Source organism: Lithobates pipiens, unplaced genomic scaffold (genome assembly GCF_037356315.1).
Source record: "Lithobates pipiens isolate NorthernLeopardFrog02 unplaced genomic scaffold, aLitPip1_a1.2 Scaffold_25, whole genome shotgun sequence".
Lineage (NCBI taxonomy): Eukaryota > Metazoa > Chordata > Amphibia > Anura > Ranidae > Lithobates > Lithobates pipiens.
The window spans coordinates 197,456,549-197,528,637 of record NW_027507787.1 but is presented as its reverse complement, the minus strand read 5'-3'; the positions used below and the strand labels follow the sequence as shown (position 1 = coordinate 197,528,637).

The following is a 72,089-nucleotide window of genomic DNA, read 5'->3' as shown; positions in this document are numbered from 1 at the left end:
GTAGCACCCTATACCAAGTTACCAGTCCTTATAAGAACTTTTGTGGAACAAGCAGGTTGTGTGTTAGTGATTAGCAGACTGTACGTCAGTCCCTATACCGCTGAAGGACTGCTGCAGTATAGGTGAGCGGTCAGCAGTGGTGCACGTCAACCCTATCTATTGTGGACCGATAGCGGTCCTTACAGAACAGCAGACTGTACCGCACTCAAGCCTATGTACCGTAGCACCCTATACCAAGTTACCAGTCCTTATAAGAACTTTTGTGGACCAAGCAGGTTGTGTATTAGTGTTTAGCAGACTGTACGTCAGTCCCTATACCGCTGAAGGACTGCTGCAGTATAGGGCAGCGGTCAGCAGTGGTGCACGTCAACCCTATCTATTGTGGACCGATAGCGGTCCTTACAGAACAGCAGACTGTACCGCACTCAAGCCTATGTACCGTAGCACCCTATACCAAGTTACCAGTCCTTATAAGAACTTTTGTGGAACAAGCAGGTTGTGTGTTAGTGATTAGCAGACTGTACGTCAGTCCCTATACCGCTGAAGGACTGCTGCAGTATAGGGCAGCGGTCAGCAGTGGTGCACGTCAACCCTATCTATTGTGGACCGATAGCGGTCCTTACAGAACAGCAGACTGTACCGCACTCAAGCCTATGTACCGTAGCACCCTATACCAAGTTACCAGTCCTTATAAGAACTTTTGTGGAACAAGCAGGTTGTGTGTTAGTGATTAGCAGACTGTACGTCAGTCCCTATACCGCTGAAGGACTGCTGCAGTATAGGTGAGCGGTCAGCAGTGGTGCACGTCAACCCTATCTATTGTGGACCGATAGCGGTCCTTACAGAACAGCAGACTGTACCGCACTCAAGCCTATGTACCGTAGCACCCTATACCAAGTTACCAGTCCTTATAAGAACTTTTGTGGACCAAGCAGGTTGTGTATTAGTGTTTAGCAGACTGTACGTCAGTCCCTATACCGCTGAAGGACTGCTGCAGTATAGGGCAGCGGTCAGCAGTGGTGCACGTCAACCCTATCTATTGTGGACCGATAGCGGTCCTTACAGAACAGCAGACTGTACCGCACTCAAGCCTATGTACCGTAGCACCCTATACCAAGTTACCAGTCCTTATAAGAACTTTTGTGGACCAAGCAGGTTGTGTATTAGTGTTTAGCAGACTGTACGTCAGTCCCTATACCGCTGAAGGACTGCTGCAGTATAGGGCAGCGGTCAGCAGTGGTGCACGTCAACCCTATCTATTGTGGACCGATAGCGGTCCTTACAGAACAGCAGACTGTACCGCACTCAAGCCTATGTACCGTAGCACCCTATACCAAGTTACCAGTCCTTATAAGAACTTTTGTGGAACAAGCAGGTTGTGTGTTAGTGATTAGCAGACTGTACGTCAGTCCCTATACCGCTGAAGGACTGCTGCAGTATAGGGCAGCGGTCAGCAGTGGTGCACGTCAACCCTATCTATTGTGGACCGATAGCGGTCCTTACAGAACAGCAGACTGTACCGCACTCAAGCCTATGTACCGTAGCACCCTATACCAAGTTACCAGTCCTTATAAGAACTTTTGTGGAACAAGTGAGTTGTGAATGTTTAGCAGACTGCAGCAGAAGGGCAGCAGTCAAGTATAATATCCTTTCTATATTTGGAAGAAAGAATATTATACATGTACAAGCCTATTACTGTACCACTGATACCAGTCCTGAAAAGAACCTTTGTGGAACTAATAATAACAGCAAGTCTTTAAAATTACCCTCACTGCCTGACAACACTGCTTCCTTCCTGTCCCTATACAAATTGGCAAAAAAAGAGAACGATTAGTGGTTACTGGAACAGCTCTTTTGTGGACCTTGATAGTAACAGCTAATGATGATGATGATGATGATGATGATGAAAGACTAATCTGGCTGTCCCTGTAGCATACACCGTCCTTTCCCTTTCTCTAAACTAACAAAAGACACTCAGGCTGCTGCAAGAATCAGCAGCACAGCAAACCTATCAACACCTAACACCTATACCAGTCCTGAAAAGAACTTTTGTGTACCAAATAGCTAGTGGTTTATCTCTCCCTACTCCACACAGGAACCTGTCCCTATCTTAACAGAAGAAAGAATGTAAAATGGCCACCGGATCGGGTGTATTTATAGGTTAGGGGGAATGTACAAGTGTCCATGTGCTGTCATGTCTCAATTGGCTGTCCTGTATCACATGATAAACGTGTCACCAAAGGTTAAAGTTCTTGTATACATTAAACACGTAAGTCCGCCGCGGCGAACGACGGAAAAAGGCGTTCGAACGTGCGGACCGCGAATGTCGGAAATTCGCCGCGAAACGACCGCCGGGCGAACCGTTCGGCCATCACTAATAGAGAGCTCATTACTTCCTGCTAATGCTACAAGGGATGTATCCTATGCTCATTTGATTTATAAAAGCAGGTGTGACTGTATTTTCCAGATTTATTTGTTAGTCGCTAGTGTTCCATTCACTATCATCTTCATCACAGCTGCAGCAATTATCTTCTCCCTGTGTAATCACATGACAACAAAAAAGAGGGGGTCCCCTGGGGGTGGACTTTTAAGGCACGTACAAATTATAATAGTATACAAATTATTTTATTACATAAAACCAACAAAAGGTAATTGAATATACAGTATACATTAAAAAGTACACCAACAGGTATATATACAACCAGTATTGATGCTATGTCGTATCATTCATTTGAACAGAAACACTCTACGCGTTTCGGAGCTTGGAAAAGCGTGTCCTTCTTCAGGGGTGTGTGGATACAATGTTTCTGTAGAATCTAATAAATGGCAAGGAACAGGGTAGCACAGTTATATAGTATCTAAACAGGTGGTGACACATGGGTACAAGAATAGTTAAACAGACACAATTTCAAAATACTTACAATACTGTTAACATATATGATAATAGCCGCTGGGCACCATTTGATAAAAGAACAAACAATTGTACAGGACCATATGGGTATATTTGACTCCGCCAATGCTCGAGGTATATGCCCCAGTCTATCTCTATTCAATAAAGTGTTGTAGAGATCCTGCAGGAGTGGTGTGAAAACAGGTCTGCAGTCCCCTATTGGCGGAAGAAGATTTTTTTCATATGAACTGGGACTTTTATAGTTGTTTTACCCAGAACAACACCTGGATAGGAAAAAATGAGAAATAAAAAGTAATGATAGTAATTTGAATGGGGTAAGAATAAATATATATAAATAAAGACTGAAAGTTAAACATTAAACAATGCAAAAAAAAAAAAAAAAATGAAATAAAAAATAAATAAATAGAAAATAAATAAAAAGTAAAAGGTTTGACCCCACCGGGTGAGCGGTGCAAGTGGGGAAACACTCGGGCTGACAATTACAGTGCAGGGCAGAAACTAGCGCGTCATTTAAAAAGTACAAATAAAAAAATTAAAGTATAGGTTGCATCTGAGTAAATTAAAAGATGACAGCCAGCAATGTAGTAACAAAAGGTTCGGGACTGACAGTGCTGCAAAAGGGGGCCTCCCTATATATTATGTGTATCAGACAAATCTGCTTATTATGTAATGAAGTAAAGAGTATTGAGATATCAGATATCATCTGTATAAATAAACAAATATACACTAAACAGCACAAGCAGAATTCACCTTAGAAGTATAGAACAACAGGGAAAAACTATACCTGCTGTGATCAATATTGCATAGGAGTAAAAAACGCAGGGTGAACCGCACTTTGATAACTTACTTCACCATATGGAGTTATGGGAGAGGATGAGAGGTCCGTCCAGCCGGCGTCCTGCAAATAAGGTCTGCAGACACCGGTCAGGGCGGCTCTGATAATAAAGGCCCCTTTAACTATCAACAGCTGATGCTGATTGCAGTGCATCAGCTGTTGGTGAGCACGTATCTCCCTGCTACAGGTAAGCCCCCTGGGCGGTGTGCGCGGGGCCACGCCCCCCATGCCACCCAGACCAATCCACAAATTAGGAAGAACAATGAAGGTCCTGGAAACAGTAAACTCTCATCCCACTTTAAAGCCACCAAAACTGTGAAATTTCTGCTTGTTTGGTACTTAATTTTCTATAGCACGCTAAATATGATATTTAGTATAGAGGGTAACGGTTTACTATTTATTTTTTGTGTTATTGTGGCATCTGCTTTTCCTACAGGAAATGCAATTATTTTAATTAGTGGGAATAGGAAGCTGTTATTGAAGCTGAAGCATCTTTTGTGTATAAAACAAACAAGTCTCAATGTTGAAGTCACTGCTACTACTTACTAGATCTATCTGTCTACAGTGTATTGGCTAGGAGTTAATAATTATGTTACTTACATTTTATTTAAATTGTATCCATAGCTAAAACTTTTTTCATTTTTTGGGGGTTTAGTATAAGGTAAAGAAGGGTTAGATCCAGTCAGGTTTTCATTGTCTTCTGTTTTCCTGTTGGGGAGATTTGCCCCCTTTCTATTTGCCCTGTTAGCCCTTGTACACATGGTCGGAGATTCCGACGGAATGTGTCCGATCGGACCGTATTGTCGGATAATCCGACTGTGTGTGGTCTCCATCGGACTGTTTCCATCGGAATATCCGACGGACCAAGTTTTCCAACTTGTCTATAAAACTTTCCGACAACATGCTCCGATCGGACCTTGTCCGATCATGTGTAGAGAATTCCGATCGGACAAATTGCCACGCATGCTCAGATCAAATTCCTACACCAAAGCTATTGGCTACTAGCGTGAACGTAGTCCCGTCATAACGAAATAACGTCATCACGTTCTGCACGATCGTATTTTCCGACAACTTTGTCCGACCGTGTGTATGCAACAGTTTCAGACAAAATCCGTCTGAAAAAATCCGACGGATTTGGTTGTCGGAATGTCCGACCGTGTGTACAAGGGCTTAGCCATTGTCACCATTATTTTTCCAATTCACCTTTTTCTGTAGATAATTCAAACTTGGATTTACAATACAAACGGCTTGCAAATGTAAACATGCAGGGGTTGCTTTACTAAAGGCAACTAGGCTGTTCACTTAGCAAGGGAATTTGTACTTTGCAAGGCAATTTTCTTCAGAGCTTAGTGAATGTGGTGAAATTTCAGTTTGCAAAGGATATCCCATTACACCAAAGGAAATAAAAAAAAAAATGCTTGCACATAATTGGATGATGGAAGTCAGCAGAACTTTACCTCATTAACTATGTTGTGAGGGAAATTCCATTGCAAAGTAATTTCTATTGCAAAATGAACAGTCTTCAGTAAATCAAACCCACTGCCCTACAGCCAACTGCAACACATGCTTCTGTTTTAGGGATGCTTTCAATTTTATATGTTCTCCAAAAGTCAATCACAACAAGAATTGTTTATGCAGGAATGCCAATCAATGCAAATCAACAACATTGCTCCAAATATACAGATTTTTAACTGGATCATAGATCTCGCAAACTATGGGTCAATTTACTAAAGCTAGAGAGTGTAAAATCTGGTACAGCTCTGCAAAGAAACCAATCAGCTTCCAGATTTTTGTCAAAGCTTAAAGTAATTGTAAAGGCTTGTTTTTTAGTTTTTTTAAATGACAAACATATCATACTTACCTCCACTGTGCAGCTCGTTTTGCACAGAGTGGCCCTGAACCCCCTTTTCTGGGGTCCCCCGGTGGATCTCGCAGCTACTCCCCACGTCAGATAACCCCCTAGGAGAAGCACCCTGCTTGGGGATTATCTTGCAGTCGCATTCCCGAGTCCAGCATTTGCGTTCATAGACACAAATGCTGGACTCGGCCCTGCCCCCTGGCACTCGCATCATTGGATTTGATTGACAGCAGTGGAAGCCAATGGCTGCGCTGCTATCAATCTATCCATTCAGAAGCCGGGACTCTGTGGAGAGAGGAAGAGCGCGTCTCTGCTGACAGAAATACGGGTCTCAGTTAAGTAAACTGGGAGTCTAGGGGCCGGTCACTGCCAGGTGTTTTTTCACCTTAATGCATAGCTCTCACATCTAGAAATAAAACGATATAAATTACACAAAACAAACTCCACCTACAATAAAAGTATGCTTGTATATTGCATCTCAATTATGCAATGTGTTACTGTATACAAGCAATCTACACAGAAACTGCCAATATATCATGCCACTCAAACAAAAGGTAATATGAAAACCTCATTGTTAATGTCACGTGCAAATAATAAATTGATAAATAGTTTCTAGCTATTTGCACAAATTTTCATGGCCTTATATTAGTGTATGCTAGAAAGCACAACAATTTAAACATATAGCATTCCCTCTGTACTTATGCTCATCAGGTTTTTTTATTCCCAGACACTATGAGTACAAAGCAAATTAGAGAATACAACTTTTTTCAATTTACATCACTGTTTTGACTATTATATAAAATACAGTATACTATACTGGGTTATATTTTTGATGTCCAAACAGAAACGATTTAATAAAGAAACTTTCACATTTAGAAACAATACAGGTGGTAACTGGCTCAGACAGGAACATCTTGCTCTTTTTACATTCACTTTATAGATTTGATAAACATCAGAAAACTCTGCCCAGTTGACCTTATCATTAGCTGCACTGTTCTTATTAACATCCTCCTCCACGAACCAAAAGCATTTAATTAGATCTGTGCCTTTTGCTGGCCATAGACTGAATGAATATCAAATGGTTCCTGATAACCCAAACCATGCAAGGCCCGGTCAGCAACCCCCTACCCAACAATTTGAAATTTGAAGGAGCTGGGTGGAAAACTGTTGGATGAACAGCAGCTGCATCCAACCACATGTAGCTACCTTTTGGTTATTCTGACAGCCACGAGTCATAAAGTCATAAAGTCAGAATACAATATCCAGCAGGGGAGATTCCTACATCCATGCTGTCTCGCCCCCACACAGTGAATGGAAAGTTTTTACCATTTCTTGAATTCTACACTGATCAGAATTTCTGTCATAATCCAGTCTCTGGCTTTCCACCTGCCTGTGTTTTTTACTATTTCCTGAATACCATCAGTGTCCGTCAGACATGGTTCTACAGTTGTTCTTAACCACTGGGCCATGGGCAATTGTTGGGCCATGGTTTCCAGACAGCTGATGACAACATCTTGGAGTCTAGTCTAGAGAAGGATCATTGTATCCCTCACTAAAGAGTTTCAAGTGGAAGCTGGGGGGCAAACAGCTGTTCTAGGACATTGTCAAGGCTGTTTGAAGAAGATTTTGTAAGAAGTTTGTCCTCCTGTTTATTTCTGCTATAGTTTTTGAGTATTCTGAATTCTTAAGTCTCATCCTGTTCAAGTTTCTGCAAAAAAATACACAAAAAGACATCCTCTAGGCTGAGGCTGAGCCTGTGTTGTCAGTGTGCTTTGACTGTGTCTGTGGCAGACAGCCTCTGTACTAGCAAGGAAAACCAGGGCATATTATCAGCAGCTTGTGTTTTTGGTTGTGAAACAACCCCAAAGTTGGTGGAAAATAATAAAGTTATAAACAATAAGTTAGGCACAATTAAAAAGACTAATGTGAAAGGTGCAGTAAAACCATTCAGTATGCAATATGCTAACAAAGGATTACTGAAAGATCAATTCTGACTGGTTGTTATATATATTTTTTTAATTTTAACTGGCTCAAAATTAAAAGTTTTGGAGTCCTTACCATTTAAATACAAATGTAAGTGATTATCTATGGCTTTAGCTGGGATTGATGAGTGCCAATATTTTAGACTGTCAAAAAATATCTCTCTATTGGATAAGTTTGAAGGAATAGACTTGCAACGCAGGGCACTGGTTTGAACACCATATTCTTGCTTTTACAAATCTGTCATTGGTCCTTATACTGCACACAAATTCTCTGTCAAGGAAATGATGCAATGTGGTTGAAACACATAGTATTCTCAAACCACATAATTTGACAAAAAGACATAGGAATAAACAATTGACAGGTGTTGTATTGACTTGCAAATACATTCTTCTTGATATGCTCTCTGCTAATATGTAAGACGAAGCCTGAGATTTTGCTTAACTCAAGCAGAGGTGAAGAATTAGACAGCCTTTGAAACTACAATCACACACAGAAGAACATACATTATCTCATAAATCTATGAAATCTGCTTTTATAACAGACATCTGCAAATCAAACCTAAAAAGAACTCTTGATGACTTGTTTGGCATAAAGGACTAGCAAACCTGTTTAAATGCTTTGGATATATTATTCTTAGAATACAAACCAGACCCTAATTAGAGAAATAATTTACTAAGGATCCTGAAACAAAACTATCATCATCATGGATAGCTTATCCATTGCAGATATAGCTATCCATTGTATACTTCTTGTAACTGGCATATCTGGAAATATCTTCGTCTTAATCGTCCACTTTCTGGATTGGCTAAAAACTCGTGAGCATAATCCTTGTTATCTCATTATTAATGCCATTGGGATTTCAAACATCTGTCTGCAAATAGCCAATGACATGGTAGAGATTTCATACTATATATCGCCAGATGCCTACAATGAAGACTGGGTAAATAATGTAACAACAGCTCTTTTAGCATCTCTGTCATTATCCAGTCTCTGGTGCTCCACCTGCCTCTGTTTATACTATTGTGTAAAGATCGTCAACCTCAATGGACCTTTGTTTTACAAAATCAAAGCAAATCTTCCTGTTGTAGTACCTTGGGTACTTGTATTCTCAGTTGTTTTGTCTTGGTCGGTTGGAATGCCAGCCTTATGGGATCTGTACACGAGCTATTCCTTTACAGCCATAAATATTACAGGGAATGTGACATTAGAAGAATCAATTTATCCCTATGAGAGTAAATGCAATTGTATATATTACTTATATATTTTAGCTGCTTCTTTGGCATTTGTAATAATCTTTTTGGCAGGTGGGACCATCATTACCTCTCTGTGTAAGCACATGTCAAGGATGAGACAAAACAATGAAAGACTTTGTCATCCTAGAATAAGGACTCACTTATCAGCTGCTAAAACAGTGACGGCTCTACTGATACTTTATTTGATTTTCTATGGGACATTTAGTTTTATGAACAACCCAGTATATGTCCTGGATGACGTAACAGGAGTAATATGTTTCATTGTTATGTCCACATTCCCAACAGTAAATACGATTATTCTAATCATGGGAAACAGAAAACTGTTGAATGCTCTGAAGCAGATATTGGGTATGAAATCTAGTGTCATCAATACTGAAATCACTGTTACTACTTACTAATGTATATGAGTGTGGGTGTAAGTGTGTGTGTGTGTGTGTGTGTGTGTGTGTATATATAGTACCGAATTTAAACCTTGGGGGGCCCAGGGCACTTCAAGTTGGGGGGCTCTCCACATAGAAATTTAATTATATGACAAATGAAAAAGTGAACTGAAATGAATGACAAATAGCTTTTGTTTAGAAAAAAAAAAGATTCCAAAGAAGACACATGTCTTATATTTTTTGTCGATTTGTATGATTGAAAGAATACACATCACTCAGGTAATTAGAACTGGCAAGTCATACATCACAGTAATGCATCACACTACAATATTTTCAAAAAGTCTTTCTTCCTGCACTTGGCATCTGCAAAATCTTTAATTAATTCATCAAACTGTATCATCTTGAGGACTCTCGACAGCCAGTAGGCACAGAACACTAAGGGGGTCATTTACTATTGCGCCGTGTGCTAATTAGTGCTAATTCTGCTAAAATGAGGCAATCACAGTAATTAGCGATAAAACGGAATTCACTATAGTGCTGGTGCAAAAATACCTCCGAAATCAAATTTACTATAGCTCCCAGAAAACAGATAGCACCCAAACCCTTACTCTTGTTAGGACCTGGAGAATTGCACATGAAAATTAGACCATGATATGATCGCCTAAATAGTACTGAAATATGTGGTTTTATAGATAATCTTCTTTTAAAGTGTGTGAAAAAGTGATTTCTACACTGAAATATCTTTAAATCTCTGAGAAGAGATAAATTCTGCATCTCTTTACAACTAGGTGCCAGCACAACTAAACGTGCTCAGACGTACAAACTACTCTCATTTTAACTTATAGTAAATACCAAACTGAGCGCTGGGTTAAAGAGCAATTGTTGGGACTGAAAATTAGAGTTATGTAGCCCAATGCAAGTAGTAGGCCAAACTGCGCTGCCACCGCATGACATAATTGGAGGTAGAGGAAGAAGAATATATTAGGACTCTTATATTCTATCTGTAAGCCTTTAAATGTTCTAAGGGTCACATCCTTAAACAGCTGATGGGCATACGTGACACCATATTGTGCCCAACATGCCCCATCTGCTATTTTGTATAGTTCACTGAGCTGAGGGTTATGCCACAAAGGGGCATTCAAGGAGGCGGTCAGGATTGTACCTCCCATTCTATCATTACACATGTGAAATATCTTTTAGGAAAGTTTAATAATTCCTGATCCCTGTTTGGAGTACGGAACATTCCTAAATAGTATAATAATAGGAGCAAAGGCAAGAAAAAATTATCTGGAACATACACTGTGGCCCACCTCCATCCCGGGTTATTCATGTAGAAACAAAAGAAAATAGCCATGGGACTTTGAATGAAGTGGGTCACAAACTAAACACAACTTGAATAAAACTAATGATTTATTATAAGTTCATGGTATACAAAATGCTTAGAAAATTTATATACATGCAAGAAAATCGTATAAACATTAACAGTAAAAAAATCCATATATGATGAAACACCATACGTAATAAATAATCATGAAAATATAACAATGCACAATTGGTCCGCAAATGAGCGAATGTGTTGTAGCCTCTATGGAGCGCTACGCATTTTGTGGATCTCACAAGGGTCCACTCATTAGGAGTTTGGTGCAGCAATTCCTCTATGAATGAAAAATATATAATATTCTCAAAGAGAAAAAAAAGAAAGAAAAAGGTGGGTAAATAAAAAATATTATAAAAATGAATAAATAACAAAAAAATAAAAATATATGCCTTACTACTTACATGTCAACTCAAATAATGGGCCCAGCAGGGGTGGTGAACTAAAGGTTCCAAAAAACCCACAACGCTAATCGCCCCTAACCCCCCCCCCCGATTAGAGTTGTGGGGTTTTTGGAACCTTTAGTTGTTCAATGCAGTCATGTTTGATGAATTTAAGTGACCTTGATATTTGTTATACTAATTTGTATTTTTTCTTTATACACCTAAGGTTGAATACACTATATACATTTTGTCTTGTTTTAAATTTAAATGATCTCACCTTTCCTGATGAAGCCTTTTCGACAAAATGTGTAGAAGCTTGCTGGACGTATGATCATATATATATTTATGTGAATACAGTACCATCACTGTCTGTAAGCATTAGGTGTATGTACTTATGACTTTGGATGTACTTGTATTCGCTGTTTTTATCCATATTTTACAATAAAATTATTTGTATTCATTTTTTATATTTAAATCTGATTTGGTTGTCTTTAATTTGTACCTTTAAAATCCCATATCTCCTTTCTTGCTATTTGTACTGTAAAGGGGTTCAGAGGTGCAGGGTGGTGTGTAAAGGGGTTCAGAGGTGCAGGGTGCTGTGTAAAGGTGTCCAGAGGTGCAGGGTGCTGTGTAAAGGGGTTCAGAGGTGCAGGGTTCTGTGTAATGTAAAGGGGTCCTGAGGTGCAGGGTGCTGTGTAATGTAAAGGGGTCCAGAGGTGCAGGGTGCTGCGTAATGTAAAGGGGTCCAGAGGTGCAGGATGCTGTGTAATGTAAAGGGGTCCAGAGGTACAGGGTGCTGTGTAAATGGGTCCAGAGGTGCAGGGTGCTGTGTAAAGGGGTCCAGAGATGCAGGGTGCTGTGTAAAGGGGTCCAGAGAGGCAGGGTACTGTGTAATATAAAGGGGTCCAGAGGTGCAGGGCGCTGTGTAAAGGGGTCCAGAGGTGCAGGGTGCTGTGTAATGTAAAGGGTTGCAGGGTGCTGTGTAATGTCTAGATGGCTTGGAGCCCCATAGAAACATGGAGAGTAGCCTATTAATTTCAGTAAACAGTGACTTAGGGATATAAATTGGGGCGTGCCAAAACAAATACAGGAATTTAGGGAGGTAAATCATTTAAGAATACATTCATTTGGAGGTTGACAGGAAGCCTAGCCCATGTCTGTAAATTATCCCTTAGACGAGTCATCAGAGGAGAGACATAACGGTAGCTAAATCTCAACCCCCAAGTACCGGAAGCGAGACTCTATCTTCAGTGGAATATCTGGGGATAGCCTAGGAATATATTCAGAGTTGAAAGGAAAAATTATCGACTCATTCCAATTTACTTTGAATTCCAAATAATTTCCAAAACGTAAGATCCTTTTCAGGGCAGTGATCAACGACCCCTCTGCCTCAGCAAGATATAGGAGCATGTCGTCAGCATAGAGAGATGCTTTTTCTTCCAGGGCATTTATTCTTCACTTCCCTGTCTGCTCTCAGCAGAGCTGCAAGTGGCTCTATAGTGAGGGCAAACAGCAGGGGCGACAATGGGCACCCCTGTCGAGTGCCTCTAGCTAAAAGCTAACACTTTCGAAAGTGTCAGTGATGGTATTATTCACTCTCAAGTGAGCCACTAACTTGACATACAGTAGGATCACCCATGCTATAAATTTGGGCCTGACTCCCAACCGCCCAAGGACTGCTATTAAGTATAGCCATTCAATAGAATCAAATTCTTTGTGTGTGTCTAAGGACTCCACTCCCCTAATATCAGGACTGGGCCCTGTAGATTGAAGGATGGTAAAGAGACAACGCAGGTTTATAGTCATCAATCTCAGCAGTATAAAGCCAGTCTGATCAGGATGAATAACTGTTGTGTAATTTTGAAGAGCTTTCTCTGCTTTATTGAAACATCTTTTTCAGTTTTAATGAGTTCCAGAAGAATGTTCCAGACTTTCATTGGAAAAAGTGTTTGTATAAACATTACAGAACTTATCCAGTTTATTAACATAACTACCAGCAGCGGCCCATCCATATGGGTCACAGGGGTGCCACCTCCCTAAACCATGCGCTGGCCCCTAATTTATATGCAAGGCGCCGGGCACATGGATTGCAATGGGAGGGTTTTTTTTTGCTTTATATTGTGTCTCCAAAATTGTAAACAGAATCATATTTTTTCATGATCCTTGATTCTTATTGAAAAAGTAGCAGTATTAATAAACTTTTCATTTAAATAAAATGTTTGGTTTTACACACATATACAGTATGCCAAATGTGTTTTTTATCTCTTTTATTTTCATTTGAATACACAGTACATTTGGAAAGGTATTTAGATGAACTGGAGACATACGGTAATTCCCCATGATTATAAAAAGCATAGGTAAAATACATAAATGCTAATTCTGTGATACTATCTCCTTTAAAGTATAACTAAAGGCAAAACTTTTTTTAGTTTTAGATGAGAAGGAAGAGGGATTAGAACATCTGTCAGTTTTTTATTGCTGTCTGTGCACCCATTAGGGAGATTCATCCCCTCTGTTTGTCCTGTTTACCTTGTGGCAGAGCCTGACGTGTAGAAGGGGGCTTCTCTTACAGCCCTGGTCCAAGGATCACTGATGTTGCGACAGTGGCCGCAAGAGTGCAGGGAGGTATGAGAGCCTGTAAGATGTTCGGTCAGCCGTGGCAGCGAATTCCAGGTGCGTCCCCAGAGATAGGCCAGGCAGCTGAAACAGCAGGTGGCAGAGGAAACAGCAGGCCCCAGACTGGGCAGACAGCAAGCAACAGTTGCTTGACAGACAGCTGGTAGGTTGCAGGTGCGGAAAAACTGGAAGTGCTTCAGCCGGTGTAGGACCAGCAGGAACCATGCATATCTGGCCGTCTGCTGCTGACCTGGATGTGTGGTCAGACAAGGCAGGTCAGCAGCAGACGGTCAGATATAGGCTTTGCACAGTAAAACTGGCACCTGCACATCTGCATCTGCACATCCGTGTAAATCTTGAGGCCTCAGCCATACTATGGCTAGTGCCTTTGTGACATTACTGTCATCACCAAGAGTGAAAGTGAATGAAAATCCAGAATTTTGGGTTGTAACCAGAATAGAGGGAAAATCTTCCAATGGGAAGATCTGGCATACACTAGTTCTGGTGAGAATCAGGGATTTCTGTACTTTGGAGGGCTTTCCTCTCCATTCCTGTATTGGCTACAGGGCAGGAAGTAAAGGCAAATCTTCCTGGTGGGGTGAGAACCCCATCAGCTATGACATAGCTATGACTTCTTGCTTTCGCTGTGAGGCAGGAAGTGAAAGCAAAAATCCCCAATGGTGTTATAACCTGTCAGGGCTGGCTTAGCCCTTCCTCCTCTGGGCTGGCCGCTCAGCTGTCAGCTAATTGCCAGCTCTCTTCTCTCCCCACAATTACCAGCTGTTCCCGATGATGCTCGTCTGACCTGCCTATTTTAAGCCTTCCAGCTCATTTCTCCATTGCCTTCACGTTCGTCACATCACTAGGAACCATCTCCTGTTGTTTGTTTCAAGACTGGCTTGCTGACATCCCTCCTGGCTTCTATCCTGCTTGCGGTTGCTCTCCTTGGATCCCTGACGTCTGGACTGGCTGATTACTCGACCTGGTTTATGAACTTTGGACTGGCTGACTACCCGATCTGGCTACTGGACTCTGGCTATGCTTGACTACGCTTTTTCCTATTTACCTTTTTATTTTTATTAATAAACAAGTGTGATTTGATTGTACTTCTGTCTCTGTCTGTTTCATGGTTCCTGACATAACCCCATCTGCTACGACAAAGTGATCACATGCAGGCTGGAGGCTTCATTAACCTCTTGCAGATGTGCATACTCGGCTTCCGGGGGTTATACCGTGATGAGGCCCACACCTGCAGGCATCATCCCAGTACCGTTTTTCAGAGCAGGCGATTGGCTTTCCAGCCATAACATCTGATGCGGCTAAAAGCCGCTCGGCTGTTATGCCGGAGGAGCGGGGGGACGTCCCCCCCTCCCGCTGCCTCCCGCTGCTCTTACCGGGGCTCCCGTTCAGTCGGGAGAACCGATGCAAGATCCACCACTTCAACACTTCTAATTGTAAACACGGAAGCGACGTCATGACCAATGGTGCCGGATTTAAAAATATATGCAGTATTCAGAATCGCCGAAAATGGCGATCTGAATACTTTGAAGTGTAAAGGAGGGATCGGGGGTCTTTTAGACCCCCGATCCCTCCATAAAGAGTACCTGTCACCACCTATTACTGTCACAAGGGATGTTTACATTCCTTGTGACAGCAATAAAAGTGATCAATTTCTTTTTTTTTAAAACAATTTATTAATTTTAAAATAAATAAAATAAATAAGACATTTTTTTTAAAGCCCAACTGTCGCCGGGAGCTCGCGCAGCAAAGAAAACGCATACGGAAGTCGTGACCGCATATGTAAATGGTGTTCAAATCACACATGTGAGGTATCGCCGCGATCGTCAGAGCGAGAGCAATAATTCTCGCACTAGACCTCCTCTGTAACTCTAACCTGGTAACCGGTCAAAAAATTTAAAGCGTCGCCTATTGAGATTTTTATGTACCATAGTTTGTCATAGTTTGTTCAAAATGCAGCAAAACACCTATATACAAATCCTATAGAAGAACACTGATGCTTTTTTTCTAATATTAAACTGGAAATAAGGCTCCCTCTAGAAGCTGCTATCAATCACAAGCTACGAGCCACCCCGCAGGCCTTGGTTCTGTAATAGAGGCATGGTCAGCAGAAGAGAGAATCTCTCTATCATTTCTTACTTGTCCCACCCGTTATTGTCATTGTTATCACATGGGGCAGATTGCAGAGGCTAGGAGAGGCAGAATTAAATCAACAGCTGACAGTGGAGCATGTGCAATGCATGTGACAATGCAGCAGTCAGGGGATTGGCTTCTACAGTAGGGACACTGACAAAAGGGAGGTACATGGAAGAAGAGCTACCAACCCACCCTGCCATTGCGTGCACTTTATGTGGAGCATCACCTTTGCATCAAAGGGGGACTTTGGTTATAAAGTTGATGGAAGTTACTTTGCTTGAGTCATCAAGGTTAAGCAATTTTATGAATGTTAAATTGATTGGTTATGAATTTATAATATGGTTATGAAATCTATATGTTATGTGAAACCAATAAACGTGCCACGACCATTTATGCCAACAGTAGATTGTGGTATCTTTTCATTTATGCCAACGGTAGATTGTGGTGTCTTTTCATCTAATTGATAAGATTATGTTTGGAGATGGTGAGTGCAATCTCATGGTAATGTTCCTTTAATTTTCCTAGTAACTTACTAAATCTTGCAACACAAAAAAACATCCCACAGTGTACTCATCAGATCATATTGCATGTAATATTTCCTAAAGCATTGTTTTCCTGTCTAGAAATACAATTTCAATAATACTCACAAGTTTGCTTTGTACATTGCCTTTCAGTTGTACAACTGAATTATGATGAATGAAAATGTTCCAAAGCCCAAGAACAAAACATGTAGCATTACAGCTTACTATTCCTTAGATTTGGTGGTTTGATTTGTTTTGTTTGGGTTTTTTTTCAGGCTTTTTTCCTTTATTTATACAAAGTATTCCTGCCAGTAACACCCTCCCTGTCCTATGGTGACAAAGCTGACTTGCTGTACAGTAGCTTTGGAGAAGCAGAGTTGTCAGGTTAGCAGAGGAAGTTTATTAGAACTGCAGATCCCCCCATAATTTCCAAAACATAGGGATTTTTGTATTCTGTTTTTGAGATAGGACTGAATAGTTCACATGACATCAGAAACCACAGTATTTCTGGCAGGATCAACAGGTATTTCTTGCAATTATCAATAGATATACCAAAACGCTGTTAATAGCATATTTAACAGACCAAAGATGATTAAATAAGAGAAGTGTGTTGTTAGCGTTTAGACATACTTACAATATTTTGAATATTCTGCACAGAAACTGAAAAAAAGAGGAAGATAGTATGAAAACCCCATTATTTGAATATGTCATGCAGAAACACGAAGGCAATTGATAAATAGAGTTTAGCTATTTGCACATATTTTCATGGGCCTATATATTTGGAAACTAGAAAGAAAAACGGAAACCTATAACATTTCTTGTATAGTAAAGCAGTTTTTATTTTTTCCCCAGACACTGAGGATTTAACAAAGGAAATGACAAAATGTACACCTTTTACATCATTGTTTTGAACTAATGCTGAACGTACGACATACCTGAACATTTTGGTATTGAATGAGAAATGATTAAACTACAAATTGTAGACATTTATTAAATTTGCTTGGCATGGCTTCTCTGTACATCATAATTCCAGTGGTCTTCCACCTCATTTGTCTATTGACTGGCTCACTTGCAAACATCTTTATCTTGTGTTTAAACTTTCTAAACTGGATGAAGACCAGAAAATGGAGCCCAGTTGACCTCATTATCAACTGCATTGGTATTATTAACCTCTTTATGCAAGGATCAATTGTATTCAACCAGATCTGTGCTTTACTCTTTCTGGAATTCTACATTCAAGTCTGGGTGGTCAATTCCTTGATCGTTATGATGATTTCTCTAGCATTATCCAGTCTCTGGTGTTCTACCTGTCTGTGTTGCTATTATTTTGTGAAGATCACCACTTTCCATTGGGCATGGTTCTACAAGATCAAGGTTAAGTTTCCAGTGTTGGTCCCCTGGCTGCTGTTTTTCTCCTGTACTATATCCTGGGCTTTTGGACTGGTTGCTTATTGGGACATATACATAGAGAGCTCATTACTTCCTGCTAATGCTACAAGGGGTGTATCCTATGTTAATTTGAATCATAAAAGCAGGTGTGACTGTATTTTTCAGATTTATATGTTAGTCGCTAGTGTTCCATTCACTATCATCCTTATCACAGCTTCAGCAATTATCTTCTCCCTGTGTAATCACATGCAGCGAATTAGGAAGAACAATGAAGGTCCTGGAAACAGCAAACTCTCATCGCACATTAAAGCCACCAAAACTGTGATTTTTCTGCTTGTTTGGTACTTAATTTTCTATAGCATGCTAAATATAATATTTAGTGAAGAGGGTAACAGCTTACTATTTCTTTTTTGCGTTATTGTGGCATCTTCTTTTCCTACAGGAAATGCAATTATTTTAATTAGTGGGAATAGGAAGCTGTTATGGAAGCTGAAGCATTTTTTGTGTATAAAACAAACAAGTGTTAATGTTGAAGTCACTGCCACTACTTACTAGATCATCTAGGAACTAATAATTATGTTACTTACATTTTATTTTAATTGTATCCATATTTCATTTTTTGGGGGTTTAGGATAAGGTAAAGAAGGGTTAGATCCTGTCAGGTTTTCATTGTCATCTGTTTTCCTGTTGGGGAGATTTGCCCCCTTTCTATTTGCCCTGTTAGCCATTGTCACCATTATTGTTCCAATTCACCTTTTTCTGTAGATAATTCAAACTTGGATTTACAATACAAATGGCTTGCAAACATAAACATGCAGGGGTTGCTTTACTAAAGGCAACTAGGCTGTTCACTTAGCAAGGGAATTTGTACTAATTTTCTTCAGAGCTTAGTGAATGTGGTGAAATTTCAGTTTGCAAAGGATACCCCATTACACGGAAGGAAATGTAAAAAAAAATGCTTGCACATAATTGGATGATGGAAGTCAGCAGAACTTTACCTCATTAACTATGTTGTGAGGGAAATTCCATTGCAAAGTACAATTTCTATTGCCAAATGAACAGTCTTTAGTAAATCAAACCCACTGCCCTACAGCCAATTGCAACACATGCTTCTGTTTTAGGGATGCTTTCAATTTTATGTGTTCTCCAAAAGTAAATCACAACAAGAATTTATGTTTTTAATTATGTATTATGTTTATGCAGGAATGCCAATCAATGCAAATCAACAACATTGCTCCAAATATACAGATTTTTAACTGGATCATAGATCTTGCAAACTATGGGTCAATTTACTAAAGCTAGAGAGTCTAAAATCTGATGCAGCTCTGCATAGAAACCAATCAGCTTCCAGATTTTTGATTGTAAAGACTCATTTTTTATTTTTTTTAAATGACAAACATATCATACTTACCTCCACTGTGCAGCTGGTTTTGCACAGAGTGGCCCTGAACCTCCTCTTTTGGGGTCCCCCGGTGGATCTCGCGGCCACTCCCCACATCAGATAACCCCCTAGGAGAAGCACCCGTTTTGGGGGTTATCTTGCAGTCACACTCCTGAGTCCAGCATTTGCGTTCATAGACACGAATGCTGGACTCAGCCCTGCCCCCTGGCGCCTGCATCATTGGATTTGATTGACAGCAATAAAAAAGCCAATGGCGGCACTGCTATCAATCTATCCAATCAAGAGCAGGGATTCTGTGGAGAGAGGAAGAGCGCGTCTCTGCTGGCAGAAATACGGGACTCAGTTAAGTAAACCGGGGGTCTAGGGGCCGGTCACTGCCAGGTGTTTTTTCACCTTAATGCATAGGATGAATTAAGGTGAAAAAACACGAGGGTTTACAACCCCTTTAATTGAACAAGCTGCAGTCAGAAGCTGATTGGCTACCATGTAGAGCTGCACATGATTTTGCACGCTCCAGTTTTAGTAAATCATTCCCACTGTGTACCATATAAAATGTAAATTGTGTTGACCTTATGCATTTTTTTCAGACCTTGCAAAATCTTGTGCCACAATGTATCCATTATATAGTAATCAGAATATATTGTATATATAAGAAATTTCATAAAGCTCAGCCCTCGCATCTAGAAATAAAACTATATTAATTACACAAAACAAACTCCACCTACAATAAAAGTATGCTTGTATATTGCATCTCAATTATGCAATGTGTTATACAACCATTCTACACAGAAACTGCCAATATATCATGCCACTCATACAAAATATAATATGAAAACCTCATTGTTAATGTCACATGCAAATAATAAATTGATAAATAAATTTTAGCTATTTGCATGTATTTTCATGGGCTTATACTAGTGTATGCTAGAGAGCACAACAATTTAACCTATAGCATTCCCTCTGTACTTATTCTCATTGGGTTTTTTTGTTCCCAGACACTATGAGTACAAAGCAAATTAGAGAATACAATTTTTTTTTTCAATTTACATCACTGTTTTGACTATTATATAAAATACAGTATACTATACCGGTTTATATTTTTTTTTGTCTCAATAATTTTTATTCAATTTTGTCAACATACAAAATGTGAACAGAATTTGACATATATCAATAAGTATCGTATTTTGTGATACAGATGATAATAAAGGCTAACAGAATTAAGCAGCTATAAGACATTGGTCTTTAGGGTAACGTATATTCACCTATTTAAGGAAATATGTATATGCATTTTTCAGAGAAAAGAAACAAAAAAAAAAAAAAGAAGCATATTTCACATCTAAATAGAATGTAGATAAATCGGGATGTATAACATCCACTTTGTGATAAAAGGAAACATTTGGGATATGGGGCACACACAGTGATGTAGACACCGAAACTGTAAGGTAAAGTAGTATCACGGATCTGACTGGTAGACTGGGTCAGTTATATCTGTGTAAGTCAGCTGCAGCACTAGGGAGGGGGGATGCTCCACCTGGGCACCCCCTAAGGGATCTATTCTGTGCCTGAGAAGAGTCATCTGTTCCTCTCCGCAAGTTGGATCTCGAGTCTTAAAGTCAATGATTAGGAGTTGAATAATGAGACTAAGCTAGGAGAGCTGACCCAGTCCTTCCATTGTTGACACATGTAAAGAGTTCGTGTTTTGGTACCATGTCTGAGTGCTAGTACCATTTTGTGTAAAATGTTTGCACTACGTCTAGTAGAGTAGGTGGGGTAATGATTTTCCATTTCCATGCTATACTGAGACATGCTGCTAGTAGTATGTGTATTATTATATTTTTCGACGGATTTGGGAATTTTTCTATAGTTAGGGAGAGAAGGGCTAGGTAGGGTGTTTCTGTGATTGATTGTTTGGTGACATCAGAGATTAATCTGAATACTGAGTGCCAGTAACCTGTGAGTTTGGGGCAGTTCCAGAAAGTGTGAAGTAAGTCCCCTTTGTGTCCACAGTTCCTCCAGCATGTTCCATCATTTGTTATGTCAAATTTGGATATTTTGTCAGGAGTCAAATACCAATGATAGGTCAGTTTATATGCCAGCTCCCATAGGGAAGCGCAGCAGTTAGCTTTATACGTGGATTGGCAGGCTTTTCCCATTATTCTAATGTGAATTTATGGTCTAAGACTCTTTCCCATTGTAAAATTGTCGCCAAGCTAGTAAATGTAGATTTATGGTAGAGTAATTTATAGAAGAGAGAAATACCTTTTTTGTTGTACTGTGGTGGATCTGAGGAAGATCCAGGCTTCTTAGGGGAGTGCGCACGTCCATGTTTTAAGGCAAGCAAGGCAGTGTTTGGTGCGGAGATATAAGAAAATATCAGAGTTCGGGAGTAAGTATTCTTTTTGGAGTACGGGAAACGTTTTTATTGCATTTTTATCAATCATGTCCGATAGATAGGTTATACCCCTGGTTTTTCAACCTGAATAAGATGTTGATTACATTAGAAGATGTAAGGTCTCTATGGGTATTGGAATTGTCGACCTATTTGAGTGGGTGGTCATTGAATGAATAAACTGTGCCCAAGTTTTGGTAGTCGCCACTATGGTCGGAGAGAGTTTGCTAGGGAGTTTTGCTCCAAGAATAGATGTGAATAACCAGGAGGATAGGTTTCCTCCTGGAATTAGAGAGGCCTCCACTCTTCCCCAAAGGGTGGTAGGGGGAGAGAGCGGGAACCACTCCTTAGTTTGTGTGAGGATAGATGCCATGTAGTAGTCTTGGAAATCCACATAGCCTGTGCCTCCGGCTAGTCGGTGTTTAATTAATTGGGCGTGTCCACATCTGGCTTTTTTACCCTGCCAAACAAATTTAGATAGTATTGATTGAAGTGATTTGAAGTAGCTAAGGGTGAGTGGGATGGGTAAAGTTTGGAATGAATATAGTATTTGGGGGAGATGGAACATTTTGAACACTGCCAGGCGCCCCATCCAAGAGAACTCGAAGTTTGCCAGCCTGGTAAGGTCAGTTTGTAGTTTGGTGCGAATCAGTAAGTAGTTAGCTGAAAACAGTGATTTTGTTGATTTAGTTCGTTTAATGCCTAGGTATGATATGCTATTCTCTGCCCATGAATAAGAAAATTGCTCTTTGTGTCGAGTGCTAGTGGGAGCGTCTAGGCCTAAGTCCAATACACCAATACATGCGATTTAGTGTTGTTAATTTTGTAATAGGAAATGTCACTGAACCAGGCGAGCGTTTTCTGGATCGCAGGGACTGAGCTGTCAGAGCCAGTAATCATAAGGATCACGTCGTCAGCGAACAGGCTAATTTTATGATCTAAGTTAGCGAGGGGAATGCCAGTGATTTCGATATTAGATCTTATTCTTTCAGCAAGGGGTTCCATGACTAGATTAAAGATTATGGGCGATAATGGACAGCCTTGTCTTGTGCCATTGGAAATTTGGAAGGGTGAAGAAAGAGTGTCTGCCGAGAACATCCGGGCCGAGGGAGAAGAGTACAAGGCCATTATTGCATCCTGTATTGGGCCAGTGAGTCCAAAGTTAGTTAATACTGCTGACAGGTATCCCCAGTGGACCCCGTCAAATGCCTTTTCGGCATCTAGGGACAGGAGGATCAATGGGAGTTTAGTCGATTCTGCATGATGGATAATATTTAATAGTCATCTAGTGGCGTCCGAGGTTTGGCGCCCTTTGGTGAACCCCGATTGGTCCAAAGAGATAAGGGAAAGTAGTATGTTTCCAAATCTGTTGGCTATTAGTTTCGCGTATATTTTTAGGTCAAGGTTCAATAGTGAAATGGGGCTGAAGTTTTTAGGAGGACTGCCAGATTGAATGTTTGGCACAGTGTAGGGGCTAAAGTGTCTTTGAATTGTTTGTAGTATTCCCCAGTGAAGCCATCTGGGCCTGGGGATTTGGAGCAAGGAAGCCTATTTATTACTGATATAATCTCATCAACTGTGAAAGGCGAATTTAGTTCTGAGAGTTGTTGATGTGATATAGATGGGAGATTCAGGTCGCCTAGGAATGCTTGAATTAAAGTAGGGGAGGATTGGTTGATGTTCGGATCTTCTTTGAGGTTGTAAAGATCTCGATAGGACGTACTAAAGGCGTCGGCTATGGATTGAGGTTTAAGGAGTTTTTCATTGGTGTGGGGATGGTGCAGAAACTGGATTTTTGTTTTGTTTCTGTGTCCTTTGACCTTTAGTGACATTGCTTTACCTGCCTTATTACCTGTGGGGTATGAAGTGGCCTTGAGTATTTTATAACATTTTTCATGTCTTTCTAGGAGAAGGGACCTCAATTCATTTCGTAGAGTGAATATTTTGTAGATTGTAGGAACTGGGAGGGATTCGTTTTATTTAGGGAGTCAGCGGTGGCAATATCAGCTGTGAGTTTGTCTAGTCTCTGGGTTCTTTGTTTTTTGGCTTTAGCACCCATTTTAAGTAACGCCCCTCTCATAACTGCTTTGTGGGCATTCCACACCACCACTGGGTCAGATACTGAGGATTGATTGATTAAGAAGTATTCTTCCAATTGTTGTTTGATAGGAGTGTGGCGTGTTAAGGACATAGTTGTTTACTCTCCATATGAAAGAATCAGGGTGATGTGAATCATCAGAGATAGTGAGGCTAATGGGGGCATGGTCTGACCAGGTGGTGGTGTGGATGCTGGAACCCAAAGTCTTCTGTAGTAATCGTTTGTCAGCCAAAAACAGATCAATACGTGAGTAGGTGTTGTGACGCGGTGAGAGGAATGTAAAGTCCCGCTTGCTCGCATGACAACACCTCCAAACGTCATACAAATCATTAGATGCAATAAAAGAGTCTAAAGGAGATGCATATCTTTGAGACCCTGCTGTGGAGTCCATTGTGTTGTTTGGAACTAGATTAAAGTCCCACCAGAGCAGTAAGTGACCCTGTTGGACTTTCCTCGCCCTTCGCAGTGTTTTCCTAAGAAAGCTCATTTGGCCTTGGTTTGGGGCGTAAATGGCAACAAGGGTGTAAGGTACATTGTTGATTGTACAGTTCAAGATAATATAGCGGCCTTCCGGATCAGCAAGATATTTCTGCATTGTAAACAGGACGGTGCTCTTGATGGCTATTAGGACTCCGCGTTTCTTCTGAGGGAAGGAAGAGTGGAAGACATGTGGGAATAGCCTGTGCTGGCATTTAGGGGATGCACCTAAGGCAAAGTGGGTTTCCTGGACACATATTACATCGCAGTTATGTGCAAGTGCTGATTTCCATAGTAAGTTACGTTTCGCAGGGTGGTTGAGCCCTTTTGCATTGAGGGAAAGGATGGTGATTCCCTTGGTGTAATGGGAGGGCGTGTGGTAGCACAACAAGTACTTACAGTTAACGATTGCAACTAATCAGATCTCAGGAGACCAGCTGGTGTAGATGTAATGGGTGTGGACAGTACTCGGAAGTCCAGGCGGGAAGATAATATACGGTGCTACAGATACAAGGAAAAGACAAGTTAGGATTTGAGGTAGACAATTTGCCTTGGGGGGGAGACTGTGTGTGCCTGAAACTCTTGGAGGTTCAGGTATGGCAGAAACTGTGAACTGAAAAGATAAAACAAGAAAACAAAACAAATGACACACAAGTATGTCAGTGGTTAACCGCTCATTTGAGCAACTGACTAAGGTAGGGGGAAAAGTTCAACAAGCAGGTGTGTAATCGCAGCTCCAGACCAGACTATAACAGTCGCTTATCTTTGTAATATGGGCTGATCAATCAACGGTGGGTGTTTTTGTGTTTCTCCCGGTTAAGGCCAAAGGTAAATGGATTGGGTTTCCCCTATAGGATCCAGTTGAGGTTGTGGAGGATCTGGTAGAATTCCCCAAGCATTGAGGAGCTTCAAGCCCCCCTCCAAAGTGGAGATAGTATGCGGTATACCATTGTAGGTGGTCAAGATGTTCGCAGGGTGGCGCCATTTGTAAGTAATCTTGTGGTTGTTCATGGCCTTAGTTATGGTTTTTAATTGCCTCTGCATTTGTAGCGTATACTGAGAGAGGACTGCGTACAATTGGATGTTGGAGTACGGTGCAGGGAGTGGTGATAGCTCTCTAGCCTTTAGAAGTATTTGTTCTTTCGCCTGAAAGAAGGGGACCCTCAGAAGCAAATCTCGGGGGAACATCCGCTTCAAGGTTTTGGTATTCTGTGTATATGATCAATAGTGAGCTCAAGGAAGCATGCTAGAAAACATAGTGGTCGCAAAGTTGTGCAGTTCTTTGGGCTGTATGGACTCTGGGATCCCGCGTATTTTGACGTTATTTCATCTGGAGCGGTCCTTGAGGTCCGTGATTTTAGATTTGATCTAAAGAGACCCATTGTTAGGTTTCCTGGTGATGAGCCCGACTTGATGGAAGAAGACTTCTCTTACAGCTCTGGTTCAGGGACCACTGGAATGGAGACAGTGGCCCCGTGAGCGCAGCGGGGTAGGAGTGTCTGACTGGAAGCAGCGGCTGGTTCTTCTGGATGCTGGAACTGCAGAGAAGTTGGTAGACAGGCAGGCAGCGATCAGCAGGCAAGGCAGTGGCAGCAAGGACTGGGTGCAGCAGACTTGAACAGCAGAAGAATAGTCAGGCGGGCCGGGTCACAACGGATAAGCAGGTAGGTAAGTACAGCAGGCAGGCAGAGGTTCGACAACAAAGGTACAGTCCAAAGCAAGGTCAGGCAGGCCGGGGTCAGAGCAGGAGAGGTCAGCGAGGTCAGACGGTAGCCTGGTCAGATATCACAACAGCAGGCAGATAGCAGGTAGTTCGGGTACAGAGCTGCAAACAAACAGCACCGAGTAGATGCAGCAGCCTTCTTTAAATAGGCCCACTGGCGCCAAACCGCGCTAACGCGCACGACGCGCACGCGCGAACCGCGTGCGTGCACGCGAACATCGCGAACGTCCCGATCGCGTACGCGAACACCACGCGCGCGCGTACGCGCACATCGCGTATGCGCACCTGCGCATCCGCCCATTTCGTGCGGGAGAAACCCTGACATTGCCCCCCCACAAGGGGCAACCTCCGGGTGCCCACAAGGTGCCTCTTTTCCGGATGAGCAGAGAAAAAGGCACGGACCAGTCTGTTGGCATGCAAATTACCATCGGGTTCCCACGAATTACTTTCTGGACCGTACCCCTTCCACTTAACCAAAAACTGTCTCTGACCTTGTCTCCTTCTACAATCGAGGATAGCCTCTACCTCATACTCTTTGCTACCATCCATAAAAATGGGTTGAGGTGGTCTGGAACTTCTACCCGGGAAGGTATCGGGCACCGAGGGCTTCAGCAAGGACACATGAAAGACCGGGTGGATTTTCATTGAATCAGGCAAGACCAACTCATACGACACCTCATTAATCCTTCTCTTTACAGGAAAGGGTCCCAAAAATTTGGGCGCAAGTTTCTTAGAAGGACAGGCTAATTTAAGATTGTTCGTGGAAAGCCATACCTGATCTCCGACCTGCAGGTTCAATTCCCCTCTTCTCTTACGATCAAAGGCCTTCTTGCTGTCTGCTTGAGCTTTGGATACCGCCTCTTGTAACACCCGATTGTTATGACTGAGGAAGGTCAATGTGTCCTGAACCGCTGGAACTGGTGACTCTGGAAGAAAGTCAGGCAGAAAGGTTAAGTGAAACCCGTAATTAGCAAAAAACGGGGACTGCCCTGTGGCTGAGTGACTAGCGTTGTTGTAGGAAAACTCCGCAAGGGACATCAGAGATACCCAATCATCCTGGACAAAGGACGTGAAACATCTAATGTACTGCTCCAGAGTCTGGTTGGTACACTCAGTCTGTCCATTGGTCTGGGGGTGGTAGGCAGATGACAGAGCCAGCTCGATCTTCAAACACTCACACAGGGCCCTCCAGAACCGGGAGGTGAATTGGACCCCCCTGTCAGACACGATGTTAGCAGGTACTCCATGCAGTCTGACTATCTCCTTTATGAAGACACGGCCGTCTCTGGAGCAGATGGAGTCCCTTTCAAGGGCAAGAAATGGGCCATCTTAGTCAGTCTATCTACAACCACAAAAATGGCCGTGCAACCTTCAGAGCAGGGAAGCTCGACAATAAAGTCCATCGTGATCATCCTCCAAGGCCGATCAGGTGCAGGAAGAGGCTTCAGAAGTGCCCAGGCCCGATTCCTTGTTGCCTTGCTCCAGATGCACACAGGACAGGAGTCGACATACTTCTTGCAGAAATCCTTCAGGCCGGGCCACCAGAAGGTACGCTGTACCAATTCCAAGGTCTTATGGGGCCCAAAGTGTCCTGCTAACGGGTGATCATGGAGGAGGGCTAGAACTTTAATCCGGATGCTTTCAGGCACAAAAACTTGGCTCTCCTTCCATAGAAGACCCCCTCTGGAAATCAGTGTGACCTCTGGTGGTGCAGGTGAATTAGTGGATGCCTCCCTGATCTGCGCCAGCAAGTCTGGTTGCACAAGTAGAAAGGTACTCTCAGGTAGTATGGTGTCCGGAGCAGCAAGGTCTTTGGTGGCAATCGTACATACGCGCGTCTGGTTTCACATTTTTAGATCGGGGACGGTAAGTAATGTGGAAACAGAAACGTGAGAAAAACAGGGCCCAACGGGCCTGTCGGGGCTTCAGACGCTTGGCAGTCCTCAGGTATTCGAGGTTCTTGTGGTCGGTGTAGATCAGCACTGGATGAACTGCACCTTCCAACAAGTACCTCCATTCCTCCAAAGCAGATTTGATAGCGAGTAATTCACGGTAACCCACATCATAATTCTTCTCGGCAGGGAAAAGCTTTCGGGAGAAGAACCCTACGGGGTGCATCAAATCGTTGCCGCCTTGCCTCTGGGACACAACTGCCCCCACAGCTACTTCGGAAGCGTCCACTTCAAGAATATATGGTAGGGAAGGATCTGGGTGGCTGAGGATGGGGGCAGAGGTGAACAGTCTTTTGAGTCTCTCAAAGGCCTCCTGGGCTTCCGACCCCCAGTGGAAGCGTACACACTGTTTTGTCAACTGGGTAATGGGGGCAATTATGGCGGAAAATCCCTTAATAAATTTTCTGTAAAAATTTGCAAAGCCCACAAAACGTTGTACCCCCTTTTTATCCGTAGGTGCAGGCCAGTCCAGAACAGCGGAAACCTTCTGAGGATCCATCTTGATGCCAGCCGGGGAGATCTCAAGCCCGAGGAATTGGATGTTCCGTTGCTCAAAGCTACACTTCTCAGCCTTAGCATACAGTCCATGCTGATGGAGCCGGAGTAGCACCCTGCCCACGTGACCCCGATGCTGTTCGAGAGACCCCGAAAAAATCAAAATGTCGTCCAAGTAGACGATCACAAAAATGTCCAGGAGGTCCTTGAACACATCATTAATAAGATGCTGGAAGGTGGCAGGAGCATTACAAAGGACAAAGGGCATGACCAGGTATTCGTAATGCCCGAAACGGGTCCTGAATGCTGTCTTCCACTCGTCTCCAGCCCGAATGCGAACCAGGTTGTAAGCCCCCCTTAAGTCCAACTTGGAGAAAATCGTGGCTGATCTCAGTTTCTGAAAGAGCTCCGGCATCAGAGGAAGAGGGTAACGGTTCTTGACCGTGATCTTATTAAGCTCACGATAGTCCACGCAGGGCCAGAGCGACTGGTCTTTCTTGGTCACAAAAAATATTCCAGCGCCTGCTGGGGAGGTGGAATGACGAATGAACCCCTTCTCCAAGTTTTCTGTAATATAAACCTTTAAGGCCTCCTGCTCCTTTTCAGACAGGGGGAAGATACGCACAAACGGGATCTCAGCTCCTGGAAGAAGTTCAATAGGGCAGTCATAGGGGCGGTGAGGTGGAAGTGTGTCTGCTCCTCGCTTGCTGAAAACATCAAAAAATTCATGGTATGGTTCAGGCACCAGCTGGCATAAGTCCTGATCAGAATCAAGGCAAAGAATGGTAGAGGGCACAACAGAATTCACACAAAGACAGTGCTCTTGGCAGTAGCTGGACTGGAACTTGATCTCCCCTGTAGCCCAGTTGATGCAGGGATTATGGGCCTGAAGCCAGGGGATGCCCAGGATCACAGGAAATAGAGGGGAAGAAATCACATCAAGGGTGAGGAGCTCTTTGTGCTGGGAAGGGGTACAAGCCATCAAGGGTAGCGTCTCTTGGGTTACTTGCCCCGATTTGATGTGGGACCCATCAGTCAAGAACACAGACAGTCCGTGGGTTTTCTTCTGAAGGGGCAAGGCTTGCAGACTGGCAAAGGGGGCATCGACAAAACAACTGCAAGCCCCAGAATCAATGATGGCGCTGGTGGAGACCGTCCTTCCCTGGAACTGCAATGAGAGAGGGAGAGCAAGGTGGGTTGTGCTGGCTGGCAGGGAAACAGGAACAGGAGACACAGAGGAAAGGCACTTACGTGTCTTAACAGGGCAGTTGTTAACATAATGTTCGGACCCCCCGCAGTAAAGGCACAAATTCAGCTGGCGACTACGGGCACGTTCCTCTGGAGACAAGGTGGGACGCATCAATCCCAGCTGCATTGGCTCAGGAGTGTCAGGAGCAGGACTGGCAGGGTCCCTTTGCAGAGCAGGCTGAGGACAGAAGGCGGGAATAGGAACCCTTGCAGTCATCCAATTTGAGCGCTGAGACTGAGTTGAGCGCTCGGCCCGCCGTTCCCGAAGTCGACGGTCAATTTGTATGGCCAAGGTGATCAACTCCTCCAAAGAGTCCGGGATGCCGACACGGGCCAGTTCGTCTTTCAGTCCCTCAGAGAGGCCCATGCGGAACTGATGTCTTAGAGCAGAGTTATTCCATTGGGTGTCTGCGCTCCAGCGCCGAAAGTCAGTAACATAGTCCTCGGCCGCACGGCGGCCCTGCTGGAGCGCAGACAGAGCAGATTCGACTGTGGCAGTTCGCTGAGGATCTTCATAAAGCTGTGCCATAGCCTCAAATAATGAAGAAAGGGAATGGGTAATAGCACTGTCACCCTCCAGGAGACAGTGGGCCCACGTCTGGGGTTCTCCCTGTAGTAGCGATATCACAAACCCCACCTTGGTAGCTTCAAGTGAAAAAGTCCTGGGTTGGAGGGCGAAGTATAGCTGACAGGCATTACGAAAGGCCCGGAACTTGGATCGGTCTCCTGAGAACCTTTCTGGAACAGGTACTCTCGGTTCAGGAGGGAGCATCACCACTGCAGGCTGGGTAGCAGGCTGAGTATGAAGAGGAGGTGATGCTGAGGTGGAAGGACTGGTACCGGAAAGGTGTTGAACTTGCTCTTCCAGTCTGGTATATCCCTCTTGGAGCGACTTCACAGCCTGTGTAAGGGCCGCTAAGTGGGTGCAGATCTCCTTCATGGCAGAAGCTTCTCCCGCAGGCTCAGTCATGGGGCTGTTTATACTGTTAGGTTTCCTGGTGATGAGCCTGACTTGATGGAAGAAGACTTCTCTTACAGCTCTGGTTCAGGGACCACTGGAATGGAGACAGTGGCCCCGTGAGCGCAGCGGGGTAGGAGTGTCTGACTGGAAGCAGCGGCTGGTTCTTCTGGATGCTGGAACTGCAGAGAAGTTGGTAGACAGGCAGGCAGCGATCAGCAGGCAAGGCAGTGGCAGCAAGGACTGGGTGCAGCAGACTTGAACAGCAGAAGAATAGTCAGGCGGGCCGGGTCACAACGGATAAGCAGGTAGGTAAGTACAGCAGGCAGAAGAGAAGTGCAGGCAGGCAGAGGTTCGGCAACAAAGGTACAGTCCAAAGCAAGGTCAGGCAGGCCGGGGTCAGAGCAGGAGAGGTCAGCGAGGTCAGACGGTAGCCAGGTCAGATATCACAACAGCAGGCAGATAGCAGGTAGTTTGGGTACAGAGCTGCAGACAAACAGCACCGAGTAGATGCAGCAGCCTTCTTTAAATAGGCCCACTGGCGCCAAACCGCGCTGACGCGCACGCGCACGCGCGAACCGCACGGTGCGCGCGTGCACGCGAACATCACGACCGTCGCGTACGCGTACGCGAACACCGCGCGCGTACGTGCACATCGCGTACGCGTACATGCGCATCTGCCCGTTTCGTGCGGGAGAAACCCTGACACCCATCTCTTTGTTCGGAATATGCATCTACTAATTCGTTCACCGCATCAGTGCATTCTCCCATTTTGTTTTCCATGAACTGCATTCTATTGTCCATGTGTTTCATTTCCAATAAGAATCTATTGATCAGTGATGATAAATTGGTCATTAGGGAAGACTGTAAGGATAAAAGCATATCCTTCATTGTTGTATCCAGCACAGGTTGCCCTGTGGTCGGGAATTGTGCTATAGAGGATTGTAAAGCTGAAATAGCAGAGTCATTATGGAGGCTGTACTCACTGTGTCTGAGGCCTGGTTGCTAGGATCCATCCGCATCTTCGATTTCACCAGGCTCTGGGAAGCCAGAGTGGAGGGAGATGTGTCAGGGGGGTAGCATGACAGCATATCAGCTTGTATTTCCCGTGGATGAGCATCAGGGAGATCCGTGTAGCTCAAGGAGTTTCGCGCTGTGTCGGTGGCGCCATCTTGGGCCTTGCGGCGGAGCTGGAAGAAAAAGGACTCCAGTCTTTTCGGGCCACTTTCCTGGAACCGCTTGTGGAACATCGCCGTGGCGGAGGCTCCGGAGAAGCGATCGAGGCTCTGTAGAGCTATTTGCGGTGGTACGATCGCTCGGTAGTCGCTGATTGTCCGGTCTGGGTAGCGGAGCTCTCTGCTCAGGCATCCATCTTCGTGCGCGCGCAAGCCACGCCCCCTGGGTTATATTTTTTATGTCCGTACAGAAACAATTTAATAGAGAAACTTTCAAATTTAGAAACAATACAGGTGGTAACTGAGTCAGTCAGACAGGAACATCTTGCTCTTTTTACATTCACTTTATAGATTTGATAAACATCAGAAAACTCTGCCCAGTTGACCTTATCATTAGCTGCACTGTTCTTATTAACATCCTCCTCCAAGAACCAAAAGCATTTAATCAGATCTGTGCCTTATGTTGGCCATACACTGAATGGATGTCAAATGGTTCCTGATAAACCAAACCATGGAAGGCCCAGACAGCAACCCCCACCCAACAATCTGAAATTTGAAGGAGCTGGGTGGAAAATTGTTGGCTGAGCAGCAGCTACATCCAACCAAATGTAGCTACATTTTGGTTATTATGACAGCCACGAGTCACGGCTGTCAGAATACAATATCCAGCAGGGAAGATTCCTACATCCATGCTGTCTCGCCCCCACACAGTGAATGGAAAGCTTTTACCATTTCTTGAATTCTACACTGATCAAGATTTCTGTCATAATCCAGTCTCTGGCTTTCCACCTGCCTGTGTTTTTTACTATTTCCTGAATACCATCAGGGTCCCTCAGACATGGTTCTACAGTTGTTCTTAACCACTGCGCTATGGGCAATTGTTGGGCCATGGTTTCCAGACAGCTGATGAAGTTAATGCCCCGTTATCTAGGAATTCTCTCATTATTTCTTCCTTATTTCTTATTTCTTGGCAACATCTTGGAGTCTAGTCTAGAGAAGGATCATTGTATCCCTCACTGATGAGCTTCACGTGGAAGCTGGGGGGCAAACAGCTGTTCTAGGACATTGTCAAGGCTGTTTGAAGAAGATTTTGTAAGAAGTTTGTCCTCCTGTTTATTTCTGCTATAGTTTTTGAGTGTTCTGAATTCTTAAAGAGGAAGTAAACCCTGATGGGTTTACTTCCTCTTTTTTTCCCTGCAAAGGTAAAGCATAATGGACTACTATGCATTGCATAGTAGCTCATTATGTGTCACTTACCTGACACAGGAGCCAGCGAAGTCACCGCTGATCCCTGTAGTCCGCCGCATCCATGTTGCTGGTGGCGTCTCGCAGCTCCGACAAATCACAGCGGCGAAGCCGCGATGACGTCACTCCCGCGCATGCACACGGGAGTCGCGTCTCGCAGCTCCGCCGCTGCCACTCGGCGAAGCCGCGATGACGTCACTCCCGCGCATGCGCACGGGAGTCGACAAATTAGGCAAATCCATTCATGGATTTGCCGCATTTAGTGCGCCTGCGTGCCGCTGTCTACGGCGCATGCGCCGTAGACAGCGGTGCCCATTTTCGGGCAAATATCTCCTAAACCATATAGGTTTAGGAGATATTGCTTGGACCTACAGGTAAGCCTTAATCTAGGCTTACCTGTAGGTCCAAGTTGTTTGGAAGGGTTTACTTCCTCTTTAAGTCTTCTCCTGTTCAAGTTTCTGCAAAAAAATACACAAAAAGACATCCTCTAGGCCAGCCGTCATCAAATGGCGGCCCGCGGTCCGAGTCCGGACCGAGCGGGGCTTCCGCCCGGACCGCTATGCCGCCAGCATATTAAATGACAGCAATCACTGGTTTGCTGGGACCGCGGGTTTCCCTAGCAACCAGTGACGCTGTGCGCATGCGCCCGCCCCCTGCTCCTGGCCGCGTCTCGGAGCTGAAGACACGCACGCTCACAGATAGTAGGGGGTGTGACGTCACGTGCGCGCTCCGCCCCCCATGCTGCCCGCGGTTCCGAATTCCCGGGTCCTGGCTCTCCGACTCCTTGAGGCAGCTTCTGTTGTGCCCTCCTGCAGTTGAGGTATGTGGGCACATAGTGATCATGACTGTATTTGTATATTGGTAATTTGCAAAATGCTGGGCTTTTTTGTAAGGGGCATGGTGATGGGTATATTTGTCATTTGCACAAGGCTGGGCTTTTTTTGTAAGGGGCATGCTGATGGGTATATTTGTAATTTGCACAATGCTGGGCTTTTTTTGTAAGGGGCATGCTGATGGGTATATTTGTAATTTGCACAATGCTGGGCTTTTTTTGTAAGGGGCATGCTGATGGGTATATTTTTTATGTGCACACTGATTTGCATGTTTTGTTAAGGTGCGCCTTAACAAAATATGCCCATCAGTTTGCACTTAAAAATATATCCATCAGCGTGCCCCTTACAAAAAAAGCACAGCATTGTGCAAATTACAAATATACCCATCAGCATGCCCCTTACAAAAAAAGCCCAGCATTGTGCAAATTACAAATATACCCATCAGCATGCCCCTTAAAATAAAATGTGTTCATCAGAGTGCCCTTTAGCATAAAATAAGGGTCACGCTGATGGGCACCTTTTATGTTAAGGGGTACTCTGATGGACAAATTTAATTTTACGGGGCACGCTGATGGGTATATTTTTAATGTGCACATCGATGGGCATATTTTGTTAAGGGGCACAACAAAATGTGCCTTACAAAATATGCCCATCGATGTGCACATTAAAAATATACCCACCAGCATGCCCCTTAAAATAAAATTTGTCCATCAGAGTGCCTCCTAACATAATAGGCGCCCATCAGTGTGACCCTTATTTCATGTTAAGGGGCACGCTGATGGGCATATTTTATTTTAAGAGCAACACTGATGGGTACATTTTATATTAAAAGGGCCACTTTGATGGGCAAATTTTAAGTTAAGGGGCACATTTTGTTGTCCATCAGAGTGCCCCTTAATATAAAATGTGCCCATCAGCATGACCCTTATTTTATGTTAAGGGACACCCTGATGTGCACATTTTGTTAAGGGGCACTGTGATGGGGACACCCGATGTAAAGGGGCACTGTGATGGGGACGACTGATGTAAAGGGGCACTGTGATGGGGGCACCCGATGTAAAGGGGCACTGTGATGGGGGCACCCGATGTAAAGGGGCACTGTAATGGGGACACCCGATGTAAAGGGGCACTGTGATGGGGACACCCGATGTAAAGGGGCACTGTGGTTGGGACACCCGATGTAAAGGGGCACTGTGATGGGGACACCCGATTCAAAGGGGCACTATGATGGGGACGACTGATGTAAAGGGGCACTGTGATGGGGACACCCGATGTAAAGGGGCACTGTGATGGGGACACCCGATGTAAAGGGGCACTGTGATGGGGACACCCGATGTAAAGGGGCACTGGGATGGGGACACCCGATGTAAAGGGGCACTGTGATGGGGACACCCGATGTAAAGGGGCACTGTGATGGGGACACCCGATGTAAAGGGGCACTGTGATGGGGACACCCGATGTAAAGGGGCACTGTGATGGGGACACCCAATGTAAAGGGACACTGGGATGGGGATACCCGATGTAAAGGGGCACTGGGATGGGGACACCGATGTAAAGGGGCACTGTGATGGGGACACTTGATGTAAAGGGGCACTGTGATGGGGACACCCGATGTAAAGGGGCACTGTGATGGGGACACCCGATGTAAAGGGGCACTGTGATGGGGACACCAGATGTAAAGGGGCACTGCGATTGGGACACCCGATGTAAAGGGGCACTGTGATTGGGACACCCGATGTAAAGGGGCACTGTGATGAGGACACTTGATTTAAAGAAGCACTGTGATGGGGACATCTGATGTAAAGGGGCACTGTGATGGGGGCACCTGATGTAAAGGGGCACTGTGATGGGGCACCCGATGTAAAGGGGCACTGTGATGGGGACACCCGATGTAAAGGGGCACTGTGATGGGGACACCCGATGTAAAGGGGCACTGTGATGGGGACACCCGATGTAAAGGGGCACTGTGGTTGGGACACCCGATGTAAAGGGGCACTGTGATGGGGACACCCGATTTAAAGGGGCACTGTGATTGGGACACCCGATGTAAAGGGGCACTGTGATTGGGACACCCGATGTAAAGGGGCACTGTGATGAGGACACTTGATTTAAAGAAGCACTGTGATGGGGACATCTGATGTAAAGGGGCACTGTGATGGGGGCACCTGATGTAAAGGGGCACTGTGATGGGGGCACCTGATGTAAAGGGGCACTGTGATGGGGACACCCGATGTAAAGGGGCACTGTGATGGGGACACCCGATGTAAAGGGGCACTGTGATGGGGACACCCGATGTAAAGGGGCACTGTGATGGGGACACCCGATGTAAAGGGGCACTGTGATGGGGACACCCGATGTAAAGGGGCGACACCCGATGTAAAGGGACACTGTGATGGGGACTCCTGATTTAAAGAAGCACTGTGATGGGGACATCTGATGTAAAGGGGCACTGTGATGGGAACGACTGATGTAAAGGGACACTGTGATGGGGGCACCTGATGTAAGAGCACGGTGATGGGGACAATTGATGTAAAGGGGCACTGTGAAGAACACACCTAATTTAAAGTGCAATCAGATGGGCACATCTGATCTGGTGGGGACACCTGATGTAAGGAGGCACACGTATGGTGACATCTAATGTAAGGGGGCACGCTGATGTGGACACCCTATGTAAGAGGGCACCTTTATATAATGGGGCACTCTGATGGTGACAAATTGTATAAAGGGGCACACTGATGGGAGACACCAGCTGTAAGGGGGCTTTCCATTGCAGAAACCTGATGTAAGTGGGCACTCTGACAAGAATGCCTGATATAAGAGAGTAGTCTGCCTTTGGCAACTTATTTTGGGCGTAGTCTAATGGGTCAATGAATTAATGAATTAGGCTGCGTACACACGGGCGGATTATCCGCCCAACTAAGTTCGTCAGACAATCCGACAGACAGTCCGTTCAACTTTTGAATGAACGGACTTGACCACACACGATGAACAGACAGTCCGCTGAAAGCTTGCGCGATGACGTGTACGGCATGTACGACGGGACGAGAAATTCGACGTCCAATACACTGCAATGCAACCTTCGCCGTGTAAATCCTTTCTGAGCATGTGCCAAACTTAGTCCGTCGAACTAGCCTACTCACGAGCGGATTGTCCGCTGAAACCAAGTTTGGACGGACAAAATTACGGAAATTCCGAAAGACTTAGTCCGTCAGACTGTCCGCTGAAAAAGTCCGCTGAAGCCCACACACGAGCGGATTGTCCGCTGAAACACGGTTCAGCGGACTAAGTTGGACAGACAATCCGCCCGTGTGTACGCGGCCTTACTCTAATAGGGGCAACTGATGTAAGAGGGAAAACTAATAGGGACATTTACATTTACAGAATATTACCAAAGTGTGTGGAGGAAACCGTAGCAAAAGTGACCGAGAGCATGGCTTGTGCCAAGAAAAGGAAGGTAGACACTGAAAACCGAGTCTTCAAAGATGAATGGACAGACCAATATATGTTCATTCTTCCTGTGGGAAGTTTAAAACCAGTTTGTCTGATTTGTTGCGAAACCGTGGCATTAATAAAAAGTAGCAATGTGAAGCGTCACTACGAAACAAAACACAGCTCGTTTGCGCAAACATATCCACAGCATTCTGAGGTAAGGGCACGTAAAATAACGGAACTGAAAGCCCAGTATGACAGATCTACCAAAGTCCTCTCACATTCATTTACAGCCCAGCAGCGTGCAAATGAATGTTCACTTAAAGTAGCATGGATTTTGGGGCAACACAAAAGACCATTTACCGATGGTACATTTGTAAAGGAGTGTTTGAATGCTGTTGCTCAAACTTTACTTGAGGGTAAACAAAAAGATGAGCTGTGTGGAAAAATCAACCAGATCCCACTGTCGGCGTCAACAGCAACAAAAAAGACTGAAATATTAACAGAGGATGTTTTGGGACAACTTGATGCAGCGATTCAGAGTGCAGTATGCATTTCTTTAGCCATTGATGAATCAACGGATATAACTGATAATGCCCAGCTTTTGGTGTATGTAAGATTTTTTCACAAAGAAACAAAAGAACTTTGTGAGGACCTGTTAGGTGTAACACCACTTGAGACGCACACAAGAGGACAAGACATATACGAGGCCATTAAGGAGATTCTGAGAAAGAGGAAGATCGATCTGAAAAAGGTGGTCTCGGTTACCACAGATGGTGCCCCTGCCATGGTAGGAAAGGAGAGAGGAGCTGTGGCACGACTGAAAGAGGACAACCCTGACCTTATTTCTTACCACTGCATTATTCACCAGACTGTCCTGTGTGCCATTCTATCGGACAAGTTTGCAGAAATCATGGACACGATGATGAAACTCATCAACTTCCTCAGAGTATCCTCATCCCATCAACATCGTTTACTAAGAGAGTTTCTTAAAGAAGTTGAGGCAAATGCAAATGACCTTTTACTTCACAACAATGTTAGATGGCTAAGTAAAGGCAATGTATTGGAACGCTTTTGGTCCATTCGAACTGAAGTAGCAGCTTTCTTAGTGCAACTCAAAAGTCAGAAAGCAAGACAGTTTTCACTGTTTTTACAAGATGAAAGCACAATGGAAAATATCGCTTTCCTAGTGGACATAACATCACACCTTAATGAACTCAATGTAAAGCTCCAAGGCAAGAACAATTCCATCTGTGATTTGATGACCGCTGTCCGCTCCTTCCAGAGAAAACTGGATTTGTTCAAGGAAGATCTGCAAGGAGAGTGCTTGCATTTCACAAAGGTGAAAGAACAGATTCAAGGAAAGAGAGATGTTTCTTCTTTTGTTGACTTCATAAATAAACTCATTGGAAACTTCAGTAAAAGGTTTGATAGCTTCAGTCTTGGACATCAGATCCTCCTGTTCATTCACAATCCATTCCTCATTAAAGATGTCAGAGTGTTTTCAAAGGAGGTGATGCAGACCTTCAAGTGGGCACATGAGGGATCTCTACAGACAGAAATGATTGACCTGCAAACAAATGTCGCACTAAGAGAGCACTTTGAAGGAACTGATCCGGCTAACTTCTGGCTACAGACTGTGCCTGAGACTGATTTCCCTTGTCTAATCAAGGTAGCACTACACACCTTGACCATGTTTGGATCTACATACAGCTGTGAGTCAGCTTTCTCTACTATGAACATTATTAAAACAAAGTATCGTTCCAGGCTCACCAATGAGCACCTACATATGTGCATGAGAATGGCAGTAACTCAATTTAAGCCAAGATTCAAACTACTGGCAGGACAATCAAAATCCCATTTTTCTCACTAGACAGGAAAGTTTTTTGGGTGTTAAAAAATTGAAATAAAGTCAGAAGGTGCTTCTTTTACTTGAAAAATGGATGTGCTTTTTATGTTTTATTAAAGAGTTATGGATTTGCTTCCATGTTTTTTTTGTTAAAAATAGTTGTTTGTTTTCCTTACAAAGACAAGAGCAAATGTAAAGCTATCCTAGTTCCAACTGTCCACATGTTTAATATTGTAACTGAAACTTGACAATAAATATTGTTGAAATGCTAAGGAAATTGTACATTTCTCATGTTTTTGATAGATATACAGTGACTACAATCTTTCTGAGTCATAGCGCAGACTTCAGATTCGGACCTCGGCCCAAAGAAAATTTTGGCGACCGGACCTCCTTGAATTTTAATTCATTACCCCTGCTCTAGGCTGAGGCTGAGCCTGTGTTGTCAGTGTGCTTTGACTGTGTCTGTGGCAGACAGCCTCTGTACTAGCAAGGAAAACCAGGGCATATTATCAGCAGCTTGTGTTTTTGGTTATGAAACAACCCCAAAGTTGGTGGAAATATTAAAGTTATAAACAATAAGTTAGGCACAATTAAAAAGACTAATGTGAAAGGTGCAGTAAAACCATTCAGTATGTAATATGCTAACAAAGGATTACTGAAAGATATTATATTTTCTTTAATTTTAACTGGCTCAAAATGAAAAGGTTTGGAGTCCTTACCTTTTTAAATACAAATGTACCGGTATGTGATTATCTATGGCTTTAGCTGGGATTAATGAGTGCCAATATTTTAGACTGTCAAAAAATATCTCTCTGTTGGATGAGTTTGACTGAATAGACTTGCAACGCAGGGCACTGGTTTGAACACCATATTCTTGTTTTTACAAATCTGTCATTGATCCTTATACTGCACACAAATTCTCTGTCAAGGAAATCATGCAATGTGGTTGAAACACATAGTATTCTTGAACCACATAATTTGACAAAAAGACATAAGAATAAACAATTGACAGGCGTTGTATTGACTTGCAAATACATTCTTCTTGATATGCTCTCTGCTAATATGTAAGACGAAGCCTGAGATTTTGCTTAGCTCAAGCAGAGGTGTAGAATTAGACAGCCTTTGAAACTACAATCACACACAGAAAAACATACATTATCTCATAAATCTATGAAATCTGCTTTTATAACAGACATCTGCAAATCAAACCTAAAAAGAACTCTTGATGACTTGTTTGGCATTAGGGATGAGCTTTGAGGTTCGAGTCGAACTCATGTTCGACTCGAACATTGCCTGTTCGCCTGTTTAGCGAACAGTGAACAATTTGGGCTGTTCGAGGCAAATTCGAAAAGCCGGAACACCCTGTACAAGTCTATGGGAGAAATCTAAAGTTCTAATTTTAAAGGCTAATATGCAAGTTACTGTCCTAAAAAGTGTTTGGGGACCTGGGTCCTGTCCCAGGGGACATGAATCAATGCAAAAAAAAGTTTTAAAAACTAACGTTTTTTCAGGAGCAGTGATTTTAATAATTTTTAAAGTGAAACAATAAAAGTGTAATATTCCTTTAAATTTCATACCTGGGGGGTGTCTATAGTATGCCTATGAAGGGGAGCATGTTTCCCGTGCTTAGAACTGTCCCTGCACAAAGTGTCATTTCGCAAGGAAAAAAGGTCTTTTAAAATCACTTGAGTGTCAATGAGTGTTCTCCGTATCACGGAGCCAACAATTCATTCATTGATAAAAAAAAAAAAGCGTAGGGTTCCTCTAAATTCAATCACTAGGCCCTTCAGGTCTGGTATGGATATTTATGGGAACCCCGCGTCAAATAAAAAAAAATTGACGTGGGGGTCCCCCTAAAAATCCATACCAGACCCTTTATCCTAGCATGCAACCTGGCAGGCCACAGGAAAAGAGGGGGGGACGACAGAGCGCCCCCCCTCCTTAAATGTACCAGGCCACATGCCCTGAACATTGGGAGGATACTTTGTGGGTCTGTGACCCCTCAAAGCACTATGTCCCCATGTTGATGGGGACAAGGGCCTCATCCCCACAACCCTGGCCCTTTATCCTTCCGGTCAGCCTCACCTGTCAGATCCTCCTCCCATTCCTCTTCCTTCTCTAATTTTTGTACCTATTCACTCCGAATATCCAATCCCGGGTTTTAGGACTTTCTGTTTCCTGCCATTTTTTTGGGATTAGGCTCTTTGCTATGTTAAACAGGATTGCGATTATCAAAGCTTTATATTGCCTCACTGATCTATTAGACCCATGAAATAAACACCTCCATGGATACATTGGAATGTTTTCATTAGTGATTAGCTCTATAAGGTCTAGTATATCCCCCCAATATTTTTTAATGATGGTACTGTCCCACCAAATGTGGAACATTGTGCCTTTATTTTTACACCCTCTCCAACACTCGGAGGACCTTTCTTGCTGCAAGTGACTAATTCTATCAGGTGTGAGATACCATCTTACCAAACATTTGTAATTGTTTCTGCCATCTTGGCATCTATCGCTGATCCGTGAGTCATTTTCCAAATTTTCCCTAATATCCGTGTAATGTATTTAGTTCCTATTTCCCTTTCCCATCTCTTGACATATGGAGGGGCCTCCAATCCCTCTCCCTCGGAGAGAATTTTGTATAAACATGTTATATTATTTTTAGAGTTCCCCTTCATGATCCACCTCTCAAACGGGGTGTACTCTTCTCCAGATCTAATTGGGGTTGGTAGTTTCTCCACAAAACATTTCAATTGGATGTACCTCCATATGTCAATTTTCATCACCTCCATGTCTAATTGAAGTTCTTGTAGAGTACGTATTTTACCATTTTTTACTATATCTTTCACTTGCACATTATCTTTTTTAATCCAGTTTTCCCCCACTTCCTGCCTACCGGGCTCAAAATATTCAGTTTCCTTTAAGTAGATCAATGGTGAATTGTACTTCCATTTTTTGTGAATATGTAACCTGCCCCATACCTTAAATATTGTGCGTGTAATATCATGTGTATTTTGGCCCAGTGTTCTAAATTGAGGTGGATTCCATATTATGTTACCTAAATGTGAATTACTCAATGTGTATTCTATATTTATCCATCTTGTATAGCTGCTCTCCTTTGCTCATTCAATTAATCATGAGTGTATCACCGCATTATAATATTTCTTATAATCCGGAAGTGCTAGGCCTCCCTGATTTTTTTCCTAGATTTAAAATCGTGCCTGAGAGTCAGGGTTATTGGTGTCCCATATAAAGCTAGATATTATACCTTTCAAAATTCTAAAGAAGGATTGTGGGATTGTTAAAGAGAGCATCTGGAATTTGTAGAGGATTTTAGGGGTTATCATCATTTTTACAGTGTTTATTCGCCCGAACCATGACAAAGGACAAGTTGACATTTTTTAATTTCTTTTCCTATTTTGTCCAGTAAAGGTATATAGTTTATCATATAAGTTTTTCTTAAGGTGTCAGTTAATCTTACTCCTAGATATTTAATGTCCTTTCTCCATGAGAAATGAAATTCCTTTGAAAGATTTCCTTCCTCTGATTTCTTTATATTGATGTTTTACAGTTTCGATTTATTCGGATTTATTTTAAAATTTGAAATTTCTCCATTTTTTTTTTTAACAAGTTGGGGATCATTGTCCTAGGCTTTGTTATGAAGAAGAGCACATCACCAGCGAATGCTGCTAGCTTGTGCTCCTCCTCTCCCACCCTAATCCCCCCAATGTCCACACTGTCCCGGATATATGACAATAAAGGCTCCAGGGACAGTATGAACAATAAGGGGGAAAGTGGGCACCACTGTCTAGTACCGTTTTTCATTGAAAATGGCTAAGAAGATACACCATTCACTTTTACAATTGTTTGGGGGTCCCTGTATTACACTTTTATCCAGCTGACCACCCTGGGGCCAATTCCCATGGCCTCCAGAGATTTCAGCATATAACCCCAGTCTACCCTGTTGAAAGCCTTTTTGGCATCTGTCGACAGGAGTAGGCTGGGGTCATCCCCGATCTTAGCAGCCTGTAGGAGCAGAAGTGCCCAGACACCATTGTCCCTTCCTTCTCTGCCAGCTATAAAAGCAACCTGGTCCGGATGGACCAGCTCGGGCATCTTCTCCCTCAGTCTGTTGGCCAATACACTTGCAAATAATTTAGTATTCAGTAAGGCAATAGGTCTGTAACTCGAACAGAGACTGCTGTCCCTACCTTCTTTTAGTATAACTGTTATTGATGCCAGCAGAGCATCTCTTCCCATTACGCATTCTGTTTCTAGTTTGTTCCAATAGTGGCAGAGTTTTGGGACTAATACTTCTTTGTACTTTTTATAATAAAACATTGTAAAACCGCCTGGCCCCAGGCTTTTGCCCGAGGGCGACTTTTTTAAGGCTTGATAAATTTCTTCCTCTGTTATTGGTCCCTCCATACTGGTCCTGTCAATCTCTGATAATGAAGTTAATGCTCCGTTATCTAGGAATTCTCTCATTATTTCTTCCTCATCCTGTACAGGCTGGTCCTTCTTAACTGCATAAAGTGCTCTATAATAGTTCCCAAACTCCTGCACGATCTCATTTGTGGGGTAAACTGTCTCTCCTGCTTTATTTTTTATTTTTTCAATGAAATTTACTTCCCTTTTTTTTCTTCACCAGCCTAGATAGATGTTTACTTGATTTGTCCCCCCAATAATGTTTATTCTACACAATTCTATTTATCTCCTTTCTAGATTTGTGCTCCATGATGTCATTGAGTTCTCCTCTTTTATTTATTAGTGCATGATAAACTTCCTGCTATTGACTCCTAAAATTTTTATGTTCTTGTTCTAGTCTGGAGATTTCTTCTAAAAGATTCTTAATATTTTTTTCCTTTTCTCTTTTTTTCCTTGCGCCGATGGAGATGAGGATCCCTCTAATATAAAACGTATGCGCCTCCCAAAGCGCTGCGGCCCAGATATCCCCAGTATCGTTCATCAAAAAATAAAACTCAATTTCTTTCCAAACTTTTTCCCACATCTCCTCCTCTTGTAACACACTTTTGTTTAACCGCCAGGTAAACGGCACTCTTTGCATACCCAGGGTCCTCAGCTTCATCGAGACCGGAGCATGATCTGATATAGACATTGTTTCTATCTTCAAATCCCTGACTCGTTCTATCATCTACAAATATGTAGTCTAGTCTACAGTAGGTCCCGTGCACAGGGGATAAGAAGGTATAATCTTTGATCTTAGTGTGTTTCACCCGCCAGATATCTATAATTTGGGACTGATGCAATTCAGATTTTATCGCATTTAATTGTACCTTACTCGTCCCCTGCGCATGGGACATGCTATCCATCGAGGGGTCCAGTCCGATGTTTAAATCCCCCGCTAGGATAAGCTCCCCTGCCTTAAACCCCTCCAAGCGGTTCAACATCTGCTTCAGGAAACTAATCGGATTTTTATTTGGGCAGTAAAGGTTCGCCAGAGTGTATATTCGCTCACCCAATCTGCCTAAATTTATAAATAGAAAACGGCCTTCTGGATTAGTCACTCTTTCAGTTATGGTAAATTTGATTTTCTTTGAAAACCCCACTGCGACCCCCTTTGCCCCCCTTATAGTAGAGTCGCTGTAATACCAAGTGGGGAAATCTGTTGAGTATATTTTGATATTAGTTTCCTGAATCAGATGTGTCTCTTGTAGAAACACCACGTCTGCCTGGCATTGTTTAATATCTCTAAGAAACTTATGTCTCTTGATCCAGGAATTAAGTCCCTTCACGTTATATGTCAAAAATTTTTAATCCATCTTCTACTCTTGTTTTTATCTAGGAATACTCAGGGGCAGAAACATTACCTTAAAATCTTGTAGGTCCCTTCGCCCTATCTGATGCATCCCATCCCCCATCCACCCCCTCCCCATCCCCCCTCCCTCCCCGCCACCCCCTCCCCCCCTCCCTCCAGCCATAGCTGGGCCTTGTGCCCATAGTAGGGTATCTGTACTGATCCCAACTTGGCCACTAACTCCCGAGGGTGGATCTCAGGTCATGTCGGCATGGATCCAACCCCTCCCCCCTCTAAGAAGGGAGGGAGAGGGGTTGGAGCATGCAGGATGTTTCACCCCCCAAACTCCTTAACCACTTCAACCCCTCGCCCGGTAATTCATCCCAGTTCTTCATTCCCTATCCCTAGGAGCAAGGGACGGCTAGAAGAGACCTAGAGAAATACAGTGTCACAAGACAAGCGACCTCTAGAGCAGTGCAATGTCCAATATCAAACAGTGAAATAACCCCCCCCCCCCCTCCCTTTATCCACTCCGCTTTTCTTAACTCTTTCCATTAATTTGGGATAGTAGGGACAGGGATGTCCAAGTTTTTGCAAAACTCTTGAAGGTCCTCAAGGAATCTCAGTTGGACTGTCCTCCCTTCATTGTGAACCATTAACATTGATGGGAATCCCCAGTTATACTTTAAATTTGGCGCCCTTAGTAAATCTAAGAGAGGCTTCAATTTTCATCTCCAAGCTAGTGTCCCTGCTGACAAATGAGAGAAAACTTGGATCTCAGTTCCTTCTAATTGTAGTGAGGGTATTCCTCTCAATTTGTTCCAAATTTAATTTTTATCCTCATATGCATGAAACTTGACTATAACATCTCTAGGAATCCCTTCTCTGAGTCCCGGAGGTTTCCCAATCCTGTGGACCTCCTCTGCCCAGGATTAGGTTGAATAACTTTTCAATTTTTCCTGACAGGTCTTCCCCTTGTTGTTCTGGTAGGGATGGGATACAGAGGTTTTGACGTCTACTTTAATTCTCCAGCTTTATAGGATATCTCTGTTATTAATTTGCAAGGCCTTCACTTGAAATTCGAGTCCCTTTATTTCTTGTGCTTGCTTACCAGATATTTCCTCCACTTCCTCCACCCTCCTTAAAAGATGAGCCATAGCTATTCTTACATTATTGATCTCTGATTTAATAGAGATTTCTAGTTTGTTAAGCATTTATATCATTTCCGTTTTCGTGGGAATTTGTGCCATATCCCCTAATTCAACTGGCTCGTTTACATGGGAAAAAGAAAACTGTTGAATGCTCTGAAGCAGATATTAGGGGTATGAAATCTAGTGTCATCAATACTGAAATCACTGTTACTACTTACTAATGTACATGAGTGTGAGAGTGTGTGTGTGTGTGTGTGTGTGTGTGTGTGTGTGTGTGTGTGTGTGTGTGTGTGTGTGTGTGTGTGTGTGTGTGTGTGTGTGTGTGTGTGTGTGTGTGTGTGTGTGTGTGTGTGTGTGTGTGTGTGTGTGTGTGTGTGTGTGTGTGTGTGTAGTACTGGATTTAAACCTTGGGGAGCCCGGGGCCACTTCAAGTTGGGGGGGGCTCTCCACATAGAAATTTAATTATATGACAAATGAAAAAGTGAACTGAAATGAAGGACAAATAGCTTTTGTTTAGAAAAAAAAAAGGTTCCAAAGAAGACACATGCCTGATATTTTTTGTCGATTTTTTTGATTGAAAAAATACACATCACTCAGGTAATTATAACTGGCAAGTCATACATCACAGTAATGTATCACACTACAATATTTTCAAAAAGTCTTTCTTCATGCACTTAGCATCTGCAAAATCTTTAATTAATTCACCAAACTGTATCATCCTGAGGACTCTCGACAGTCGATAGGCACAGAACACTAAGGGGGTCATTTACTATAGCGCTGTGTGCTAATTAGTGCTAATTACAGGAATCTAGTAAGGTAAATCATTTTGAATACATTAATTCGGAGGTTGAGAGGAAGTTTAGCCCATTCCTGTAAATTATCCCTTAGCCCTTGTACACACGGTCGGATATTCCAAGGGAAAATGTCCGATCGGATCGTGTTGTTGGATAATCCGACAGTGTGTGGGCTCCAGCGGACTGTTTCCGTCGGAATATCCGACCAAAAAAGAGAGCTTGGCTATAAAATTTTCCGACAACATGATCCGATGCGCGTCAGTTCCGATTGTGTGTAGCCTAGTCCGATGGACAAGGTGCCACGCATGCTCAGAATAAATTCTGAGTCCGAAGCGCTCGGTCAGGTAAAACTACCGCTCGTAATCGATATAGCACATTCGTCACGCTGCAATGCTAAAAATTATTTAATGCAGTGCATTCTCTTTTTCTTTACAGTGCTACAAGAATGAAGTTGTTTTGCTGCTCATATTCACACGCACTTCTCCCAAACTTAATTCTTTATTCTTTTTCCTCATTTCATGAATACAATATTTTAATTCGTCACATCTCCCCAATCATTTTTTTGGGTTTTAAATTTAATGATTGGTTTTTTAATCAAGATCTCCTTTTTTGACAGTTTGCTCATCTTCGCAATTTTTTTGGTTTGTTTTGTGTGTCAACTTACCACAACATCATTATTATCTTTTTATTTTATTGGTTTCTTTTTTAATCTAGAGGAGGTTGTTTGTTGTTGGTGTCCCTTGTTATTAATTTGACTTTGTGTTTTTGAAATGTACCTGCCTACTCACAAATAAACTGTCCTTTTTGAAGTAAAACACATAGGCAAGTATTTCTTAAACCAAAAAAAAACTTTATTTAGGTGTCAGTAACAAATAAAGAGGGAGGCAGCGCTGGAGAAACTGGGGAGATTAGCAAAGCCTTTGGCCCCCAGGGCACAAATCAACTATTTAAATGCAAAAATTGGTGGGCAGAGGGGTACATATCTGAGGGAGAGCAGTCTGGTCCTGAAGTCCAAGAAACCCGGAACAGCAGCAGATGACATCTATGTTCCCAGGCTGTGGTCCTACAAGAGGCTGCATCTTCTGTTAGACCAGACTGAATCCAGGTCATCACTCTCTGGTCTTCCTTCCACGCTTCCTTCCAGGCTGTGGCTGTGGTGCTGGAGGTGTGGCAGAAGGAAGAGGAGGAGCATGGTCCAAATCACACAAGTTTGTTGTTTGTGTGATTTGGCCCAACAACCCCTTGTTGAGGGTGTGGATGTTGAGCTCCTCACACAAGAGGTGTTGCCTCTCCTCCATTTGCTGGAGTTTGCAGGCAGCCAAGGTGGCAAAGGCCTCTTGATATGTGGGGGTGGCCTTGAGGGCTGCTGAAGCCTCCCCGATGAGCTTCAGAGCCGACTCCTCCACATTCCCCCCCTTTCTGGCCCTTTTGGGTGGAAGGCAGAGGGGAGGGACTTGTGATTCAATCAGGCTCCTACACCTGCCCACCTCTTGGCTGCCGCTTACCCCGCCTCCTCCTGGCTGCCACTTTCCACAGCCACCTCCTGGCTGCTGCATTCCACACCCTCCTCCTGGCTGAGGTCTTCCTGTGTATGAAAAAGGGACATAGTTTTAGTTTTTGGTTCATCAAACACACACACAATTTTCAGCTCAAGACTGTTGCAAATTGTTAACAAATAGAAAAAACTATCATTCTGAGCCCAGAATTTTTCATTCTTGGCCCAAATGTTTTGGCCACTACTGTCTATTGATATGTGAAACACTTTCTAAAATCAGCAATTAGTGAGCAAAAATCAAGTTAACATCATTCATTTTTACTCCAAAAATATGTAGAACAATACTATACCTGGCTCAAGCTGGGCTCCTCCAATTTTTCCTGAGTGGAAGGCCCAGGTTGGGTGTCGGAAGACTCAGCAGGGGTGGAATGAAGCATAGAAGGACGCGTGGAAGGGAAGAGAGGGATTCCCTGACCTCAGACTGGTCTGACAGAAAATGCATCCTCTCTTAATAGCACAGCCTGGGGACATAAACATCATCTGCTGCAGCTCCAGTTTGCATGGACTTCAGCACCTTCTTGAGCTCACTCAGATATGTGCTCCTCAGGCCACCAATTTAATTTCTTAAATAGGTGATATCTGCCCTGGGGACCACCGGCTTCACAAACTCCAGCAGTTTCTCCAACGCTGCCTGCCTCTTTAATTTGTTACTGTAGTGTGGGTGTGTAGCTTGCCACAGACAGGGCAGCTCCCTGTACTTATCGATGAACAGAGGGAGGAAACTATGGTCATTAAACCCATCCATATTCTCTGCAAAACCCAACACAAGACAAACCCTAATGTCAGGCTAAACTCTACTAAATCTTGTCCCAATACAGGCCTCAATCTAGAAGCAGTATAGGCTAGTGATGTACCAAGTTAAAATTTGTACCTTCATTTGCACGATCGGCGCGTCAGCTTCTCCTAATGCCCCTGACGTTCTTTCTAGACTATTCCCCGCCCCTTCTCTTTCAGCGCAGTGGGGAGAGCACATGGCGGAGACACAGCTGGGGCATGCTAATTCCACTAACGAGGAGGAGGACGAGGAAAGCCCAGAGCTAGAAATGTCCCGATCCCGGAGGAGAAGATGTAAGGGCTCAAATATGTCTTTTGGAAAGATGTTGGAGATGGTGGACATATTGAAGAGGAACGACTATGATGGGAAGTATGAACCTTACCCAAACCCAAAATATCAGAAAGACCAAGATCATGACTAAAGTTGTGAAGAGTCTTCAGAAGATTTTTGGGGTACGACGATCCAAGGATCAACTGAGAAAACACTGGTCAGACCTGAAACTTAGGGAGCACGATCAGTACAGAAGGATCAAGCAAATTCTTCAAAAAAGTAAGTAGTTGTCATGTGTTCATATTATTATCATTGCTTGCATACTGCTCCATGTGCTTTGATTTCTGTTGTACAGTTTAAAATGGCCACTTTCATGTTCATGGGTTCAATTGTTCATAATAAACATCATTCGTTAGCCCACTCCAAAACGATTTTTTGCCAACTTGCACTTGACTACATTTGTTCACACAACAGGTAAGTATTCCAGCTTTAGAAAGTGTCAAAAATAATGGTTTCACCTTTGAACTCTGCCAAAAAACACAATTGTGCGACACTTCCAAGCAATGTTTCATATTCCTATTTCTGCCCTCAAATATCTGTCTGCTAAGTATTCATTTTTTACATTCTCATAGGGGAGAGAAGACTCGGGACGTCTGAGGACACCAGGGACCCCACACCTCCCAAAGAAGGGGAAATACCAAAAGCACAAGCAGGGGAGGAGGAGGAAGGAGAGATTGTTGAAATAGGTGAAATTGGCACCACAACAGGTAAGTGTCGGAGACCACAGCTTCAGGTAAGCTAATCAATGTATGTCTGCATATTTATAATACACGGTGTGTTTTTTTAATTTATTTTTTAGGTGATGTGGATGTTGTGGAAGAAGAATCACATTTTACCAGTGAAAGTGCCCAGATCCTCATTGGGGAGATAATGGGGTGCAATCGAGATTTAGAGAATATACAGAAAAACATCAATGATGTTCAATAAAAAATGAAGAATGTCATTGATGTTTTAGGCAGAGTCTGAAACACCCAAAACTAGCTAGCATCCATTTTAAATTTTAAAAAACACTTTTATATTTTTAGAAAAGCCAAATTTGGAAGATGCACACAGCGTGTCAACATGTACTATGCCCCATCATGGGGGATCAATGTACGTGTTTTGTGGGTGCAACCCCTTCCTTGCTACTAAAGTGGCTGAGATGAAGGTTTTGCACCCCCAAAACATGTACATTGAAGAAGGGAGATAGCACATGTTGACATTAGGCATGGGATCAGGAGGAAACTGACAACTTTTTGATTCTCAATTTGTGTGCATTTTCCAAATTTGGCTTTTCCAGGAGTGACACCCCATCTGATGAAGGCAATATCAGCACATGTCTGATATGGTCTTCACTTTTCAAAGTTGAACTTTGTATGTTCCTGTGTTCTGCATGTTATGTTTTGATACATGCCTGTTTACACAAAAACGCTATGTTCGAAAAATGTTACCCAAAAAAGGAAAATTTATATCAAATACTTACCGTAATTTTCCTTTCCTGATGGACTCCATGGCAGCCTACGTATGGGTTAATCCCCGCCTCTCATACCTCATAGGACCCCACTCTCATAAATCTTTGCTTCTGAACAGAGACTGTGTTCCGTAACTTAGCCTACTCCAGCAAATGGGAGGGAACTCCTGCTGCCATGGAGTCCATCAGGAAAGGAAAATTACGGTAAGTATTTGATATAAATTTTCCTTTTTCCTGACAGACTCCATGGCAGCCTACGTATGGGAAATAACTAGCCATACACACCCGGGTGGGAAATTGCTGGTTAACAGAAAAAGGTTTAATTGGCACCGTCAACAGATAAGACATGCAAACCAAAATTAACCGACGATAAAGAAGCCGGCTCAACACAATAATGTGTCATAAAGGTATTAATTGATGACCATGAGGCCGCTTTACAGATTACTTCTGGAGAAACATGACGAGCAGCCGCCCATGATGTTTAAACGCTCCTGGTAGAATGAGCCGTCACCGCCTCTGGAGGAGCCAAACCCTTAGCTTTATAAGCCCCTTGAATAGCCTGAACAATCCAAGCTGCGATGGTTCTTGAAGAAGCACGCGAACCCTTATTCTCTCCATGGAAGTAAACAAAGAGATGGTCAGAAGTCCAAAAAGGAGCTGTGGATTCTAAGTACTGTTTTAGAACTTCTCCAACATCTAAAGGATGAATGTTAGAATCTCCGGAAGTCCGAAAAGTAGGAAGAACAATCTCCTGGTTCTCATGAAATACAGATGTGACCTTAGGATTTGACCCTAACATGGGAACCAAGACCACACGATCCGGGAAAAACGTCAGAAAAGGTTCTATGCAACCCAGAGAGCTGATCTCGGAGACCCTCTTGGCCAATGTTATAGCCACCAGAAAGGCGGCTTTGAGAGAAAGAGCCTTGATAGATGATTGAACCATATGCTCAGGTCTTTCCTCTGAAAAGGAATCCCGGACAAAAGGAAGATCCTATTTGGAGAATCTTGGTTTTTTCTGGGGTCTGAGTCTTATTGCTCCCCTGAAAAACTGTCTGACAAGACGGTGTTTGGCCCAGGAAACGCCAGTAAATGCTGAAATTGCTGAAATTTGAACTCGTAAGGAACTCACTGATAGTGACAGGTCTAGTCCCGTCTGTAGGAAACCCAAAATGTCTTGAATCTTCGGATCACTACAGGAACTGCCAACGGAAGAAGTATAGTCAGCAAACTTCGCCCAAATTCTTTGATAGACTTTATTAGTACCTGGCCTTCTAGCATTCAGTAGAGTAGTGATGGCAGTACTTGGATACCCTAATGCTTCCAACCTTCCCCTTTCAAGAACCAAACCATCAGATGAAGATGGGCCGGGCATGGGTGAAGAGATGTTCCCTGTAGCAGGAGATCTGCCCTGGAAGGGAGAGGAACTGGATCCCGAAAACTCAGCTGCATTAGGAGCGGAAACCACGGCCTGTTGGGCCAAAATGGAGCAACCGTCACCACCATAACTTTCTCCCACCTGAGTCTTGAAAGGAATCGCAGGATGACCGGGACTGGGGGAAAGGCATAAGCCGTGTGAAACCTCCACTGATCCGTCAGTGCATCCATACCGAAGGCCTGAGGACAACGACACCTCGTATAATATTTCTCCGGATTGAAATTGCACGGGGAGGCAAACAGGTCCACTTCTGGCAGTATCCCCAGAGACAGAATCCATGTGAATATCTCGGAATGGAAAGACCACTCGTTGTCCAGGGAGAACCTTAATAGGAAGTCCGCCTGGACATTCTGAATTCCGGGGAGATAAACCGCCGTCAGATTTGACAAGTTCATCTGAGCCCAAGACATGATCGGGCTCACTTCCCTCGGCAGAGAGAGAGACTGCGGGTGCCTCCTTGTCTCTTGATATAAGACACTGCTGTCGTGTTGTCCATCCTTAGGAGAACCGAGGTCCCTGAAATCAGGTGAGAAAAGGCTTGAAGAGCACGGAGAGCAGCACGAAGCTCTAAAACATTGGATACTACCTCTTGGGCTGGAAATTCCCACACGCCCTGGGCTATTTCTGACAGACACAGGGCGCCCCAGCCCATGTTGCTGGCGTCCGTCGTTACTGTGATCCAAGAGACGGGAGCTAAGGAATGGCAATTGAGGAGGTTCTTTCGTTGGAGCCACCAGAAGAGACTCTCCCGCATGGAGGGGGTTATCCTGACCAGATGGTCTCGAGACCCCTGGTCCCATTGTAGAAGAAAACCCTTCTGAAAGGGACACATCTTCCATTGTGCCCACTTTATCATGGGGCTGTGGATACCATAGTGCCAATTATCTTGAGGCACTGTGAGGCCCTGAGAAGAAGAGAATGCAATGCAGGCCGAATCCTGTCTCGGATCACCGGAATTTTCTCCACCGGTAGGGAGATGGTACTTTCGACCGTGTTGAACTGGGCTCCGAGAAAAGTCAAAGACTGAGTTGGGTCCAGATGACTTTTTTTTTTTTTTTGGTTCAACAGTCAACCGAATTCCGTGAGTGTCGAGATGACTTGAGTTCGATGTAACAGTAGCTGTTCTCTGTCTTGGGAAAGCAATAGTAGATCGTCTAGGTAATGGTGTAATCGAATACCTTTGATCATGATTAGTGCTACCACAGCCAGTAAGAGCTTCGAAAACACTCGAGGCGATGTTGTAAGCCCGAACGGGAGACATACAAATTGAAGATGTAATTTGCCCACTGCAAACCGAAGGTACCTCTGAAACTCTTTTGCGATCAGAACATGGAAATAAGCATCCTTCAAGTCTATGGAAATCAACCAGTCGCCTGGTTGTATTGACTGACGTATTGTTAGTAATGTCTCCATCTTGAATTTTTCCTTCTTGATGAAGGGATTCAGATGCGTTAGGACGATAACTGGTCTCCAGGAGCCATTCTTTTGAGGACCATAAAGAGGGGGGAGTAGACCCCTTGAAATCTCTCTCTGGTTGGGACCAGAATGGCAGCGCCTTGAGCCAACAGGGAATCTGTGTAAGACAGGAGTACCTTTCTTTTTCTTTTTTTTTTACAAGTGGTAGGATTGTACCTTGATGTAGTTGACTTAGAGGATTTTTGGCTTGAAGACTGAGCCCTTCTCCAATTCTTCCTAAATTCCCGACCAGGCCTGTAACGGCGAGCATCTCTAGCACGCTCTTGTTCTTGTCTGGGCTGAACTTTCCTCTGACCCAAGAGGCAACGATCCTGGGGTAAGAACCCTGATTTACCCCCAGTAGCACTGGAAATTGCAGAATCAAGTTTGTTCCCGAAGAGGGAGGGTCCCTCACAGGGAATCTTACACCATGCCTGTTTAGGGGCAGGATCTGCAACCCACGGACGAAGCCACAGAGCGCGCTTCGCAGTAACTGAGGAGAGCATGACACGTGCCACTAGGCGGATAATATCAAGGGATGCTTCCCCCAAAAGACTGATGCTAACTTCAGTTCATGTACTGGTGAATTCCGGATAAGTTCTTCCGAAACGCTTCCCAAAGCCGCACCAACCTCATCCGTCCAAGACTCCATGGCTTTAGATAATGCTGCAAGAGCCAGAGCTGGCTTACAAGCCATGCCTGCGGTGATATAAATGCGCTTCAGGTCGGTGTCAATCTTCCTCTCTAAACCATCCTTGAACGAAAACGGAATCTTCAAGAGGGAGTGTAACATGTCTGACTAGACGCATTAGAGCCGCATCAATAAGAGGGGCTGAATCCAGATATTTAACTTCCTCGCTTTTAAACGGGTACATTTTGGCAATCTTGGAAATTAAGGAATTCTTCCTCTCCACTTTTCCCCATTCGTCTGAAATAATCTCACTGAGCTCACCCAAGAAGGGGAAATTCGGGCGGTCCTTCTTAAGGTGTTTAAAGTACTTCCTCTGTTTAGAGGGTGCTTCAACTGGCTCTTCCCATTTTAGAGCGTCCTTGACCGCTCTGACTAACTGCGGGACAAAAGAAAAATCAAAACCTGCAGTTGAATCATCAATCTCACTGTCTGAAGATTCACTTGGAGAGACACTGTGTCTGGAGGGACCCGGAATTACGGGGTCTGCATCTACATCGACAAGAGCTGTAACAGAAGGAGGATTAAACATCCGATCAGACTCTGCTTTGTTCAGAGATTCTTGAACCACCTTCCTGACCAATGCATCCACTTGCTGGTCTCCGGCTCCCCTTTCCTTCATAGCTCTGGAATAACAAGACTCACAGAGAGATTTTACCCTCTGGAACGTGAGACTTACAACCCCAGCAGGCTTTCTCTAAGCGGCTGGAACAGTAGGTTGAATGACGACCAGATCCAGATCTTGATCTATGGTGTCTGGAGGGTGATCTAGAGCGTCTAGAACTTGACGTAGACTGACAATGATGTAACCTAGACTGGTCAGAATCTTTGCGTGCCGATAAATGATGTTCAGACCTAGAAGGGCAAAATAGAAAGAAAAAACTACAGCAAGAAAACCAAAAGTAATTACCGAAAACAACCCAGCAGAAGGAAATAATATTCCTACCTGCAGCGTAAGGGTTGGCCACTGGGGGGCGATGATACGTCCATAATGAGAAAGTCTGTATGCTGGAGAGATTCAAAAACACCATAAGCACCTGACAGGAATCAAATAGTAGAGCTTACTGGCGAACAGAACATACCTCCAAGCAAGACACACAGCACACCAGGAAGCTGCCTTTCTCTCGCCGATGGTGACGCCCCATGCCCCCCTGGCGTCGGTCAGCGGAGTTCGTGCGCATGCACGATCACCGCTGTCTTCCGAAAACTGCGCACGTTCGGACCAAGCCTCGATCCGAACGAGGCACGCACCTGCGCAGAACGAACGGAAGAGGCAGCGGATTGGAACGCAACTGCGCCCCAGCCGCCATACATACCAGGAAATGGAAAGAAGGAGATGACAAACAACACACATAAACAGGCTGCCATAATGATAATGATTAAAATCAATACGATACCGCCACTGCACAATCCCAATCCATCCTGACTGGGGGTACTCCACCCACTGCACGAACGGGACATCAAAATAGAGGCCTCCTGCTAATAGCAAAGGATGTATGGCCAAATTGCCGCTTGCCTGCCAATGGCAGGTTAGTAAGCTCTTCATGGCATCGCATATATCGCCCGTTTCCACCCGGCTAATAGCTGGGACTGCTGGAATCCACAATCACCCTCAGGATCTTCGTGCAAACAGGACTGGACCGGAACTCTTCGTAAGGTAAGCAAACACCTTGGTCCTAGGAGGAGGACAAAAAAAGGAACACAGTCTCTGTTCAGAAGCAAAGATTTATGGGAGTGGGGTCCTATGAGGTATGAGAGGCGGGGATTAACCCATACGTAGGCTGCCATGGAGTCTGTCAGGAAATAATGTTTTATATACACCAAATATGTTGGTTTGTTGTAAAAACCCTTTTTTAAATGCACATGTGAATGTGCTTTGAGTAAAAAGTTAAATTATCAACAATGTGTGGCTTCCTTTTTCAATGTGCAAAAGCAGCATTTGTAGTAAAGTTGTTGTTTTCTGTGACAATGGGTGTTATTTACTAAAGGCAAATCCACTTTGCACTCCAAGTGCAGTTTCAGGTGCACTATTGCAGTGCACTTGTAGTGCATAGTGGATTTGCCTTTAGAGAATAACACCCACAGTGATGTTTAAATTTCCCCAATCACACCATTTTCATTACCCCACATATTTCTGCCATGGTGCTGAAAATGAGCAATATTGTTGTCAGTAATGCCCTACATACGTTATCAACAAGAACAAGGTGTGTGTGTAGCAGACCCATAACATAATTAGATTATCTGAAGAAGAGACTTGCTCTGAACTTGGGTTTGCATTGTTGTAGAAAAAGGCCCAAAAAAAAAAACCTAGGCCAAGCCAAGCAGTAAATGAAAACAAAGATTATTGGAGTTGCAAAGAAAAATGTATTAAAAAAATTCCTCTCAGACCGTGTCTGGCATATCAATGCCCCCCTACCCACAAGGTACTCCACATATCTGGATCGGACCTCACGGGCGCTTTGGGGGGGCAAGCCAGGACGAGCAGCTTCAAGGGCCGTGAGATTCACATTTTCCATCAAGTCTGCATCAAGGCCAAGTGAGGCCACATAGTTTACGGAATGTTTTTTAAAAAAATTGTGCAGAACGCAGCAGGCAAGCACAATATGATTTAGTTTATATTCCACCATGTGTATTGGAGTCAGAAATAGGATTTTTTCCCAAAAGTGTTCTCCACTACTCTTCTGGCTCTGGCCAGCCGCACATTAAAGATCCTCTGATCCGGGGTGAGGGTCCTCATCGGGAAAGGCCGCATCAGGTGTTTTGCCAGAGCAAACACCTCATCTGCGACAAAAACGAACAGGAGTCCTTCTACATTCTCCACTGGAGGTGGCAAGCCCAGACTGCCACTCTGGAGACGCCAGTAGAATTCCGTCCGTGCAAACACTCCACCATCCGACAAATGGCCATTTTTCCCCACGTCCACATACAGGAAGTCATATGTCGTTGACACCACCGTCAACATCATGATACTATTAAACCCCTTGTAATTATAACAGTAGGACCCCGAGTTGGGGGGTAGGACGATGCGGATGTGTTTCTCATCAATTGCACCTCCACAATTGGGAAAGTCCCAACGGCTGGCAAAGTGGGAGGCCACAGTCTGCCATTCCTGTGGTGTTGAAGGAAACTGTGGAATCAAGCAAGAAAAAAAAATAGTCATTTTGCACATCAACATTGCAAGCAGATTAGACACAAACATTTTTGGCCAAGATCAGTATAGCATTTTTGGAAATGAGTATTTAAAGCCAAAAGTATAAGGTCCCCTTATCAGATTCCTCACCCTCCCACCACCCGCCACCCCATCTGATGGCCCATTGCAAAAAATTTGTGGGGGGGGGATGTTTTGGACAGGTAACCCTCTCCACTTCATTGAGAGCTGAATGCATAAATAATGTGTGATACTTTGGCCAGCCCCTCCTTACTTACACTATTGGCAGACCACCGGACAGGTAAGAAGTGTCATAATACAAAAAAAAAGGAACACACTTTGACATTCTGCTATTACCTATCAAGATAATAATAGGAGAAAAAGAAAACTTTAAACTGTAGCATTTGAAAGTATCGAGGCAGGCCCTTGCACTACATGCTTTGGTGAATTCATCCATAAATCTGACCAGAAAAAAGGTAGGTATAGTGTGTATTGGGTTTGGCAAAGTCAACAGATAGAGGATTGCTATCAGCTGACCTAGCAGTGGGGGGGGGGGGGAGTTTCTAATGAGTTTGACCCAACAAAAAAAAATCTGTCACTCTGCATGAATTTAAGCACACACATAACATTTGTACTAATTTTAAGGGGTGTTTAGGGGAAAGCAATACTATGGAGCTGACAAAATACATTCAGGGCAGTGATCAACGACCCCTCTGCCTCAGAAAGATAGGCGAACATGTCGTCAGCATACAGAGATGTAGATTTCTTCCAGGACATTTATCCTTCACATCCTCGTCTGCTCTCAGCAGAGCTGCCAGTGGCTCTAAAGCGAGGGCAAACAGCAGGGAGGACGATGGGCACCCCTGTCGAGTGCCTCTTGCTATTTCAAAAGTGTCAGTGTCAAGTGAGCCACTGACTTGACATACAGTAGCGTCATTCATGCTATAAATTTGAGCTCGAATCCCAAACCCCCAAGGACTGCTATTAAGTATAGCCATTCAACAGAATAAAATTCTTTGTGAGTGTCTAAGAACACCACTACCCTAGTATCAGGACTGGACCCTGCAGATTGAAGGATGGTAAAGAGACAACACAGGTTTACAGCTGTTGATCTCAGCAGTATAAAGCCAGTCTGATCAGGATGAATAACTGTTGTGTAATTTTGAAAAGCTTTCTCTGCTTTATTGAAACATATTTTTCAGATTTAATGAGTTTCAGAACAATGTTCCAGACTTTCATTGGAAAAAGTGTTTGTATAAACATTACAGATCTTATCCAGTTTATTGACATAACTACCAGTAGCGGCCCATCTATATGGGTCACAGGGGTGCCACCCCCCTAATCCATGCGCCTGGTCCCTAATTTATATGTAAGGCACCTGGCGCATGGATTCCAACTGGAGGAGGGTTTTTTTTGCTTTATATTATGTCTCAAAAATTGTAAACAGAATCATATTTTTTCATGATCCTTGATTCTTATTGAAAAAGTAGCAGTATTAATAAACTTTTCATTTAAATCTGTTTCTAAAAGTAAAGATTTTGGTGTTACACACATATACAGTATGCCATATGTGTTTTTTATCTCTTTATCTCTTTTTATCTCTTTTATTTTCATTTGAATACACAGTACATTTGGAAAGGTATTTATATGAACTGGAGACATAATTCATCCTCTTCTTTAAAGTATAACTAAAGGCAAAACTTTTTTTAGTTTTGGATAGAGTGAAGAGGGATTAGAACATCTGTCAGTTTTTATTGCTGTCTGTGCACCCATTAGGAAGATTCATCCTCCCTGTTTGTCCTGTTTACCTTGTGGCAGACCCTGACGTGTAGAAGGGGGCTTTTCTAACAGCTCTGGTTGAAGGACCACTGATGTTGTGACAGTGGCCGCAAGAGTGCAGGGAGGTATGAGAGCCTGCAAGATGTTCCGTCAGCCGTGGCAGAACTGGAAGTGGAAGAACTGGAAGTGCTTCAGCAGGTGTAGGACCAGCAGGAACCATGCATATCTGGCCGTCTGCTGCTGACCTGGATGCATGGTCAGACAAGGCAGGTCAGCAGTAGACGGTCAGATATAGGCTTTGCACAGTAAAACGGGCAAACGCACATCTGCGCCTGCACACCCGTGTAAATCTTGAGGCCTCAGCCAAACTATGGCTAGTGCCTTTGTGATATTACTGTTATCACCAAGAGTGAAAGTGAATGAAAATCCAGAATTTTGGGTTGTAACCAGAAAAGAGGGGAAATCTTCCAATGGGAAGATCTGACAGACACTAGTTCTGGTGAGAATCAGGGATTGCTGCACTTTGGAGGGCTTTCCTCTCCATTCCTGTATTGGCTTTAGAGCAGGAAGTAAAGGCAAATCTTCCTGGTGTGGTGAGAACCCCATCAGCTATGACATAGCTATGACTTCTTGCTTTCGCTGTGAGGCAGGAAGTGTAAGCAAAAATCTCCAATGGTGTCATAACCCCATCAGCTACGGCACATTGATCACATGCAGGCTGGAGGCTTTATTAAAAACAAAAAATAAAAAAAACCTTCTGCTTGTAGATGCTAATTGTGTCCCTAAAGTGCGGTTAAACCTTTAGCCAGCGTTTGACATGTATGAATTAATCTAGGAGTATAAAAACTATTGTATGGGGAATACAGTAACACATACTAGTAATAATACTTCCAAATACCTTATTTAATTATTTTTTAAAATGATCACATGACATTAATTCCTTTTCTCATTACTTTTGCAGATCACTGCAGGAAGCATGCTTTGCTTTTCTACGGCTGCCTAGCATGGATTGTCTGTTGAAGTTACATGGTTTCATGGGGATGAGGGGAAACTTTTCTAATTTATATGAAAAATACATTTAAAAATGCAGCAAAACACCTATATACAAATCCTAATATTAAACTGGCAGTGAGGCTCCCTCTAGAAGCTGCTACCAATCACAAGCTAGGAGCCACCCCGCAAGCCTTGGTTCTGTAATAGGGGCATGGTCAGCAGAAGAGAAAATCTCTCTATCATTTCTTGCTGGTCCTGCCCCATTATTGTCATTGTTATCACATGGGGCAGATTGCAGAGGCTAGGAGAGGCAGAATTAAATCAACAGATGACAGTGGAGCATGTGCAATGCATATGACAATGCAGCAGTCAGGGGATTGACTTCTACATCAGGGACACAAAGAGAGGTACATGAAAGAAGAGCTACCCACCCTCCCTGTCATCACGTGCACTTTATGTGGAGCATCCCCTTTGCATCAAAGGGGGACTTTGGTTATAAAGTTGATGGAAGTTACTTTGCTTGAGTCATTAAACAATTTTATGAATATTAAATTGATTGGTTATGAATTTATAATATGGTTATGAAATCTATATGTTATGTGAAACCAATAAACATGCCGCGACCATTTATGCCAACAGTAGATTGTGGTATCTTTTCATTTTATGCCAACAGTAGATTGTGGTGTCTTTTCATCTAATTGATAAGATTGTGCTTGGCGATGGTGGGAAATAGTGCGGAGTGCAATCCCGTGGTAATGTTCCTTGAATTTGCCTAATAACTTGCTAAATCTTGCAACACAAAAAAACATCCCACAGTGTACTCATCAGGTCATATTGCATGTAATATTTCCTAAAGCATTGTTTTCCTGTCTAGAAATACAATTTCCATAATACTCTCAAGTTTGTACATTGCATCTCAGTTGTACTGAATTATTATTAATGAAAATGTTCCAAAGCCCAAGAACAAAACATGTAGCATTTAACATTACAGCTTACTATTCCTTAGATTTGGCTCTTTGATTTGTTTTTTTTGGTTTTTTTCAGGCTTTTTTCCTTGATTTATACCAAGTATTCCTGCCAGTAACACACTCCCTATCCTATGGTGGCAAAGCCGACTAGTTGTACAGTAGCTTTGGAGAAGCAAAGTTGTCAGCTTAGCAGAGGAAGTTTATTAGAACTGCAGAACCCCCCATGATTTCCAAAGCATAGGGATTTTTGTATTCTGTTTTTGAGATAGGACTGAATAGTGCACATGACACCAGAAACCACAGTATTTCTGGCAGGATCAACAGGTATTTCTTGCAATTATCAATAGATATGCCAAAATGCTGTTAATAGCATATTTAACAGACCAAAGGTGAATAAATAAGAGAAGTTTGTTGTTAGTGTTTAGATATACTTACAATATTTTAAGTCGTCTGCACAGAAACTGAAAAAAAGAGGAAGATAGCGTGAAAGCCCCATTATTTGAATATGTTTTACAGAAACACGAACAGGCAGTTGATAAATAGAGTTTAGCTATTTGCACATATTTTCCGGGGCCTATATATTTGTAAACTAGACAGAACAATTGTAACCTATAACATTTCTTGTATAGTAAAGCAGTTTTTATTTTTTCCCCAGACACTGAGGATTTAACAAAGGAAATTACAAAATGTACACCTTTCATCATTGTTTTGAACTAATGCTGAACGTACAACATACCTGAACATTTTGGCATTGAATGAGAAATTATTAAACTACAAATTGTAGACATTTATTAACTTTGCTTGGCATGGCTTCTCTGTACATCATAATTCCAGTGGTCTCCCACCTCATTTGTCTCATGACTGGCTCACTTGCAAACATCTTTATCTTGTGTTTAAACTTTCTAGACTGGATGAAGACCACAAAATGGAGCCCAGTTGACCTCATTATCAACTGCATTGGTATTATTAACCTCTTCATGCAAGGATCAATTGTATTCAACCAGATCTGTGTTTTACTCTTTCTGGAATTCTACATTCAAGTCTGGGTGGTCAATTCCTTGATCGTTATGATGATTTCTCTAGCATTATCCAGTCTCTGGTGTTCTACCTGCCATTGTTGCTATTATTTCGTGAAGATCACCACTTTCCATTCTACAAGATCAAGGTTAAGTTTCCAGTGATGGTGCCCTGGCTGCTGTTTTTCTCCTGTACTATATCCTGGGCTTTTGGATTGGTTGCTTATTGGGACATATACGTAGAGAGCTCATTACTTCCTGCTAATGCTACAAGGGGTGTATCCTATGCTCATTTAAATCATAAAAGCAGGTGTGACTGTATTTTTCAAATTTATATGTTAGTCGCTGGTGTTCCATTCACTATCATCCTTATCACAGCTTCAGCAATTATCTTCTCCCTGTGTAATCACATGCAGCAAATTAGGAAGAACAATGAAGGTCCTGGAAACAGCAAACTCTCATCGCACATTAAAGCCACCAAAACTGGGATTTTTCTGCTTGTTTGGTACTTAATTTTCTATAGCATGCTAAATATGATATTTAGTGAAAAGGGTAACAGCTTACTATTTATTTTTTGCGTTATTGTGGCATCTTCTTTTCCTACAGGAAATGCAATTATTTTAATTAGTGGAAATAGGAAGCTGTTATTGAAGTTGAAGCATCTTTTGGGTATAAAACAAACAAGTCTCAATGTTGAAGTCACTGCCACTACTTACTAGATCTATGCATCTGTTTACAGTGTATTGGCTTGAGACATCTAGGAACTAATAATTATGTTACTTAAATTTTATTTAAATTGTATCCGTAGCTAAAAAAAAAATCATTTTTTGGGGGTTTAGGATAAGGTAAAGAAGGGTTAGATCCTGTCAGATTTTCATTGTCATCTGTTTTCCTGTTGGGAAGATTTGCCCCCTTTCTATTTTCCCTGTTCGCCATTGTCACCATTATTGTTCCAATTCACCTTTTTCTGTAGATAATTTAAACTTGGATTTACAATACAAACGGCTTGCAAACATAAACATGCAGGGGTTGCTTTACTAAAGGCAACTAGGCTGTTCACTAAAGGCAACTAGGCAAGGGAATGTGTACTAATTTTCTACAGAGCTTAGTGAATGTGGTGAAATTTCAGTTTGCAAAGGATACCCCATTACACGGAAGGAAATGTAAAAAAAAATGCTTGCACATAATTGGATGATGGGAGTCAGCAGAACTTTACCTCATTAACTATGTTGTGAGGAAATTCCATTGCAAGGTACAATTTCTATTGCAAAATGAACAGTCTTTAGTAAATCAAACCCACTGTCCTACAGCCAACTGCAACACATGCTTCCGTTTTAGGGATGCTTTCAATTTTATATATTCTCCAAAAGTCGATCACAGCAAGAATTGTTTATGCAGGAATGCCAATCAATGCAAATCAACAACATTGCTCCAAATATGCATATTTTTAACTGGATCATAGAGAAACAAGAGAGTGTAAAATCTGGTGCAGCTCTGCATAGAAACCAATCAGCTTCCAGGTTTTTTGTCAAAGCTTAAAGTGATTGTAAAGGCTCGTTTTTAATTTTTTTAAATAACAAACATATCATACTTACCTCCACTGTGCAGCTGGTTTTGCACAGAGTGGCCCTGAATCTCCTCTTCTGGTGTCCCCCGGTGGATCTCGCGGCTACTCCCCACATCAGATAACCCCCTAGGAGAAGCACCCTCCTTGGGGGTTACCTTGCAGTCGCACTCCCAAGTCCAGCATTTGCATTCATAGACACGAATGCTGGACTCGGCCCTGCCCCCGGCGCCCGCATAATTGGATTTGATTGACAGCAGTGGAAGCCAATGGCTGCACTGCTATCAATCTATCCAATCAAAAGCCGGGACCCCGTGGAGAGAGGAATAGCGCGTCTCTGCCGACAGAAATACGGGACTGAGTTAAGTAAACCGGGGAGTCTAGGGGGCAGTCACTGTCAGGTGTTTTTTCACAACCCCTTTAATTGAACAAGCTGCAGTCAGAAGCTGATTGGCTACCATGTAGAGCTGCACCAGATTTTGCACTCTCCAGTTTTAGTAAATCAACCCCCCCCTGTGTCCCATATAAAATGTAAATTGTGCTGACCTTATGCATTTTTTTAAGACCTTGCAAAATCATGTATCCATTATATATTAATCAGAATATATTGTATATGTAAGACATTTCATAAAGCTCAGCTCTCACATCTAGAAATAAAATGCTATAGAACACAACAATTTGTACCTATAGCATCCCCTCTGCATTTATACTCATCATGTTTTTTTTGTTCCCAGACACTATGAGTACAAAGAAAATTAGAGAATACATTTTTTTAGCAATTTACATCACTGTTTTGACTATTATATAAAATACATTATACTATACTGGGTTATATTTTTGATGTCCGTACAAAAACTATTTAAAGAAAATTTTAAATTTAGAAACAATACAGAAGGTAAAGGCTCAAACAGGAACATCTTACTCTTTTTACATTCACTTTTTAGATTTTGATAAACATCACAAAACTCTACCCAGTTGACCTTATCATTAGCTGCACTGTTCTTATTAACATCTTCCTCCAAGAACCAAAAGCATTTAATCAGATCTGTGCCTTATGCTGGCCATAGACTGAATGAATGTCGAATGGTTCCTGATAACCCAAACCATGGGAGGCCCTGTCAGCAACCCCCTACCAAACAATCTGAAATTTGAAGGAGCTGGGTGGAAAATTATTGGCTGAACAGCAGCTGCATCCAACCAAATGTAGCTACATTTTGGTTATTCTGAAAGCCACAGGTCATGGCTGTCAGAATACAATATCCAGCAGGGGAGATTCCTACATCCATGCTGTCTTGCCCCCACACTGAAAAATAGAAATCTTACAGTGAATGGAACGTTTTTACCATTTCTTGAATTCTACACTGATCAGGATTTCAGTATCATAATCCAGTCTCTGGCTTTCCTCCTGCCTGTGTTTTTTACTATTTCCTGAATACCATCAGTGACCATCAGACATGGTTCTACAGTTGTTCTCAACCACTGGGCCATGGGCAATTGTTGGGACATGGTTTCCAGACAGCTGATGGCAACATCTTAGAGTCTGGTCTAGAGAAGGATCTTTGTATCCCTCACTGAAGACTTTCACGTGGAAGCTGGGGGGCAAACAGCTGTTCGAGGACATTGTGAAGGCTGTTTGAAGAAGATTTTGTAAGACGTTTGTCCTCCTGTTTATTTCTGCTATCGTTTTTGAGTATTCTGAATTGTTAAGTCTTCTCCTGTTCAAGTTTCTGCAAAAAAAATCCACAAAAAGACATCCTCTAGACCAGTGTTTCTTGACTCCAGTCCTCAAGGCGCCCCAACAGGTCATGCTTTCAGGCTCTCCATTATTTTGCATAGGCGATTTGATCAATTTCACTGCCTTAGTAACTACCACAGCTGTTTCATTTGACGGAAATCCTGAAAACATGACCTGTTGGGGTGCCTTGAGGACTGGAGTTGAAAAACACTGCTCTAGACTGAGCCTGAGCTTGTGTTGTCAGTGTGCTTTGACTGTGCCTGTGGTAGGTAGCCTCTGTACTAGCAAGGAAGACCAGGGCATAGTCTCAGCATCTTGTGTTTTTGGTTGTGAAACAACCCCAAAGTTGGTGGAAAATAAAAAAGTTATAAACAATAAGTTAGGCACAATTAAAAAGACTAATGTGAAAGGTGCAGTAAAACCATTCAGTATGTAATATGCTAATAAAGGATTACTGAAAGATCAATTCTGACTGGTTGTTATATTTTATTTAATTTTAACTGGCTCAAAATGAAAAGGTTTGTAGTCCTTACCTTTTTAAATACAAATGTATGTGATTATCTATGGCTTTAGCTGGGATTGATGAGTGCCAATATTTTAGACTGTCAAAAAATATCTCTCTATTGGATGAGTTTGACTGAATAGATTTGCAATGCAGGGCACTGGTTTGAACACCATATTCTTGCTTTTACAAATCTGTCATTGGTCCTTATACTGCACACAAATTCTCCGTCAAAGAAATCATGCAATGTGGTTGAAACACATAGTAATCTCAAACCACATAATTTGACAAAAAGACATAGGAATAAACAATTGACAGGTGTTGTATTGACTTGCAAATACATTCTTCTTGATATGCTCTCTGCTAATATGTAAGACGAAGCCTGAGATTTTGCTTAACTCAAGCAGAGGTGAAGAATTAGACAGCCTTTGAAACTACAATCACACACAGAAGAACATACATTATCTCATAAATCTATGAAATCTTCTTTTATAACAGACATCTGCAAATCAAACCTAAAAAGAATACTTGATGACTTGTTTGGCATAAAGGACTAGCAAACCTGTTTAAATGCTTTGGATATATTATTCTTAGAATACAAACCAGACCCTAATTAGAGAAGTAATTTACTAAGGATCCTGAAACAAAACTATCATCATCATGGATAGCTTATACATTGCCAGTATAGCCATCCATTGTATACTTTTTGTAACTGGCATATCTGGAAATATCTTCGTCTTAATCATTCACTTTCTGGAGTGGCTAAAAACTCGTGAGCATAATCCTTGTTATCTCATGATTAATGCCATTGGAATTTCGAACATCTCTCTGCAAATAGCCAATGACATGGTAGAGATTTCATACTGTATATTGCCAGATGCCTACAATGAAGACTGGATAAATAATTTAACGACAGCTCTTTTAGCGTCTCTGTCATTATCCAGTCTCTGGTGCTCCACCTGCCTCTGTTTATACTATTGTGTGAAGATTGTCAACCTCAATGGACCTATGTTTTATAAAATCAAAGCAAATCTTCCTGTTGTGGTACCTTGGGTACTTGTATTCTCAGTTGTTCTGTCTTGGTTGGTTGGAATGCCAGCCCTATGGGATCTGTACACAAGCTATTCCTTTAAAGCCGTAAACATTACAGGGAATGCGACATTAGAAAAATCAATTTATCCCAATGAGAGTAAATGTAATTGTATATTTTACTTATATGTTTTAGCTGCTTCTTTGGCATTTGTAATAATCTTCTTGGCATGTGGGACCATCATTACCTCTCTGTGTAAGCACATGTCAAGGATGAGACAAAACAATGAAGGACTTTGTCATTCTAGAATAAGGACTCACTTATCAGCAGCTAAAACAGTGACTGCTCTACTGATACTTTATTTGATTTTCTATGGGGCATTTAGTTTTATAAACAACCCAGCATATGCCCTGGATGAAGTAACAGGAGTAATATGTTTCATTGTTATGTCCACATTCCCAACAGTAAATATGATTATTCTAATCATGGGAAATAGAAAACTGTTGAATACTCTGAAGCAGATATTGGGTATGAAATCTAGTGTCATCAATACTGAAATCACTGTTACTACTTATTAATGTATATAAGTGTGGGTGTGAGTGTTTGTGTGTGTGTGTATAGTACCGGATTTAAACCTTGGGGGGCCCAGGGCACTTCAAGTTGGGGGGCTCTCCACATAGAAATGTAATTATATGACAACTGAAAAAGTGAACTGAAATGAATGACAAATAGCTTTTGTTTAGAAAAAAAAAAAGGTTTCAAAGAAGACACATGTCTTATATTTTTTGTCGATTTTTTTGATTGAAAGAATACACATCACTCAGGTAATTAGAACTGGCAAGTCATACATCACAGTAATGCATCACACTACAATATTTTCAAAAAGTCTTTCTTCCTGCACTTAGCATCTGCAAAATCTTTAATCAATTAATCAAATTGTATAATCTCGAGGACTCTCGACAGCCGGTAGGCACAGAATACTAAAGGGATAATTTACTATAGCGCCGCGTGCTAATTAGTTCTAATTACTGCTAAAATTATGCAATCACAGTAATTAGCGATAAAACCGAATTCACTATAGTGCTGGTGCAAAAATACCCCCAAAATCTAATTTACTATAGCTCCCGGAAAACAGATAGCACCCAAACCCTTATTCTTGTTAGGACCTGGAGAATTGCACATGAAAATAAGACCATGATATGATCGCCTAAATAATACTGAAATATGTGGTAAATTTTTAATAGATAATCGTCTTTTAAAGTGTGTGAAAAAGTGATTTCTACAATGAAATATCTTTAAAGCGGTTGTATAGTGGTTTTTTTTTTTTTACTTTTATCTACAGGTAAGCCTATAATAAGGCTTACATGTAGGTAAAAAAATATCTCCTAAACCTGTATGGTTTAGGAGATATTGCAATCGCAATGAGCCGCTGACTGCAGTGGCGCATGTGCACAGGGGATTTTCGGCTGAAAGCCCGGCAGACGCCGGACTTTACCGGAAAGAAATCTCCTGTGCGCATGCATGGGAGTGACAATATCGCGGCTCTGGCCAATCACAGTGCCGGATCCGCGATACCTGGAAGACACGCCAAGGGAACATGTCAGCTCCCTCGGCGTGTATCGGGTGAGATGTCGGGGGCTCGTTCTAAGGTAAGTATTTCATAATGAGCTAGTATGCGGTGCATACTAGCTCATTATGCCTTTTCCCTTGCAGGTCTAAAAAAAATGTCAGCGGGTTTACTCCCACTTTAATGGTAGAAGGAAGAGATAAATTCTGCGTCTCTTTACAACTAGGTGGCAGCACAACTGAGCATGCTCAGACGTACAAACTACTCTCATTTTAAATCCCATGGCTTTTTTACCAAGAGTTATAGTAAATACCAAACTGAGCGCTGGGTTAAAGAGCATTTTTTGGGACTGAAAATTTGAGTTATGTAGCCCAATGTAAGTAGTTTCAGCCACTGATTCTAATGGTACAATTGTAACTTCCCCAAATAAATCCTTTTCATGTTGAGATAAAATGTATCTCTCTCTCAAATAAATTGTCCTTGCAACAATGTTGCTTCTTCATCATCTATTTTGTTTTTAAATTGGTTGTACACCCTGCACAACCACTTTTACCTACAGGTAAGCCCATATTAAGGTGCTTGAAATATCTCTTAAACCTCCATGGTTTAGGAGATATTTATGAAAGACCCGAGCACTGATGACTACAGCGCATACGCACTTTAGAAAGGGCACATCGTGATGTTTTTAATAGGGGTCATGACATGTCTGGTGGCTCCCATGCACATGCGAGGAGGTGATGTCACGCGACTCTGGCCAGTCACAGAGCCTGAGTTTGCGGGCCCAGATGGAAGAGGGGCTAAGATGGATGCTCCCTATTTAAGAATGCTAGGAGGTGTAAAGTTTTCATGTTTTGGTAAAATATTTTTTTTTTCTGTCACTTTCACTTGTTGCTGTCCATTTCACAAAAATCTTCACCCAAAATCACACAGGTGTCTTCACAAACCACAAACAATACTATTGCTGATGCAAATTTAAAATGAGTCACAATTTTGTGTGTTTTTTATTATTTCCAAATGATCATAATTTGAGCCCAAAAAATTTGATATGTGTACCAACATCAGAAATAAAAAGGGTAACATCATTATTCTACACTCACACACCAAGAACCACCAAATATCACATAATAAATCAAGAAGAATAACTCCTGATGTAATTCCACCACCTATATGTCCAAAGAAATATAGTATATGTGTATTTATCTGTAGTAGGAGGACTCCACATGTGGCAGCTCAGTGGCTAATGGATTAGCACCTCTGTTTAGCAGCCCTGATGGTTTGAGTTCAAATCCCAACAATGCCACTTCATATAGAGACGTTGTCTGATTTCCCTATGTTGTTAAACATAACTCCTGACTCCGGTCCTTACATAAATTATGTCTAAATGCGGTACTTATGTGTAGGAGGGTTCCACCACCATTGCAAAGTGTCTCATATGTTTTCCATGGACAAGGACTCTAATTGGCCTTAACATTTCCCCACCAGCATTAATTGCAGCCTCTTACCAAGCCAAAACCTACAAAATGATACCTGTTTATCTTTCAGCATGTTGACAGCAGTCAGCTATAACCAGCCTTCAAAACAGATTGCATATGCCAGAAACTATTTGTTCACTGGTTCTCTGGCCTTTCACAGTACTTCAGCATTGATTAACTTCTTGCACCCATGGGACTTAGGACAGTTTGACACCACAGAAATGCAGACTAAAACCATGTCACAGCACAATAGCTGAAAGGTTTGCACTTATGCCTCACAGCCCTGAGTTTCTGAGTTCAAAGTCCAATCCTGCTACCTGATTAGAGGTTTGTATGTTGTGGTGTTAAAGTTTATTTGTCACCAGTGATGGCTTTCACATACTGGAACCCCATGAAATCACCTTATAAATCAAGCAAGTGTGGTTTTGCACCAAATCTGGAACTGGGGCCCAGATATAGATGTCTAAAGCCCCATACACACAATCAGATTTTTGGACAAACGGTCGTCTGCTTTTTGTTGCATGCTAGTCTCATGTTGAAAGTGAAGAGGTTACTCACCATATGAAAATTCTCATACCACAGAATTCAACTTCAGAAGTGACGTAATGTGTTGAATAGTTTTATATAAGTTCTTTCATTTCTGAGCATGCGAAAACTGTACTGATTAAATGAAAATCGGACGTTATGTTCACATCCAACAAAAAGTTTATAGTTTGCACATCCAGCTTTTGATGTATGAAAAAATCAGAATCGCCTGTCGAAAGCACTATTCTAACGATCTGAAAATTGTCGGAATGAAAATTTTGCTTCCGATTTTCAGATTGTGTGTATGAGCCTTAAGTCAGGTGTGATGCTGCGCACATATTTAATTTAGTATGCTTATGATTTCCTGTGGAACCTCCACATGCCCAAAAACGTACAAGTTTGATTTAGAGATTTTTGGGATTACTGATCATGGGCAGAGCCTTGGATATGTTTTATTTTCTGTGTATATTGGGTTACAAATAGATATGTTTTTGTGGGTTTTGGGGGGTGTGCATAATTCCTGACTCACACTCCACTAAGATTGTTTGATGATTGCTAATTCCTGCTAATTCATTCCTGCTGTGTGTGTCAATGCTGCCTTTTTGGCCTTTGTATTATTTTTTTTCTCTTTTGGCTTATGAAAATTCTGCCATGTAACTTTTTGGGGGTTCGGGGCGAGGCCTTCTGATCACAAAACAGATTAGTCATGCTTGTTGTTAGCTTGATTTGTATCTCTGCTTTTCTTATGTGATTTATTTAATGTGTCTATTTTTTTGTGTCATACCCTTGTAGCTTGTAAGCTCTTTTGAGCGGGGCCCTACTAACTATATTGTCAAATGCTGGAACATCATTTCCATGCCTTTTTTTTTTTTTTTGACCCAAGTACATTACTGTACCAAATGTATATACTAATGTTGAAATAAAAAGTTGATAGTTTTTTGCTTTAAGTTTGATTTTTGCAGACTCTAAATACATATTTTATATGTGCAAACTATTCATAACCCTTCAAATCTGTATTACATCTAGTTGCATACAAAAGTATTTGGTTGTACAAGTCCTTGAGTAGAAAGTGTAATGAGGGGAAAGAAAAAAATTGGAAAAAACAAAAAAAAAACCCTGTTTCAAATCTGAAGTTCAGGACTGTACTAATTATTCTGTGGACTAGGTAAGCCATGAAATATGTAAACTAAATGTGAATTCTCTCTAAGCACCGAATTAAGAAAAAAATACTGCAAAAACTATTATTTGCCAAAAATTTGGCGTGGGGTTCCCCCAAGAAATCCATACCAGGCCCTTATCTGACCATACAGCCTGGAGGTCAGGATGGGGGGAGTGAGCGAACCATACCAGGCCACATGCCCTCAACATAGCAGTACAGTGAGTGTTTATCTGGTGCTCCAATAGTCTGTGGCTATAACAGCTGGATGGTGATGTATCCATAGGTTGGGTGGTTGGAAAAGAA

At 42.6% G+C, this 72,089-nt stretch overlaps 4 protein-coding genes and 1 pseudogene across 4 annotated transcripts; all 5 read left to right on the top strand.

Moving 5' to 3' along the window:
• The first annotated feature begins 8,290 nt into the window (after positions 1-8,290).
• LOC143929821 (taste receptor type 2 member 40-like) lies at positions 8,291-9,238 on the top strand. The gene has a single exon (XM_077453797.1). The coding sequence runs from the start codon at positions 8,291-8,293 to the stop codon at positions 9,236-9,238; it is 948 nt and encodes a 315-aa protein (XP_077309923.1).
• Positions 9,239-17,274: 8,036 nt separating this feature from the next.
• Positions 17,275-18,213, top strand: LOC143929820 (taste receptor type 2 member 2-like). Its single transcript, XM_077453796.1, has one exon. It carries the CDS (start codon positions 17,275-17,277, stop codon positions 18,211-18,213), a length of 939 nt encoding a protein of 312 aa, XP_077309922.1.
• An 18,870-nt stretch (positions 18,214-37,083) lies between these two features.
• LOC143929819 (SCAN domain-containing protein 3-like) lies at positions 37,084-38,955 on the top strand. Its single transcript, XM_077453794.1, has one exon. It carries the CDS (start codon positions 37,084-37,086, stop codon positions 38,953-38,955), a length of 1,872 nt encoding a protein of 623 aa, XP_077309920.1.
• Positions 38,956-62,017: 23,062 nt separating this feature from the next.
• LOC143929818 (taste receptor type 2 member 1-like) lies at positions 62,018-62,951 on the top strand (annotated as a pseudogene).
• A 3,742-nt stretch (positions 62,952-66,693) lies between these two features.
• Positions 66,694-67,641, top strand: LOC143929817 (taste receptor type 2 member 40-like). The gene has a single exon (XM_077453793.1). The coding sequence runs from the start codon at positions 66,694-66,696 to the stop codon at positions 67,639-67,641; it is 948 nt and encodes a 315-aa protein (XP_077309919.1).
• The last annotated feature ends 4,448 nt before the right edge of the window (positions 67,642-72,089 follow it).

Bases quoted from the DNA above. Each gene is read 5' to 3' on its own strand.
- LOC143929819 (XM_077453794.1), top strand. From the start codon at position 37,084: ATGGCTTGTGCCAAGAAAAGGAAGGTAGACACTGAAAACCGAGTCTTC.
- LOC143929821 (XM_077453797.1), top strand. From the start codon at position 8,291: ATGGATAGCTTATCCATTGCAGATATAGCTATCCATTGTATACTTCTT.
- LOC143929817 (XM_077453793.1), top strand. From the start codon at position 66,694: ATGGATAGCTTATACATTGCCAGTATAGCCATCCATTGTATACTTTTT.
- LOC143929820 (XM_077453796.1), top strand. From the start codon at position 17,275: ATGGCTTCTCTGTACATCATAATTCCAGTGGTCTTCCACCTCATTTGT.